General features: G+C 35.0%; 5 protein-coding genes across 12 annotated transcripts in view; 1 reads left to right on the top strand and 4 right to left on the bottom strand.

The window, feature by feature from the left end:
* Window positions 1–7392: 7392 nt before the first annotated feature.
* On the bottom strand, window positions 7393–24502 carry LOC132706236 (fatty acyl-CoA reductase wat-like). Its single transcript, XM_060677448.1, has 8 exons — window positions 24278–24502; window positions 18098–18346; window positions 15053–15198; window positions 13139–13248; window positions 12900–13083; window positions 9327–9403; window positions 9097–9277; window positions 7393–7814 (listed from the first exon to the last, which is right to left on the bottom strand). The coding sequence occupies exons 1-8, from the start codon at window positions 24479–24481 to the stop codon at window positions 7421–7423; spliced, it is 1545 nt and encodes a 514-aa protein (XP_060533431.1). The 5' UTR covers window positions 24482–24502; the 3' UTR covers window positions 7393–7420.
* Window positions 24503–30455: 5953 nt separating this feature from the next.
* On the bottom strand, window positions 30456–31356 carry LOC132706659 (leucine-rich repeat-containing protein 51-like). The gene is made up of 4 exons (XM_060678126.1): window positions 31178–31356; window positions 30900–31111; window positions 30675–30851; window positions 30456–30607 (listed from the first exon to the last, which is right to left on the bottom strand). Exons 1-4 carry the CDS (start codon window positions 31275–31277, stop codon window positions 30464–30466), a joined length of 633 nt encoding a protein of 210 aa, XP_060534109.1. The 5' UTR covers window positions 31278–31356; the 3' UTR covers window positions 30456–30463.
* Window positions 31357–31487: 131 nt separating this feature from the next.
* On the top strand, window positions 31488–37570 carry LOC132706086 (uncharacterized). 3 transcript variants are annotated; one of them, XM_060677173.1, is made up of 8 exons: window positions 31488–31566; window positions 31618–32402; window positions 32455–32991; window positions 33057–33484; window positions 33538–33609; window positions 33666–33983; window positions 34660–34859; window positions 34911–37570. In XM_060677173.1, the coding sequence occupies exons 4-8, from the start codon at window positions 33065–33067 to the stop codon at window positions 36388–36390; spliced, it is 2490 nt and encodes an 829-aa protein (XP_060533156.1). In that variant the 5' UTR covers window positions 31488–31566; window positions 31618–32402; window positions 32455–32991; window positions 33057–33064; the 3' UTR covers window positions 36391–37570. The 3 variants fall into 3 exon arrangements, with proteins under 3 accessions (XP_060533156.1, XP_060533154.1, XP_060533157.1); XM_060677171.1 differs by having other exon boundaries at window positions 32455–33484; XM_060677174.1 differs by lacking the exons at window positions 31488–31566; window positions 31618–32402; window positions 32455–32991; window positions 33057–33484 and having other exon boundaries at window positions 33538–33665; window positions 33734–33983.
* Window positions 37571–37615: 45 nt separating this feature from the next.
* Window positions 37616–43908, bottom strand: LOC132706087 (basic helix-loop-helix transcription factor scleraxis-like). Of its 4 annotated transcripts, none has more exons than XM_060677177.1 (3): window positions 42249–43908; window positions 40635–40851; window positions 37616–37885 (listed from the first exon to the last, which is right to left on the bottom strand). In XM_060677177.1, exons 1-3 carry the CDS (start codon window positions 42416–42418, stop codon window positions 37763–37765), a joined length of 510 nt encoding a protein of 169 aa, XP_060533160.1. In that variant the 5' UTR covers window positions 42419–43908; the 3' UTR covers window positions 37616–37762. The 4 variants fall into 4 exon arrangements, with proteins under 4 accessions (XP_060533160.1, XP_060533158.1, XP_060533159.1 ...); XM_060677175.1 differs by having other exon boundaries at window positions 40599–40851; window positions 42249–43904; XM_060677176.1 differs by having other exon boundaries at window positions 40599–40836; window positions 42249–43887.
* A 17725-nt stretch (window positions 43909–61633) lies between these two features.
* Window positions 61634–64280, bottom strand: part of LOC132706745 (arginine-glutamic acid dipeptide repeats protein-like) — a 56340-nt gene continuing 53693 nt past the window's right edge. For all 3 annotated transcript variants that reach the window (XM_060678248.1, XM_060678247.1, XM_060678249.1), the window contains exon 17: window positions 61634–62603. In XM_060678248.1, the coding sequence (XP_060534231.1) occupies window positions 62537–62603 (67 nt within the window). In that variant the 3' untranslated portion in view covers window positions 61634–62536. The remainder of the gene's footprint in view (window positions 62604–64280) is intronic.

The following is a 64280-nucleotide window of genomic DNA, read 5'->3' as shown; positions in this document are numbered from 1 at the left end:
CACAGAAGACAAGAAAGTTAGGCAAACCATGAACCTAACGTTCAGTCCATATACGTTCGTCAAAACAAAAATAAGGGCCACATACCCTTTTTTTTATATAAATAATTGATATGAAGATCAAGCCTCCATTTTAAAACAAAAAATATATGATTCACTAATTGTCCTAAATTTTTCTTACACCCTGACATGACAATCGCACCGCGCGCACCTGGTTCCGAAAATTGAACTACGTTATCCCTTTGTTGACGTACTGACACGTGTTGCAAGGATCCTAATTTACTTACCGGTAACCTAATTGTTTGATGTACGTACTTAAAGCAATAAACCTCCTGTCTGTTTCTTTATCTAGGGAACAGGCCTTCAAATAGAAATTATGTGCCAGAGATTTTCCATATTTCTCATAACAAATTTGAACTTGCAGCTTTTATCCTCTTATGGTGTCACGGTCAATTTTTCCCAGAATTTGGTGCAATTCTGAGTGACTACTGTTAAAAATATAATTTTGCGAAAATAAAATGATGCTTTTTTGACTCGCCATTAAATTTTTGGTCGTAATTGTAGCAAACTTGTATTTTATGGATCTTAGAGATTGTGTTCACCCACCAAAAGTTTCATGATTGCACATAACATTCATGACATTACCCAAAACAAGTGAGAAGAAAAAAGAAAACAGAAAATGATTGAAGGGAAAGACTAAATTAAAAGGAGTAAATAAAAAAAACGGACAACGAAGAGTCGTCAACAAACGAAGATATTTCAAATGACTATGGACTAGAAAAAGAGACCAAATATATAATGTTTTATTTATACATTGTTTCTCTTTACTAACACTAGTACAATAATTTGCTAAACGCAGAAAGATAAATAATAACAGCAAGCATAATACAAAACAAAGTAACAAAACTAGCCAAAACTACCATGCTAACTATATGACGGCAATTCAATTACTTTTAAACGATCCTGTGGAACATTAATGTTTATGTAATCAATCAACATAGAGCTTTTATATTTGACACTGTTGAGAATAAAGAAGATACGTAACTCAGCTTGAACCTTTCACAAGTTTCACAAGTCCAAGGCCAAAGGGCGCTTTTATTTACAAAGAAAACGAAAAAACACTCATGTTTATCAATCTAAGCAATTAAGAATCATGGACGATCTTATGCCAATCATATCATAATATAATAATAAAAATAAATATGTTTAACTTTTTTTTTGTAATTCAGTAAGGATAATTTGCTGATCATTTTATATATCAAAAGGATCTTTTAAAGGAAGTTGCGTTATGTTGAGGTGAAATAGCAAATGTTCTTTTCTTATATTAATACTATTTAGCTCTATAAACGATGCAAGCTTTATAGACAAGTAAGCTGATTGGTAATGACATTTTATTTGTACTACAATATTCGATCAAACGCTAGAAAATATCTTATATATATTTTCACGTATTGATTCACGGATGGAAAAATGTGATGACACTATATTCCGGGATATCATCCGTTCGCTTGTTGAACTCCGACTGGAATCCTGCAGACGTTTCGCCAAAATCTCACTTGGCATCTTCAATGCTCGCGCTCCGTGTGTTCGAAGTGTTTTCGGACAGTTATAATTCTGTCATTCTGAATATCACAGACCCATGGGAACCCACTTATCTTTCCGAGGTGAATGGAACGCGGCCCGGGGGAAGGCAGTCTTGAATTATCGGAACCCGGGATAAGTCGAGTCGAGTGTAGCTCCGATAGTCGATGAGCGGTTGACGATTTTCCCTAGTTTCCTTTAGTAATCAATTAAGTGATAAGATTATTAATTTGTTTTAAGCACTGTGTTGTGCATTCTTTTAATATGTCGAAGTCTAACCCTATGTCGCCTCGCTCGCCATCAGAACCCGCCCACCGGGGTTCTATTTCTATTTTATTATTTTTATTATTATATTATTTCGATTTTGTCTTACGATCTCCGACATGAAATGATGAAATCTTCTTCTATAATCAACATCTCCTCATGAAGTAAAGTAAAGGCATTTAAATAGCGGTGTATGACGACCAAGATCACTCCTACTATGTGTACAAATTTGTTATTAAAATTTGGAAATATGGATGTGCCCTAAAATTCATTTAATCATAATTTCAAGGGAGCATAGACCTCAGATGTCTATACGGTTCCCATAATAATGTGATTAAATAACATGATACGGTATTGTATGCAGATGATACAAATTTTATTTTGAGCGGAAATGACTCTAATGAATGTCTTGCATTTGAGGTCCACTTGCATAACGATCTGTTAGTTTTGGCTAGTTCTGCACGCAGTTTCGCAAAAGGTGGTAGTAGATACATAGATACAACAAAATTCTGCTAAAGATTCAGTGTAATTACTAGTGCACCATGTTCGACGTACCCCGCCTTTTCTCATTGTGAGATTATATCTGAAAAATCCTATGAATCGTTGTTTTCGGCTAGATTTAAATCTTACACAGTGTAAAATTACGTTCTTCTAAATTCTTTTTATCTATGTTCTATGTCCTTGGGATATTGTTTGAAATTTGTGTTATGATTTGAATATAATAGCAATGCAGCACCGCGAGTAAACTAAGCCCATAAATTACAACGGAAAAACTATTGTCTTTTTTGAATAAACATTTTTTTATTTATTTTAAATTATTCAATTTAATTCCGTCAGAGCAGGTTTCATAGGAACGCATGGAATTAATGACTATGGGCCAATGTGCGGTTATGATGATGCACATGTCAATTTTTGTTGTTGATTTTTTAAGTATTTATTAATTTATTTCTAGGGCAGTTTGGTTAATAGAATTTTACTATAGAATATCCAATTACAAGGTAGCGAAATATACCCAATCAAAAAAATTAAATACAGTTTGACCTATTACACACAATTATGTCTTTGCCACGGAGCATACAGAGCTACAATTTAGGCAGAACAACTGAACAATTTCATTCTGAATGATTCTTTAAGCATAAAAAAAAAAATCAAAATATACACATCTTTCGGATCCGTTGATCTGTTCATATTTAATATAAAAAGGATTCCAAACAGTATTAAAGCTGACCGCACCAAGTATCATATAGTCTAGGCCTTTAATGGCATCAAAGAAAGATATTCCGTTACCCACAAGAATAATGGCGTCCCTTGGAGGCGTCTTTGCACGTAAAAGAATAATTGTTATTATTTGTATTTTGAATAGCCTCTATTTCTAAAACAAAGCGACATTCCATAAGATGCCGGATACCTTGATATTGCCAGATATATCAGGAAAGACCTCTACATAGTGACGTTTCCTATTTCAACAATGATATAATTTGAATACTTATGTTTTTGCTATTTAAGACTAAAATGAAAAAGAAAATCTCAAAAATATTATAGAATAATTATAGAATACTTCATTATTTGTTTAATACATCTTAGTTACATCTTGTTAGTGAGTTGTGCAATCGGGTCTCGTGATTAAATATTTGGCAAACTGTGAAATATTGTTGGGAGGAGCTAATTTATTAGTTTAACTAATTATAATGTTTAGAATATATGCATTAACGCATAACAAAATTTATTCCTATCTAATCGATACCAACAGCGATTGACCTCAGCAGCACTATTACTTTTCTATCTAATACAAAAAAAATGTATTGAATATTTTAAAATTGACAAGTATATCAATACGGATTGTTGGAAAATTTTGATTTTTAAATTCTTATTATTAATTGCAATTTACATGTTTTTAGCGGAATAGTACATTATGCAACAAGTGCGCTGTAAATGGCATTTCACTCACGATTTGACACAAGCGGAGCGCAGCGCAAAATAACACGAACACATTCACTGACATGACCGTCAGAATTGAAAAACGTCAAAATTCAAGGCGTGGGAAATATCTCCGAAAACATTCGAATGCTCTCAAACACGTGCGCTAAAATCCTGGAAATGTCCAAAGTGGCTCGGATCCGTGGAAAACGAAACTGACATGGAAAAGTGACGCTTCCCGCACGCTGGATCGCTGCGTAATTAGGCATTTTACAGACGGGAGTAAAAAAAATAGATAACACCACAACTTCTTAAATCACTGGAAAATATCAAGTGTAAATATTCTATTTTCTTTTGCTCTTGTTTTATATGAATAAAGAACCCTTACAGCACATGCAGAAAATATTTTCTTACAGGCATTTCGTTAAATGCTCCAAAGACAAGTAAAAAATAATCTTATAGAGGTTATTAATCAAATACCTACTAGAAAATATACTTTTTATGTGGCAGAACGGTTAAGGCTGTAATATAATACTATGTAGTGGGCAGAAACATTAAAATTTTGGAAAAAATAGTAGTCGCCAAAAGCACCGAAAAAAAAATCCTGTAAAAATTTAAACAATGACAAAAAGATTAAAAAATTTTTAATACCTTAATATCTATGGCGGACCATAGATACATCACCTTTGGGTTGGAGATGGGTGTTCGGGAACCCGTTAGATTTAGGAACCCCCGGGCAACAAACTGGGAACTCTATAGAGAGGAGCTCGCTTGGCGCCTAGGGGACTTACCAAGGAAACACCGGACAATGGAGGAGATTGACGAGGCCGCCGACCGAGTCAGCTCCGCTATGATGCGGGCGTTCTAGAATAGCTGCTCTGACAGAGGAGACAGAGGACTCCTTGGTGGAGGTCTTCCCTGTAGCGTCTCAGGAGGAAAGGGCGGAGGCTGTTCAATACAGCGAGGAGCAGCAGCCAAGGTGCGGACTGGGATCTCTATAGAAAGGTCCGCAGACAGTACAAAAAAGAACTACGGGCATCACAGAGGAGGACCTGGAGGGGTTACTGCGACGGAGAAATGAATACCCCGGACGCGCCTAGGCTCCTTAGAGTACTCAGAAGTGACCCTGCGGGAAGACTGGGAGTGGTCCGCAGGACCGGCGGTGGCTACACAGCGGGACCAGGGAACACACTACAACAGTTGCTGAACACGCACTTCCCAGGGTCCGCTGATCCGGACACAGGGGGTAATATTGAAGCCGGGGGTCGTCTTGGATGCGACTACGCCACGGCAAGGAGGGTGGTTACCCATAGTAGGCTGAGGTGGGCTATTGACAGCTTTGGCCCCTTCAAGTCGGCGGGCGGGGATGGAGTATTTCCGGCTCTGCTGCAAAGGGACCGAGGTCTCCTGACCAGCCCGCTGATGGACCTGTTCAGGGCCTCCATTGCGAGGGGGTACGTGCCCGAGCTGTGGAGACACAGCAGGGTAGTGTTCATTCCCAAGGTAGGGAAGAGTGACTACAGGTCTCCATCGGTTCATCACGGGATTGTGCACAGGGCGGGGTCTCGTCCCCGTTCCTGTGGTGCCTAGTGGTGAACGAGATATTACATATGCTGAGGGAAGAACGCGGGGTCTATGCTCAGGCATATGCAGACGACCTTGTGATAATGATCCAGGGGACGGACGTGAGGAGGATGCAGGGGCTCCTGAACAGGGCATTGGCAAGATTCTCACAATGGTGCCTGGACAGCAAGTTGACTGTCAATCCTGGCAAGGTGGCGATGGTCATCTTCATTAGAAAAAGGAAGATGGAGTGCAACCTCAACATTTCGATGGATGGGGTGCCTCTTTCTGCAAGCGGAAGTGTCAAGTACTTGGGCGTATGGATGGACTCTAAGTTGACCTTCCAGGAATATATAAGATCAAGGACCAGGACCAAGGATCGCGGGGTCATGGGCATGCCGAGTGACGTTATGATCCCCGAGATGACCTTCTTTGACAAATTGACCTTTCTCTTTCGATCAAGGGAAGATTGGAGAGAGGGCAGAGTCGGCTCCTGGGATGAACTTGTCTGGTACACGGACGGGTCCAGAATGGGAGATCTGGCCGGAGCTGGAGCGTACTGCGGGACAACGGGATCGAGCTTGTCGGTCCCTCTGGGTCAGTACTGCACTGTGTTTCAGGCGGAAATTTTCGCTTTATTGATGGTGGCCAGAGAGGTGCTTCGGCTCAACCACGGAAGCAGGAGAGTCTTCTTCTGCTCGAATAGTAGGGCTGCACTCATGGCGCAGAAGTCAGTGCGTACGTGCTCCTTGTTGATAAAGGAGTGCAAAGGGGTACTGAGGAGGGTGGCTGAGGAGAGAAAGGTCACGTTGGTCTGGGTCCCGGGTCACACCGGTATCCGGGGCAATGAGGCAGCGGACGCCTTAGCCAGAGAGGGCTCCTCGCATAGGCATATAGTTCCAGAGCCCCGCTTGGGGATCGCCCCGTGTGTGAGGCGGGGAGCTCTCGAAGTCTGGGCGAGAGACCGGGCCGCGGGGGGCTGGAGAGTTGCTCCGGGAATGAGGCAGGCGAGGCTTATGATGGATGGGCCCGCCCTTCCTCGGACCAGGGAGCTGCTTAGACTGACTAGAAGGGAGTGTAGAGCACTAACAGGGGACTACACAGGACATTGCAGGCTTAGGAGGCATCTTTGCTTGCTAGGCATTGGAGACAACCCGGAGTGTAGGTGGTGCATGGAAGGCGAGGAGACCCCGTATCATCTGCTCACCGAGTGCCCTGCCTTGACATCGGCAAGATTGGGAGTCTTGGGAACGGCCCTGATCGATCCGGACTCAGTGCACGGTATTGGGCTAAAGGAGTTGCTGACCTTCTATAGGAGGGGTGGCATTCTGGACGCCCTCTAGAGCGGCCTGGGGGCACAACGGGCCCATCTGGTGGCCTAAGTGCTTGGACGCCCGCGAGGGCGCCCCCCTTTAATACCAATACCAATACCTTAATATCTAAACACTTAAATTGGCAATGTAGGGAAGATAATGAGATTTTTTCAACAAGTGCGGCAACACTGCAAGACACTCGAAAGAAAGCTGGTGACCGTTACAGCACATGCAAAAAATATTTTCTTACAGTTATTTCGTTAAATGCGTTTAAAAAAATATATTTTTTATTTGGCGGAACGTTTAAGTCCATAATAGGATATGGTGTTTTTTTAACCTACCACGCATAAAACTAAAAAATATTATTTCAATGCTCAAGCAACATTACGATGGGTACCCTAATATCTAAACTCTTGAATTGCCAATGTAGGGTAGAAATTGAGATCTTGTCAACATGTGCGGCAACGCTGCAAGACACTCGAAACTCAGCTGGTGACACTTTTCAAAGCGGAAATAGGTATATGGAAAACTTATAACAAAAAGATCAAAGATTTTTTAATGATGACAAATTTTGTTTCTAGTTATGTATCCTATAATGCAACGCCATCTAAAGGTATATAGCAAAAGCATATCTAGAATTGAAATTGTAGAATGGATATAGAAATTGCGATAGAATAATGACGAACGGACTCGAAAAAAACAAACTCCATTTAAAAAGTAAATTCATTTTATTCTCAAAAACTAAAACGTATTCAATTAACCCTCATAATCGAATACCTAATCGATTAACACAGGACAGGCCTTAGGCAATACCGCAACAGGACGAAAATCGCTGGCAGAACTTTAAACAACGCCACTTTCGCCAAAACGTAAAAAATTACGACGGCAAGTGCGACGGAAAAGTACAACTCAATTTCGTGCTTTTTGAAGGTCTTCTTGCCCTGAGGTACAGTTTCCAGGGGATCGTTCAGTATGTACACCCTCAGACCCTTCGAGTAGCGAGAGAAATAGTTGAGCCAATTGATGGTAGTCACGTCGAATTGGAACATTTCCTTGTCCTTGAACGTCATTCTGCGTAGCATCTTGTGCGTGTTCTCCGTGTGATAGAAAAACTCATGGGTCGTAAAGTACTCGTAGGACTCTTGGAACTTGTGGAGTTTCTTGATATTCTCAACCATTCTGCGAGAGAACAACGGTCGCAGTAAATTTTGTTACGAAAAAGTCGACAGTTTGTTCAAGTTTACACTGAGCAATTAATAAAAAAAAAAAAAAAACTAAGTAGGTTTAAATGTGACACAAGATGACATGAACTAAGACAATTTGCTAAACTCACATTTGCAATAAAAACGTCAGTAATTTAAGAAACAGCTGAACAAATGTAAGATTGAAAATATGAGAATTGAATATCAAAAACATCCCAAAACTTCTATGTCTAGCAAACTAGTACAGTTCATAAGAACGTCATCAATTGCTTAATTGACTGTAATTTTTCAAACTGAGCTTATCGTATACAAAATATAAAAATGGCTATCGTTCAACACCTGTTTGTAAACAAAAAATAATCATTAAATTTGTTAAAAAATATACGTATGTCTAGTTATCCCTTTATGGTATCTATTCTTTTAACAAATCGTTTGCTATTGTTTGTGGGTGTGGATTTTAATGGTGGCCATTTCGAACACATACAAAGATGTTTTTAAGTTAGATTTAAGTTACACTCAAAATTGAGACAACTCAGTCAATTAGTTTGCAGGTTATGGACTTTTAAACAGTGGATCATTTTTTTTGGACCCTGCTCTATATAACACTTTACCATTTATATCATATCATAATATTTTAATATGACTTCTTATAGTAGGTCGTGAAATGCAAATTACTTATTAATATTATTATTATCATTATTAAATAATTTATTTAATAACTATATTACACCGTAGTTTGATATATTTAACAACTAACTATTGTGTTAACTTAAAAGTTTATCCATGAAGTAAATTTTTCCGTGTTCTCTATTTTTGTCTCGTAAAACTAATTTAAATTTCTATTAGTTTAAAAATTGTATTTCTTAGAAACAAGTAAATATTGCACTTTTTATTTTGAATTTAACAAAATGTATATAAAACGACTCACATACATGGAAACAGTGGTTCACAAAACAATTAACAAGATGGGAGGGGCGGGGTTAGAAACACATCGAATTAAAATAGAGTTTTGCACTGAACGATATAAAATGGTGCGATATGCGAAATATTTGGATGCACTGAAGGAAATTCATTATTTATGTATTCTGCAATACAATTTACTAAGAATGTTAGTGTCTGTCTTGGCGTTTATAGCATTTTCGTTCTTCTTTTTTTAATTTCAATCATTTTTTTTACTTAACTGAGAGATAAGATCAGCTACCCCGATAATCTCTAATAACGAAACTGCTTGCCCCCTTGCTTTTCGTTGCAAGACTTACATGGGAGTCTTGCCAGAAATCTTTGCGCCCATGTCGACGACGTAAGCCAATAACGTGTGGAGGAAAAATCTTACGAAGAGATAGTTATATTTGCAGGTAGTCCTAAAGTAACACGGATAGGCAGGAATGTTGGGGCTCGGCACCTGCTTGCAGTAATAGTCCACAAAATCGTAAAGCTCGTCTGAAACAAGCAAATGGTTATATGGAGAATTGGGTCTCGCCTAATTTACCTTGAGTTATGGGATTCTCGCTGCCGCTACTGATGTTGAATACAGGAACGTCCAGTCTGCTGGTCGCTTTAAACTGACTGCAATGGGTAAAATGTGATTTAAACATGAAGTTACGAATGTTAGAAAAGTTCTATCAAAATGTAGGGAGGTTATAGTCGGTCATAAATTCTGGCTTTGTTTTAACATTTTTTTTTAATTATCAAACAATTGAATTTTCAAGAACTTGGAAGAACGAACTGCGGCATTTACAACATATTTCAATAGATACTTTTCTTTTCTTCTTTTTCTTCTTCTTCTACATTATATTGTTAGGTTAGATGCCCATTCGTTCAAGCATTTTTTATTGTATTTTTAGTGATATAGATGTCAATAACCTAACACGGGCTCAGTTTGCTTTGGCATGTGATTATTTCAGATAATATTATTTCTTTTTTTGGTTCTTTATACGGTTGCTTTTTTTTGTTGGTTTTGGTACTTGGTAACTATACTTAGCGAGTTAATTGTCTTGTCATTGGAAATCATATCTGTTAGACAATAAACCTTATTATTATTATTATGACCAGGCTTAATCAACGTTTTATTCACTAACCGGAATTCTTCTAACTGTGCCGCATGTTGATAGAATTACAGCTTTTTTTGGCAAGATCTATAATTTTTTTCTAGACAGACAGTTCAGTTTGCTTCATAAATTTGGCGACTTAGACCATTCGCAGAGAAAACTATTGGTATAATTTTCACAGAATTTAATTAAGTCCGCTGCTATGGCATGGGTGTCTAGGATTATGATGCTGGAACCGAACACTTTTTCAATGTCAATAGGACAGAAAATCAAGGGTTTATTATATTCCACGACTTTCTCGACTAGTGGCCTTACTTAAATTGTAGCATCAATGCAGCATCTGCCACGTCTGAAGCCTTGTTGACCATCTTTAAGGTTTATCATTTGGTTTCATTTCTTCTGGTATCTTACAAGGGGCGAATACTTCTTCTATCAATATGATAACTTCTTCCTATATTCTATCATCTTCCCAAGGAATTTACGATTTTTTTAATTTTTTGATTTACTCTATTATTTCCGCATCTTTTAATTCCAAAGTTTCTCTCAGGTCTCCATAATGATAATGACAGATTTATCAACAGGTTGTTGTTGAAGAGTTTTATAGAACAGATCTTTTTTTTCACATTAGGCTTACAGTCTTCGTGAGGGTAAACACTTAAGACGTAGAACATTCTTTAATTTGCATTAAGGTCCTTAATTTATTATTTGACATTTTGCGCATACATCAATGTCCTTATGAGTTAACTTCAAGAGGAGCTTGGTTATTCCACGCTCTTGTAATCCACGCTACAAATATTACTATACTATTTTTGCATGATTGGTTCTTCCTTCTTTCTAAAATAATTACTATTTTAAAAATATATGGCAATATATAGTTGCATTTTTTTTTTACAAATTTCCCCAGGTAATAAGTAAATGCAAGAATAATAACAAATTAACCAAAACTAACAAAATTTTTTGAAAAATTTAACTGAGGTGGCTTTTACTTGATGAAAATCCATTTATCGAAATAATATTAAATTGTATATTTACATGACAATTGTTTCGACAACACCGTGTCTTTATCAAATGTAATATTTACAAACTACCGAAAAATGACAATAAAACCTTAATTAATGCTGTTATGAGAATTTAAGTTTAATAATGGATTTAAAGGTATTTAAAGGTATTTAAATCTAAATTTAATTTTCTACTTTTTGTAGCTGTATAGCATTATCAAAATTGTCGTCAAAAATGTGTTTTTTTCTGTTTAAGTGTGTAGCATAATTAGAATCCAGACTATTGTTTTTAAACGCTCTTTTATGTTCGTTAATGCGTTTCCTGAAGGATCTACCTGTTTGTCCAACATAAATTTTAAGACATCATCCGCATTTCAACCTTAGGCACCTGATTTTTGAGATTTTGGACACTTCGTTTCATTGTTTTTTAAAAATTTTCTTATTGTGATGTTAGTTCTGAAAGCTCTTTTTAAACCACATTTTGACAAATGTTTTGAAACGTTTTCACTGGGTTCTCCTATGTATGTAATTGTTTTAAGTTGTTCGTGTTCTATATTAGGTCTCGGATAAATAGAGTTTACTGTTGTCTGGATTTGTTTTTAATTTATAATTTTATCGATAATGGACGGATTATAGCCGTTGTTCAGTGCAATTTGTTTAATGATATTCTGTTGTTTGATATAATTTTCTGTTGAGAGTGGCGTATTAAGAAGGCTGTGTATAAAAGACTGAAATGAAGTTATTTTGTGTGTATAAGGGTAATTTGATCTGTTATGTATGACTGTGACCATGTGCGAAGATCTATGGTAACCGGAAAAATCAAATTTGTTTTGTGTTTTCGTAATAGTTAAGTCTAAAAAATTAATAGAGTTATCCTGTTCAATCTCGATAGTGAATTTTATACGATTATGTAATGAGTTAATGGAATTTAAAAATGAAATCAATTGTCTGTCCGTTCCAACAAAGCAAGCAAAGACATCATCCACGTATCTATACCACCATAGAAAACTTTACTTAATGGATATTCTTGGATATTTTCTCGGCTATCAAAGGACTAAGAGGTCTAAATCTGTCCGTCAAATTCAAAATATTTTGGTCTAAAGATACTATTAAGCAATCTAATAAATCTTGTTTCACCAATGGGTTAACCTGTTTCTGAGTGACTAAATTTACTACTACTACTAAATTTATCACATCCATAGGTGGAACACTGGGAAAGAAGTTTTGTACAGCAAAAGACAATAGTGTTGCGTTAGAAGGGATTTTGATATCTTTAATTTTGTTGATTAATTGAAAAGATTTCTTTATTGGTTTAAAACTGTGTGGAAGCTTAAAATATTTACTAATTTTGTTGAGAGGTTAACTGCTGGAGCCGTTACACAAGACACGACTGGTCTAATGGGCATATCTTTTTTATGTATTTTAACTAAAGAATATAATTTCGGCTTTTGTGGATTCATAATTGTTAATAAATACTTGTCTTTGTCACTAAATAGAGTAGAGTTAGTAATTACTTCCTTGACTTGTCTTTGATATAACTCGGTAGGATCGTGTTTGATACATTGGAAAAGTTTTGGTTTGAGAAAATTGTTGGTTTTTGAAATATATTCTAGGAGATCGATAGCTATGACCGTCTTCCCTTTATCTGCGCGTGTAAATATTGTGTTATTTTCAGAAGCTTTGTTTTTGATAGATTTTACTAGTAAAATTTGAGATATTTTTTGGTGTTTGTTGTTATCTATTAATTGAGAGTTTATTATATTCGCTAATAAATGTTTGTTTAAATTAGAATCGTTATTGTCCTTAATTGCTAATTCACAGTCGATCCCTAAACAGTCTAATTCTCTATTAATGTTCGAGTGCTGTTGTCAAATTTTGTCATAAACTATCATTTTTATTTTAAAAAATTTAATGAAATATCAAATGTCTCGACTCATTCTATGGATGAATTGCCGTGTTTCCTTTGGATTAATATTTTCGCTACCAATCATCAAACCATATTGGAATTTTACTTACTGTCCGACGTACCATCCTGCGGCTATACTTTCGCTCACCACATAATCAGCCGGAATTATGTCTGTAATGACGTTTTTGTAGTAAGTGATCCTGTTGATGCCTACAGCGTTACTCAGGACGAAACCAGCCAAAGAAAATACGTTGTCAACGAAAGCAGTCATCGGTTCGGAAGCAGTTGAAAGCACTGAGAAATCAGCCTTGTCGAATGAGCTTCGCCTGACATATTGAAAGTATCTTACCGATAGTAGGTCTCATTATGCAGACCGGCATCGATTGACATTCTCTGTTGATCAAGTCTTCCGTGATTTGCTTGGTGAAGGTGTATGTATTTGGCCAACCTTCGATCAGCCTGTAACACGAACACGTCTCGAACAGTGCTTTCCCGGTGATGTTAAGGCATGGTGAGGGTGTCTGGGGGTATTAAATACGGTCCCTTGGAAACTTGTACCCAAATTGAGGGTCAGAATTGTGATAATATTTTTAAAAGCTTACGGAAGTTTACAAATCTTAAGGTAAATATGTTTATTTTATAAGAATGTATGACGAATTGGACGTCATTTACCCAAGATGAGCAAAACATAGTAGGTGCAAAGTAAGAAAGAGACGAACAACCAGTGGCGGCGGAGATTTCTTCTTTCATCTCTTAATGAAAATGTGTCCACAAGGGTTAGCTTTCGTTTCCGGAAAAAATATTGAATTAAAGTAGAGTAAAAACATTTACAAGCGAAGGATCTATTTAATTTGAATCAGTTGTTTAGTATACTGCTTTAGGAATCTTCGCCGCCACTGATTGTTAGGTTTTTTAAGTAATTTTAAAATAGGCAAGAAAAGATTAAGGGCGAGAAATCGTTGACAATTTATGAAAAAGAAAGCAGAGGAAGAGATAACTATTCCACTCAATGAGCATAGCATACAAATTTTTTATAGGGCAAGGTATCTAAATCAACCTATACCTATATTATATATATATATATATATATATATATATATATATATATATATATATATATATATATATAGAATTCGACTAATATATCTTTTTGAAAGCAGGAAATGGGTTATGTCTGTAAAGAAAGTCTTTAGTTTACGGTAATTTGGACAGGCTGGAAAGTGAATAGGTATTTAGAGTGATTCAAAAATAGGTAGATACTTTGACAACCCTTAGATTAAGATTAGATTAACGAACAATACAAATTTTATGACATGGGTGAATAATTTGCATTCAAAATAGATAATAAACAACGCAGCGTATCACCACATGCCTATAGAAGAGAACGTCAGTAGTGCAAGCAGAAAAATTGAATTAATTGAGTGGTTGAGGGATAGAAGAGAATATAAAATCAGGTCCAGGATAAAAAATATATCGGAATTTGTTTATTCTGTAACGATTGTCTCAAAAAAATATTTTTTTTTATGTTTTATTATTGCATTACTGCAAAAGCTACAAAAAAATTGATTTGGATTTTATTGCTAACGAATGAACTACTACTGCCTAATTTGCATTCAAAATAGATAATAGACAACGCAGCGTATCACCACATGCCTATAGAAGAGAACGTCAGTAGTGCAAGCAGAAAAATTGAATTAATTGAGTGGTTGAGGGATAGAAGAGAATATAAAATCAGGTCCAGGATAAAAAATATATCGGAATTTGTTTATTCTGTAACGATTGTCTCAAAAAAATATTTTTTATTATGTTTTATTATTGCATTACTGCAAAAGCTACAAAAAATTTGTTTTGGATTTTATTGCTAACGAAAGAACTACTACTGCCTACAACAATACTTCTTTAAAAAAACAAACCTTTTTTAGTATCCTAGTGTTTTGAGGTATTATTTATATGCGTGTAAAATTAAAAAGAGGTCAATCAATCATGCATAATTAGTTTATCTTATTAACGTCTTAGTACATTCTCTTAATCGTCGCGCCATCACGCCAATCACGGTTCCACAGAAAACAATGACGTCAACTTACTCTTTACAATGTAACAATGTATCTTTAAAATTTATAGATGTTATATGTCATCAAAACACAATTAGATATTTAAAATTTACTCAACAAAATGCCCCAAGAATGTGTAAATATTTGGACGATGTAAAGCTTGGTTAGTTAATTTAAAAACAAAAAACAAATCACACTACGCTTGCACTTACTGCGGGGTTGCCAACTCTAGAATGTTGTCGTCTAAATTTTCGCAAATCGTTATAAGCCGGTCTGCCGCAATTTTCGGTTCGTAAGTCTTCTCTTGGATTTCCGATTGGTTGCAATTGGAATAACCCGTTCCCATGTAAATGAAGGTCTGAAAACGTCCAAGCACCGTAAAAAACTCCACTATGTAATTTAATTGATACGAGTCCGCTGTGGACAATCTAACACTTGAACAGCAACCTTCAATAAGTTTAAACATATCTGCAAGATATTGCTATGAATTTCTTCCTTCTCTGAATTCGCTCCGGGAGATTTTGTTCATCCATTTTCTCTACTTACGCCAAGAGAATGCATGGATAAAGAAAGTCTCCCTTTGCAAAATCTAAAATGGACACCCACAGAAAGAAGGAAAATGGAAGACGGTTAAATGGACTACTATCATATCGAATACAGAGGGTGGCCTGTAATAAATGCGCAAGCAATCCTAGATTAAACTCCAAAAATATTGAAATTGAGCCAAGTATCAAATTAAATTTATTAAATTATGAATACATCAGAAGAAATATCAGAGGCACTTACATGCCGGTATTTCTGTGGGTAGCAAAGAAATAAATTAATATCATTAATTTATCATTAATATCCTTTTAAAACCCTACACAAGGACTAAGCAAAAAGGTTCTTTTGAGAATATGAGGCTCAATACTACAATGATGGATTAAAGATGGAGAAAGTTTCTGTAAGAATTTGTAATAAAAATATATAAAATTATTTCTTCTAGTCATGATTATTTCGTTTAATACCATTTGGTAAAAGGTAATAATATTTTGGAACTAAAAATAAAGCGGAGTGTTGACAGTTTAAGGTATTGGTTTATTTTGCACTTGATGAGCTATTAGTTGTTTTCGGTGTTTTGCTTATTGCACGGACAAGAGCGAAGCAGGCACAAAATTTGTTTATAAGTCACTTGTTGCATTGTTCTTTTAAACATTATCTTTGTGGTGGTGTTTTGCGTTTTTCCAAAATATTTTAAAATTGTCTTCATTAATCATTAATATTTTTGTAAGAAATTCCTTTAATAAATAAAGTTCATGCAATAGTAGATAATTTGGACTTTTCTGCAAGGTACGTTATGTGAATGTCCTACCTTAAGTTTTGTCTATTTGTTCTCCCAGATATTTAGTAAAACTCTTGTTCAAAGGCATCGACAATATTTTTTAATAACACAGTATCGTTTGATATTATTCTCTCCCAAGGGTTTAAATAATCGCATTTATATTGATCTTAAAAAGCAGCGGGCCAAATACTGTACCTTGCGGTATCTCTATGCCTTAATAAAATACAGCGCATAAGTGGGATACAGGGTGCTAAAACTTAGTTCTCGAAATTGCTAATTACTCCATACAATCTTACCCAACTTACTCGTTAGAACCACTTCCTTCCTTTTTTTAGATTGTAATAGAATGCTGTTTTTTATTAACAAAAAAGGTGAATACATTTATTTTAATAAAACATATTGGATATTAATTCAGTCATCTCTACAAAAAATCGACTTCTAAAAATTGATCCTAAATTCAAAATTGATGAATTTAACTATCTTTTCTTGTGAGGCGTAGATACTTTTTTCTGGATATACTAACAATTTCAAGTTATTGTTTATTACGTTTTGAAATAATTTTGAAAACGTTATTAGTTGCAATAAAATATTTTACTGCAAGTATCTAAAAAAAGGAAGTATTTCACTTAGAAGTAACTAAAAACCTCCAAATCTAAGTTTTCATGATCAGTTTGATCTATGGAGAATTGAAAAAACTAAACTTTTACAGTCTCTATCGTTTTAATGAACCACCAAATAGTTGGTAACTCTCACTGAAAATGTTTATAAATATTTAAAAGGAATTCTAGACATTGGACACCTAGTTAACAGCTATAATTAAAAAAACAAATCAAAAATAAAAATATGGATTCAGCAAACGGATCTTATACATAACTATTTGCACATCCACAGCCAATTTTTTTAAAAATTATTATGACAAGACATCCTAGTTATAGATAAAAATTAAAATATCTTCTGCTTCTACGATAATTTTTTGTTTATTTGCAATAATGTTAAAAATATTTTTTGTAAACTAAAAAGATGAGATACAAGATTGTTGCACCGTATATCTCCAAATGTCTAAAAATTCACAAAAAAAACATTGAAATAAAAACGCACGATTTTCAATTTTGAAATTGGCACCAGTTTTTAGTAGCCGATTTTTTATGGAGGTGACTGTTTGAACAAAATAAATGTATTACGCTTTTTCATCTCATATATTTCAAAAATTGTTTGGAATATAGAGAAATAACAACATCCAGAACTAAACTTTAGCACCTGTCTCACTGATGAGCGACAATTTCAATATTTTTAGGATTACATTTTGGTACATTCATTATGTACCATCTTTGGGTTATCTTTCTTCTTACTTTGACTTGTTCTTGTTTGAGTGCAATTCTCCCGTTGCTGGATTTCCTGGACAGATAACTTTGATATTTCTGTTTTTTACCTTTAATATCCTGCTCGATTTCTTCCTCCCACGAATAAGGTTTATAATATCCTTTCCCAAAATTTAAGACGTTTAACACATATGTTCATACGTTAATATTAACCCAAAAATCGTTTCCTTAATTATTGGCAATCGATTGGAAAATATTCTGTATACATAAGTAAGACTTTTCAAAGGCGGAAATTAAAAAAAAAGAACTTTTCGATTTTTCGTTTAACCTATCATCGACCATCAATCACCTCTTTAACTCAAGAGGCACCTCGTACAAATAATAATGACAAGCGTTTAATATAAGTAGTCATGATAAGCCGGTTAAGGAGCATCCCGAACATGCACCGGGACAAACAGAGCGTTACACAAGGGGAATTTTTAAGGGTACACTAGGATGGGGGCAGAGCACACAGGGGCATTCTTTGGGATTGAGGTTATGTGCGGTTTTTTGCCCCTTAACCGGCCTATCATTACTACTACTATACTGTGTGCAAAAATTTCCGAACCAAGCCATACCCTCAGCTTTTTAATGTCCTTGGCCATCCGGATGATATCCCTCGTTGACCGGACGTTGATGAAGGTCGCCTGGCGGATCGCATGATCGAATCTGGTAGTAGCGGCACAGTGTATGATGGTGTCCACCTCGTCGACGAATATCTTTCTCGTCTGAGCGCTAAATCCCAGGTCCGGAAGTGCGCAGTCGCCCGTCATGATCGATACTTTTTTCAATGCATCCGGATCGGTTCTTTTGAGCAAATTAAAGGCCTACAAAAATACGTTAGCTCGATCTATACGAAAATCGATACCGATATTCATAAGGGCTTTATAAGGACAAGTTTTTATGCTTTTATAAGAAAACCATTGGTGTTATACTTGGACCAGAAATATTGCGCTTTTGCAACCGACCCCGTGATTCGCTTTGCCTACTGCAGACCCTTACCTGTAACCATTCCAGGACCATCCTAGAAATTTACGAGGTTAGCGCCAAAATTTCCCGGCCTGACATAAATGCAGCTCCAATATCACGATAAAACTTTGTCTTCTTTTAAATATATATCTTAGTAGACTGCGAAAAAAAAATTGAAGTCTTGGGTCAAATGGTTTTTTATTGAAAGCATTTTAAAAAAGACGTTTCCGAAAAAATGTCGCAAATAACGCAAATTGAGTAGAGAGCAGTCAAAGTTTTTGACAAAAGAAGTGTTAGTACCTAAAATTATTAAAGAAAGGCTGGATGGTGTGTACGGCCAAAGTTCTGCTTTGTATTCTGTAGTGAAAGAATGGGCAAAACGTTTTCGAATGGGTCAGGAGTCCCTTGAAGACGATTCAAGAACTGGTCGACCAGTGGAGGTCATAACGGAACATTTTGTTGCGATTGTGGAAGAGGTGGTATTTACCATTTGATAAAGGCACGGTGTTGTCGAAACAATTGTCATGTCAAAATATATAATTTCGTGAAAATCTGAACTTTTAGTTCTTATTTATTTTAATAATAAAGTATCAGTCGCTTAAAAAATCGTCACTATCGCTACTGTCGTCACCCAGTTCAATGATCAACTCCGTCACTAATCGTTCTCGATAAATATTTTCTTCTTTTATTACTCGTTTTTCACAGTTAGACCAGCTTTCTACTGATATTTTAGCTACCTCTTGCTGAATTACGTTTTTGGTGCAGTGTTTTGTTGTACAATCGAACCGTGAGTATAGTCTTAAAAAAGACTGTTGTTGTTTACAAATCGAAGAACTACGTAGAAGGCACAAAAATACAAGAAGTTGTTAATCGACAGGCACACAAGACAAAAATGATCTTTCTCAAACTTACCTTTAACGTAAATGAAGTATCCAGTGAAAACAGGCTCGCAGGGTCAAAGCTCGAGAATCAGGTACATACATATGTACTTACTGGTAGGATCACATTCAAATACTACCGTAATATATACGAACATATTGCAATTTACATTAAATTCTTAAGAACGATACATATCACCTGATGTTAAAATAAACGCTTCTATTTATATAATACAAATTTCAAGTATCTACAGATATTCGTTACGGTCCATCTCAGACAAGACCTACTTAAAGCCGAATAAACATCTGTTGAGATGGATTTTACGGTCCTGCGAAGGTCTGCGGTTAAGGTACTGCAAAATACTTAAAACGTCAGAACAATAAATGCAGAATATTTTTGGTCGTACAATACAAATATAAGAATACTTTTAGTTTAAAAATATTGCAACTTTGGTGTTGGTTATTTCAGTTTTTTTAAAGGTTTTATGGCGTTGTCAAAACCTTTATTATAAAACTTCATCTTCAACTCTTATAAATACTAAAACTTAATACATTTTCTACAGCTAGGGGATACCAGGGTACCAGGTTAGAACGGAATTAATTTCCCACTTCACATAGTGTATTTATTGCTTTGAGTTTTTAAGTATTTTACAGTACCATAATTGCAGACCTTCGCAGGACCGTGGTAAAACCCCCGTGTATTTTAACCTCAGGTGATATGTATTGTTCTTAAGAGTTTAATCTAAATTTTTGACTATTTGACTGTGATCCTTCCAGTAAGTACGTATTTAGAACGTGGAATGGAGCAGATGTTCACCTGGGAGAAGGAGACATAGAAAACAACGCAGAATTTGAAGACGAAGTGGAGATTGTAGTCGAACCTAATGACAATTTAGAAGACAAACTTGTAGGTAGATAAATTCCTAGAATGATCCTGTAATGTTACGGGTAAGGGACTGCTCGGCAGGGTGTTCTATATATTCCTTTAAAAAATTTTATTGTTTTTTACACAGATTTTCTTTCCCCCGTTTTATGTATTTAGATTTTTTCCCAACCTAAAACTGATGCGGGTTTTGTCCAGTGTGTTTTTTTTTACGCTTATATTATTTTTGCGTTAAATTGTAGGAGAAACCAAAAAAACTTAAGATACTGTCCGGTTCTCCTTTCTAATGGCGGAACGACCCCATAAAATAAGAAATGGTGTTAAGGTATTTAGGAAAAACAAATTATTAACCGTTATATACGGTTGCAACCGCAAGAAAAAATGCATTTTTTGAGATAATCAGCCACGGGGTAACACCACTCTAAAATTAAAACATTCATTTTATTTAAGTACGCCACTCGATAAGAAATAATAGAAATTGGCATGCCTTGAGAAGTACCCTGTTGTATCTTCAATCTCAATCCAGTTAAAGTAGATCGATTCCGACATTAAACAAAAACATTCGAAACGAGATCCGGACTGCTATCTCATTTTTTATAACATCAACGAAGAAAAAAAACCATTGTATTGTATTTCCTTGTATTTTTTCTCCAATATTTTTATCCCTTTGTTTGGCCCTCTCGCGAACAATCCGCAATTTCTCACCGTCCCCGAAAAAAAAACCTTTCCCGACGCTTCATCTCCGCCGGTCTTCAAACCTCGACCTCCTCCCGATCTCTTACTTCTGCCTCACGTCTACCAACTTGATGTCCCTAACCTGAAGGTCGTGTTTGCTCTTCGCGGCAAACTTGATCGGAGTAATAAAAAGTAGGCAAAGTTAATGACGGAGTCGGTTGTAAAAGCACTATAATTCTGGTCCAAGTATACCATCCTCGGCAATTGCTTACTAAAGCAAAGTTTACAGAATCAAAATATAAGTTGCCGCACTCTCTGTCGGACCTTTGATGTGCGTTTGATCTGTATGATATACAGTGAAACCTCCCTATAGCAAAACTCCGTATAAAGTAAAACTCTGTATTACGAACAAAATTTTTTGTACTATTAGATCTCCATACAAAGCTATGTATTAATCCACTTTATATAACAAATGTCACACTCTTTATACCGAAAGAAAAAAGGGCACATCAGGTAACAAAGTAAGGAATGTAGGCCGAAAGTTCCTTTAATTCGGGAGATAAAACGAGGAGAAAAGAAAAGTGATGTGTGACTGTATCCACGATTTGGAAATACAAAGAAAAAATCATGCAGGCGGAAGCGGCAGGCAGTTCTAGTAAAGAAATAAGAAACCCAAAATTTGAAGATTTGGATCGGGCAATGTACTTCCAACAGCAACGTCTTAAAAATGTACCACTCTCTGGGCCTATCTTAAAACTAAAAGCAGAAAAGTTTGCTGAACAGCTTGACATTATCAATTTCAAGACTTCGGAAGGATGGTTGGGGAAGTTCAAACAGAGGCATGGTATAAATTATGAACAGATAAGTGGCGAAGCCCGTGATGTCGACACAAACGTCATTAACGATTAACTGGAGAAGGCGTGGCCAAAACTAGTAGAAAAGTACCCTCCTGACGACATTTTTGATGCTGACGAAACTGGTATTGTTTTCAAATTGACGCCAGATAAAACTGTTATATTTCGAAGCGATATGAGTGGGAGAGAAAAAACAAAGCTAGTCGTGATGCTGTAAACTCCGGAATTTTCTCTTTGATAGATCGAAGATGTTAAGAGCTTTTGGGACAGGTAGTTATACGTTCTATTCCTAAAAAAACTTTTGTGTGGCGTTACTTTCAAACTCATTGTCTTTGGAAGGTTGTGGCGAAGTGTATTTGGCGATGGAACGCCTTATATATCTCTAATATGAAAACTATTAGAGATAATAGCAAAAACAACAATCTACCTCAATGTTCGTGGATGCCTGACGCTCTTAGTGCACCGATGAAAACACCAAGTAGCTCCAGTTTTCCGACGCTTTCCCCAGAAATTATTACGCCAATACCACCGTTAAAGGAGTGCAAAGGAAAGGAGATAAAACTGCAATTCTCACAGCGTCATCTTATTAAGGAGGGAGAATAATAAGAACAAATTATATCAAGAAAACATAAAAAACAGAGTTAAACAGCAGCTACCTGAAACAGAAAAAAGAATGGAGGAGATGCTAAGGCCAAAGCAGTAAGAGGCAGAAATTTAAGAGTATCCCCACACACTTCTTCCTTTTAGGGCGATGTCACAACATAAAATTTTTATAAAAATTGAACTGAGGTGGCCTTAACTTGATGAAAATCCATTTAACAAAATAAATAAGAACTAAAAGTTAGATTTTCACGAAATTACATATATTCACATGCTGTCGAAACAATTTTCGTGTGAATATATATATATATATATATATATATATATATATATATATATATATATATATATATATATATATATATATATATATATATATATATATATATATATATATATATATATATATATATATATATATATATATATAATTTCGTGAAAATCTGAACTTTCAGTTCTTATTTATTTTGAAATGTTTATAATGTCTTTACCGCCCAGAAATAAATATAGTTGAATTACCCCATGTCACCCCGGCGTCTCCTACTATGAAATGTAAAGAATGTTATAAAATTTATGCTCCAGTAACAAACAGTTTTATGTAGAAAGAAGCCCCTATGTTTTTGAGATACGATTTCTTAAAGACATTGAAGCTAAGAAAAATTGACATAAAATTAAACATAGTATAAACTTTTATAGAACGCTTGCCAATGTCCTGAAACTGAAAGTGAGGTTATGATTGTAATATTGACATTTGTGCACCAATAGTGTTCATTCGGTTTCTTAATTATTTTTAGCTTTATTCTCGTTACGAAGGATTTTGTAAATACCTTTTTGGTAACATATAAAACTCTAAGTATTCCAATCTGAGCAATATTCCTGGAACTTGCAGACATATTTCGTTCGTTGCAAAACGAATTTCCTGATCACAATTTTAATTTTAAGATTTTTACCAAAATTCCGTTTTAAAGTGAGAAAAACAAGGGCGCTTACTTTAAGGAATCGTAAAATATTCGACAAACTCTTCGTCACAAATAAAATTAAGCCGTGGAAAATTTTCAGAGTTTTCGAATTGTTCCTTAAGAATGTCAAAATAATTTTCCATTACTGAAGTGAAGTGAAATGGGGGCGTTTTTTGATTAGTGTTATAAACACTTTACAAGGCTAACGACAATGTATTGATTATCTTTGTAACAATAGGGTTTATACCCAGGCAACCAGAAAACGTTTATTATGAAGTTATGTCAAAAGTGTCACCATGACATTTATTTTGTAGCGTGCTTCTCAAGTGATTATTACGAGAATTGACATTGATCACGTGCACTTGACGTCATAATATCCACGTGAACAAAACGCATTAGGAGAGAAATTTTGTAGGAGCGTTTTATTGATAAGTGCCTTTGCACTTCTTATCCGAATAGCTATGAAAAAGGTACTTTCTTAGAATCTAAACTAACCAATATAAACCATAATTTAAAAATGGTATTTTCATAGATCCTAAACTAACCAGTATTAACCACAATTAAAAAAAGGTATTTCCTTAAAACCTAAACTAACCGAGTGTATTGTATCTATGTATCTATGTTTGTGTTATACATTACAAAAATAAAGGATATTACAACAATGAAAGTGAAATTAGACTTATATACATTGGCAAAAAATAAATTATATTATATTATTTTGCATAGGTACTCAAAATTTCGTAATTTTCTGTTGGTTGTTTTGGTAACTCAAATTACGGAACAAAAAAGTCACAAAAAACGTGTGATGATGGTTGCCTGGATTATATTCTCCATTAAAGTGCTAAAGGGGTTTTATAAGAACAATTGATGATTATTATAGAATATTTAAAAAAAAAACCGTTGCCGTTATAAAACAAAAAAATTTAGTCGGAATACCTACGGGAGAAGCAAAAATTTCTTCGCAGCGTTGGTCCGGCTTCTGGTTCTTTTTGGTGCGCACCAAGATGAACACTTTTTTCACCGGCAGGCATCTCAGAATCTTTTCGAGGATGAGTTTTCCGATGAATCCAGTCGCGCCCGTGAGAAAAATCGTAGAGCCACGGTAGAAACGTTGGATCTCGGTCAGCTCGGCAAAGTTGTCCATTTCTTCGTAGGCTGTGCTGGAGGAAACTCTGACGGATTAACTGACACCACGATGATTTTCGGCCCGCTTTGCATCACGATTGCGTATTGTTTACGCGCATAATTTTCAATGGGACGGCCGTATTGACTTTTGACTTTTCCGTATGTATAAATAATCGGCATATTTATGGGTAATGGAAGTTGGCCCGTCACAATGTCCGACAGTTTTCGGAAAATCTATAATCGCTTTTAATGAGTTCCGCGTCGGGGGCCTTTAGCCAATTTGTTTAAATTAAAATTAATTTTCTATCTAAATGCCCGCAATCGTATACAATAAAATATCCAAAAACTAACCAAGGAAAAACTCGGCGTGTTCCGTTTTACCCCAAAACCCGATAACTTTGGGCTCGCATATACCGGGCTTTAAGTTTCTTGAGTTTACTTACGCTGCTTTTCGACTGAGTTAGATTCGTTTTTAACGAAAAAATAACTCGGACCATGCATTTAATAAATAAGTAACAAGCATTAAAAGTTCGGCTAGTTGCCTTTTTTACTAAAAATCGTATAATATCTAATTGTTACTTTGGTTTTACTGATAACAAGTCAACTAATGATGCCATTGCTATGCTAGTGTCAAATATTTATATATATATATATATATATATATATATATATATATATATATATATATATATATATATATATATATATATATATATATATATATATATATATATATATATATATATATATATATATATATATATATATATATATATATATATATATATATATATATATATATATATATATATATATATATATATATAGATGCTTAGATAATTCGAATCCATGTGCTGCAATGTTCAGTGACTTAGCACAAGCATTCGATACTGTAAGCCACTCGCGGCCTTTGACTAAACTACATTTAGCTGGAATAGGAGGTTCTGCCCATTTACTAAGTGAAAGTTACCTGAAAAATCGACAACAACTGTTTCAGTAAGCCGAGAACTGTAACCTATGGAATTGCACAGGGTACAGAAATCAACTACTACTATTGTTGTTTCCGGTAAAATCATCTCTTTGGATGATGATACAGTTTTGTTTGTTGAAGGTACCGCATTAGTTCGGACGGGCAACTTATGTCACAGTGGCTTGACAATAATTTACTAACAATCAACTTAGATAGAACACAATACTTGCCCGTTTCAAAATTTGCCACTAAGATATATAAAATATACATGAACATCAATGAGGTCTATCCCTAGACACTATAATGTCCACCCCAGCCCTACATTTTGGGTTAATAGTTTCGATTTATTATTTTCATGTTTATCATGTTTTTCTTCAAAAATTTTAAATTTTTAATTTTTCGATCATATATACTATAAAACTATTGTTTAGAAACAATTGCTGGTCTTTACGAACTGAGCATGTTACCTACCTAGGAATTCATGTTGACTCAAATCTAAAGTGGAACTTCCATATCGAATAGTGAAAAAGTTACGATCCTTAATGTATTTAATAAAAAATAGCTCACTGGTTAATTCAAAAACTCACTTGGAGAAAATTTAACTTTACAAAAAATGCATTTATCTGTTGGTAAAAAAAAATACTTTTATACCGGTCAATCAATTTATAATGCACTACCTCTAGAACTGAAAAATAAAATAAAATTAAAATCATTAAAAAAAATTAACTAAGTGGCTTATTGATGCTAAATTGTAACTTGAGTTTCTAAGTGGATATTTATTGTAAGTCAAATTCGCAGATTCATTAATGTATTGTAACTATATAAAATCGTTTCTTTTTTTTTTGATAGAATATGTTTTTTTTCCATATTATGTTATGGATGGGAAACATAGTTAAATTAAGCTGCGATATATTCAAGGATGGCTGTCAAGTTTTTAACTTAGTATACCTTGAATATAAGTGTTTTTTTTGTATTAATATTTATTTAATGTTTTCATTACAAGTTGTTAAATTGTATATTTTTATTGATTTAAATAAATATCATTATTATTATTATTATTATTATTATTATTATTATTATTAATATTATTATTATTATTCTTTAATTCACGCAGGTAAGTACGGGTCAAGATTCCAATGTCGGTGAAGTGTTGTCACAAAACACTGGAGTTTTGCGTCTAAGGTTCTATGATGATTTTTTGGTTTAACACCTTTCGCATTATGTTACAGGTTGATAGGATGACTGCTTTCTGGAGTTGCGGAGAAAGGGCTTTCTGCAGTCCGACGTCGGCTTCCAGATTCCGTTGGAATTTCGCCCGTCGCTCCAATTATAATGGGCATAGTCTTGATCGTCCTTGCACCCCAGGTCTGCTTCATGTCCTCAGCTAGCGACATGTATTTGTCAACTTTCTCCTGCTGTTTCTTGTCAATGTTAGGGGGGGAAGGTACGGAAATGTCCACCAAAGTAATATTTCGTTGGTCTTTGTCATACATCATGACGTCTGGTCTGTTGTGTTGTACCGGTCTATCTGTTTGTATTTGTCTGTCCCAGTAGACACTGTAATGCATATCTTCTACTATTGTTTGCAGCATGTACTGATTATATGGCGTTTTATCTTTTATAAAGCCGAGTTTGTGGCAAATCTCATTGTGTATTATTTTTGCAACGTTGTTGTGCCTTGTCGTATACTCGCGCGGTGCTATCATTTTGCATCCACTAAGAAGGTGTTCTATGTTTTCGTGACCCTCGCCACACATATTATTATTATTATTATTATTATTATTATTATTATTATTATTATTATTATCATTTGCTCCTTGTCTACACCGCGAATATTGAAGAGCATTTTAAGGTTGTCGAGCGATTCCTTTCGTCTCCCCGGTATCCCGGATCGATAGTACAGAGAGGCGAATTTTAACTACAAAAAACAAATGAAAGAAACTAAATCAAAGGCCTATTCCAGCTTTATATCGAAATCTACCAACATGAGCAAAAGTTGTTGGGCCTTAATCAATCATGAAACCAATCGATCATCCAGGGTCACGCCCAATGAGTTCAACCTCTTCTTCTCCAATGTGGTCGAGGATCTAATCTCCACTATTAGAAAAACCAATGATCCCTATGCGTATCTAAGGAAGTTCTCTACCAGTAAATCTTTCTTTCTGAGTCCGGTTCATAACACTATCATAAGGCAAATTCTACTGACTGCTTCGGCATAAATTCATAAATACTGAAACACACCGTAGAGCACATTGTGGGCCCTCTGACGGCTTTCACTAATGCAGTATTCTCAAGTGGCGAATTTCCATCTCAGCTGAAACTATCTAAAATAATTCCTGTTTACAAAAAAGGAGACAAGCACATTCCAAATGACTTTGGGCCCATTGCAATCATCCCTATTTTTGGTAAAGTGATCGAGAAAGCCTTAAAAACCCGTCTTTCCCGATTTTTCGAAAACCACAAACTTCTGAGCGACTCTCAGTTCAGGTTTCGTGAAAAGAAATCCACAACCCATACGCTCATAGACTTTGTAAGCAGGGTGATCCGGGGATATGATGATGGTGAGATTTCGTTGACCATACAAAGGCTTTTGACTATGTTGACTACGTCGTACTATTGAATAAATTAGAGTTTCACGGCCCTCTACAATTAATAGAGTCAAATCTAGACAGCAGGTTTCAGTATGTTGAGACTAGCGGCGTGTCAAGTGATACCGTTCTTTCAGTAGTTTCCGGCTAGGAATCACAGAATGCTTACAGAAAACGTTTATGAGACTGTGAGGGTCCTTCAGCGGTGGTTCTCTGCAAACAACCTAGTCCGTAACCAACAAAAAACTCAAGAACTTACGTTCTCTTGTAGCAAAGTACACTTTCATCATCAAGACAATATTACTCTCTCATGGACCGGCCAGATCGACGAAGTCTGCGCCACACTGTAATGGCGTTTGTTCCTGTTAAGACATCTCAGCCACTGTCTAATAAGGTTGGCCCTGAAACAGCCTACTTCGATCTGCTGCACAGTGTGTTGTCTTACGGTGTTGGGTTGTGGGGTGAGGTAAGATACTCGGAAAAAGCCTTTCGTTTGCAAAAGAAGGCCATGCGGCTACTTAGCGGCGTTGGTCCGCGTAAACACTGCAGACCCATGTTCGCAGATTTGGAGATTATGACGCTGCTCTCTACCTACATCTACAGATCTGTTTTATACGTTGATGACAATGTTGATTCTTATCACGCACTAACTAGTACACATGAATGAATACCAAGCAAGCTGACTGGATCGCCCTACCGTACTCCAGACTGACGTCCTCGCAAACTAATGAGATCAATGTTAAATTATACAATGTCCTCCCAAGCAGCTTTAAAAATCTACCAACCAGACAATTTAAGCAGAAAATGAAAATTTTCTTTATAGAGAATCCCTATTATAATATGCCTAACTTTCTGACACCAAAATTTTACTTGACCCGCAATTTACACACAAAAGAAAAAAAAAATTAATCAAACGAAACCTATATCTCTAATCTTACTAATTATTCACCCAAAAGGTGTTACTATAAAGATATTGGTCTGGAAGAGGGCATAATTTTAGAACCGTACGCACAAAATTTCCTCTCGCAGTCTTCACCGTAGCGTTTCTAACAACTCCGTCTTTTCCCGGATGAAGGTTTGTAGCCACTGCCAACGGCCATTTTAAAAAGAAAACTTCGTGTGAACATATGCCTAACGTCTTTTTGAGAGACAGAGTAGTAAAGATTTCAGAAATAAAATATAATTTTAATCAAATACGGTTTTCGCTTAGAAAAATAAAAACCTATGCATGGTCATAATAATATCATGAATATTACGGCTTTTTATTATTTGCAGATTTAGGTCAAAGTCAAAACATACTTTAACTAAAGTTATCAACTGATTTAAAAAGTTAAATACCCATTCGCATCGCTTTAACAACTTAAATCTACCATCTACTGAAGCAACATCTTGAATATCCGCGTGGTACTACAGAAGATTGCGTGGAAGAGATCTAATATCCCAGACTTATTTCAAATTTGAGCGTGTTGCTGTCGGACTCGTCGCGTAAAAACTACCGGAATCTAGCTGACAATCTTACAAATATCTAGAAATCCTAACGAGATATAGATTTTGAAACTTAAAGCGCCATCTGTCGGAGATCCTCTAAACCCCGATTTTTTAAAGTTTGCATGTCACTACATAGATGTCGCCAGGTCCGAGATCCGACAGTTGAGTCGAACTTGCTAACGTTTTGCCAATCATCCTGTTGACTTCTCCAGAGCTTACTGCTTTTACATTGTTTGAGGGGGCCATAAACATCATTAAAGATATTAAGCGTTCCATCACAAAATACACTTCACCCTTCCAATAGCAATGAGTCCGAAAGCAATCCCACACTTGCTACTGTTGCCCTTCCTTACATTGAAAACATCACAGATCACATATCAAAAGTTCTTAAGAAACATAACGTCAAAACCAAATTTATCACTTGTCCAAAAATCTCTCAACGTCTTCGATCCGTCAAAGACCAAACTCCAAAAATTATCAACTAGGCTCAAAAGACATAAAATAGTCTTAAGACTAAGACAAATAAACTCATCAGCAGTTGCCGAACACAATGACGAAATCGGACATAAAATTTTAATCGATAAAACTATAAAATTCTTGCATGTAATCAATTCTTCTACCAACGAAACATCTGAGAATCTATAGAAATCTATAAGCAACCTAAAAATCTTAATCTAACATTTAAGCCTAATTCGTGAATTCTCCTATGGTGGCCCTGCTAAGTGTAAACTCGTGTCTGCTAAGTTTACTTGTTTAAATTTGTTCTTTTCCCTAATTAGTGGAATAGATGAACTGGATTGGAGAATTACGACACCTCTTAGCAAATTCCCGAAAAAGAGACCGTGGATTATCTACACCAGCGTTTTTCGTATATGTAAAAAAAAATTATCAACAATGAAAGACCTAGGCACACAAAACATTTTTTTAAAAACAATTATGTTAAAGCAGTTGACAATCAAATTGGCTTTGGTTTCTCGTCTATGTTAGAGACCACGTTTTGTTTACTTTCTCTTTCTCCCCTTATTTTTTTGATCGCCTCGGGTGGCATTGGAAACATCTTTTCGCTCCTCAACACCGGCGAAAAATCCAAGTTTACGATCTAGAACGTGATAACATTTATCTAACGCTTAGCAACCGACCAACATTTCTCTATGGTGCGCACTTACTTGGGGAAGTACCGAAACCACATAGCTTCGATATCTGGGATGGTTGGATATAGGATTGCCTTGGAATGTCACGGTTTTGAGATGCTTTAACGATTTGAGTTTGAAAATTTCGTCAAAATTATCGATGCAGTTGCCGTGGAAGTACAGTATTTTTAGGTTTGGAAATTTTAAGACACTCTACAACACACCAAATAAAAAAAAGATATGCGGGATGGAAGCAGGTACCTCATCAATTTCAGTTATGTAGTTGAATGAGAAATCTGCCCAAGCCAGTTCAATGGGGTGCTCTAGCACTGCTTCCACGAGCTCATCTAAGTTTTTAGTGCTCTTCAGCTTGTTATTGTTTAGCCACAGGGATTTTGTTAAGAATTTCTTCTCGGGACCGCGGTCAGGAACGCCCCCAACTCTCGTATATCTTGCCCCTTCTAGGCCTATTACTGAAATTACCAGTGTAACTTAATTGTTTCTTTAAAACTTAATCTATCGACGCACTAAAATTTTACCTTCCAGAAATTTAGGAACATCGATAGTTTTCAACCGCCTAAATGAGAAATCGGCTGGTTTTCCGCTCGAAAGAGGCTCCTTCACAGACATTGTGGTCATTAATTGTGACAGCGAAGTTGATAATTTTTGATAAAATAATCGAAAGGAGCACAATAATATTTTTCACTATTTGGGTTACTTGTATTCTTAATTGGAAAAGAGAAATTCAATCGATAATAGCTAAATTTCTTAGAATCGCCGTAAATTAGGAATTCAAATCTAGATAATAGCGTCCTCTATTGACGTGAAATCGAATCTTTCAAATTTAATCAGATTTCGAACTTTGCTTATTTAAGGTTATGTTTAAAAATATGTAAACAAAATGTTGGGAATATTCTTAGAGCTCTTAGTACGTTGATTTGAAACATGTTTTAGTAATTTTTTAGCGTTTCATTTGCAGGAAAATAATTGCCTGGGCAAACTAGAACGCTTGAGTGGGTTGGGCTACATAGCCCAATTAAATTTGAGTTTGTTGTCCTCAGAAGAATTCGATGGGGCTGCCCGCGTAGTTTTTCATCTTTTGGACGAATCCTATCGTTCAAATGTGTGCGACCATCTGCGTAAATTACATAAACGTGGCCATTTTGGCATGGAAAATTATATTTTCCGAATTCATGATGTTTGGCTTCTTGAACTGCTTATTTTAGCTTCTCTAAAACACTCGAGGGGATTATTTAAATCAAACGACAAGGAGTGGGCCGTCGACAAGGTCAGGGAGTTAGTCTTGTATATTATTTCGAAGGTTTCAATAAAGAGGCCTGAATCATTGCGCATTTTAATGGTCTTGGAGACAATTCTTAGAAAGCGTAAAGATGTTGCTGATCGTCATTGTTCTTTAGTGATAATGAAATTTGCGCATTTCTTAGCTGTCTCCCCAATAGACCATTTTAAGCAATATTCTCATACTTTTTCAAAACTTATTTTAAAAAACAATCATTTTGTAATTGATCTGGACATTCTACCCATTAGAAGTATAGACACTGCAGATATTTTGCCCTATATGGATATTAAAAGTACCAACTTGAGAATAATTGCAAATAAAGTGATAAAAATGTTTTCTAACAATGTTGAAAGCAGAGATGGTGGTTTTTTATATAGATTGTTAGTGCTTGGTGATTTTGAACAGTGGAAGTCTAGTGTGTGGCCCTTATTTTATCCAGTACTGAATCACCTGCGTTTTCAAGGGTAAGAGGTGCTATTTCTCGCTTTATTATTGTAGCAATCGATTTATTTTTAGAGAGCTTTATGAGAGTCTTGTGAAATTTTTTATTCCTATTAATACTACAGCTTATAAATCAAATTTCTTCAAATTTATATCATCCCAAGAAGTTGGTGGGTATCTAAAAGCTATTGTATTGCTTGAAACACGAAGAAAGGGATTTTATATAGAAGAATTTGATGAAAGTTTGCTTCATATGACTAATTCTGATGTCTCAGTAAAAATTGTAAGTACTTACCATAAGAAAACTATGCTTCCAAGGCCGGTGGAACTACAGGTAGTTAAGAACTACCTAGAACTGAGTCCATCCCCTAGTTTAGATGTTAAATCAGTCTCCAGATTTTTATCCCAAATTTTTTTGGTGAGTCACCGACTTCTGTTGGATAATAATGATAATGACAGTCTCCAACTGATCGATTGTTATAAGAAATTTTTGGATGATATATTCACTTTTTGCTTGAGTGTATTAAATACGAGCCTGTGCGACGTTGGGGCCCAGTTGTTGATGATTATTTGGGGAATAGCTGCTGGATCATCAGACGCGTTAAGCTTAGGGTATAAATTAGATGAAACGTTTTTTTATCCAGCTACAGGAAATAAGTTATTTCAATCTATTAAAGGTTGGACAATGTATTGCGAGAGAGTGAGGCTTTCTGTGAAGTCTTCTTTGAAAGAACGACCCAACTGCCATTTGGGTAAATTGATTGCCAACAGATGTTATGGCATTGAAATAGATGCTTATAACATTGAGTTCTTATTTACTTTTATAAAAAACGTGGAAAATCCATCAATTGAAAGTGCTGATATCTTAAGAAGTTACGCTCACATTGTTTCGAGAAATTATTCTTGTAGCAGTGCTGAAACGATCAATTCGCTGACACAAAAAGTTCGAGAAAATTTTGCTAAACCATACAGTGATACCGTCGTTTTTGAAATCGTGCTGCTGTTCGAAGTATTGTCTGAAGTATCCGGGCATGATTTGACAAACGCATGCCTTTCGTACAGTATTTGGGAAGATTCTTTGGTCAGAATATGCGAAAACCTCGAGGTAAGTGAGGGCTAAAAGTTAATTTTTTGTTGTTTGGGAAAATAAATTTTAAGCGTCCCGCCTCGGCCTCGCACGATGTGATCGTTTCACACAAATCGCAAAAAATCAAAGAAGCGCTTATCAATGTGAGTATGTAGACTATGCCTCGCCCGGCGCATCCACCAGCTATTTATTTTTTAAGGTAATCTTGCAGTTTATGTTGCGTGTTAGGTACTTTCCCCAATTCTGCAACAAGGAAAAGATTTTTAGGTGCTTGTGTGCGATAATCGAGACTAGTAATATGAAAAGACCGACGGTTTTATCGGCGGAGCTCATTAATGCGTTGGCCAGCAGCATGGACGGAACTGAAACCGATAAAAATTTGAAAATTACATTTTTAGATCGCGCCTTGCGAAATATCGCGCAGGCGCGCTCGACGCAGATCCTGTCGATTAGAAAAAATCCCGCAGCTCGATTGCCCGTGCACGCCCTGTGTGTGTCCGACCGACGTCCTGGAAAAGTAGGTTATAATAATAACAAAAATAAATGGTTCTGTATTGGTGTAAAACATAAATACATCATTACAAAACAAAATAGAGAAATACAGAATTAAAAAATAAAGAAAAAACTAGATAAAAAAAACAAATAAACGAGAAATTGACCTAAGGCGAAGTTTAGCCTCTTTATCAAGGTGCTAAAGCACTTACATTTAACATGAAAAAACCTATAAAAAGTAACTATAAGGTAAACTTACAACTAAATAACATAAGAAAAACAACTTTCTATTGAGGAAAAACATGGTAAAATTTATAATTTAATGGGAAAAATCAGTGGTCGGTGTCAATTTTAAAAGAATTTCTGAAATAGAGCAGAGTTTTGTTTTGGAATTTTGTATGTTATATGGAAACAAGTGCTGCTAGATTTATTACAGAAAAACAAATTATCTACACAATATCATAGAGAATAACGGGACCACTTTTATACTCTGATAACTGTGTACGCCTAATAATATAATAAAAGCTCCCCCTGTATTCCAAATTTAAGCAAAATATCTCAAAAACCAATGGTATATAAATTTTTATTCTCCAATTAACATTAATTTCTCACTAATTTATCATTAAATTAAGAAAACATCCAGCCAGAGACAATTTTCAAAATCGTTTTACAATTTAACGTCAATTTTTTTTTTCGCACAGCCTCTACTTTCGTGGACGGTAAACCAGCTGCTGGACATACTATCCGATCCGAATTCCTCCCACTCATCGATAGCTTCGGCCCTTTACTGCGCAGAGGTTTTGATTTCTGACAACACCATGTATAATTCGACGTTGCCGCATATCCCCGACTTTATTTCGCATTGCGTTCACCTCTTTCTGAAGCCCAGCTGGACCGTTAGGTAACCGTCGCGATTTAAAATCGAATTCTTCGAATCGGGCGCCACTTTCAGGAACGCCGACTTGCAACTGACCAAAGCGCTGATCGACAGGTTCTATGGTGTAGTGATCGGTTCGAGTTTGAGACCGAAAACAATCGAACATCTCTTGTTACTATTTCCGCAGTTGGCGTCGCGTTTCTGTAACGTTTTGAGCGGTAGTTTGACGGATAGCTGCCTTATAGTGATGGAGTTTATTTCCGAAGCTCATATTCGAAAGCCGCTATTCGAGAACTCATTTTTCGAATTAACTAGAGGGTTCCTATTGCGTGCGTTGTTTACGATTATCGAGACGAATTCGCACGATTACGGATTAATGGCTGTCAAAGCGTACGCCGCCCTCTGTCGGGAAGACGACGTACCTTCGGTTTTCTGCGGCACCGTCGAGTATTTAATAGAAAATTTGCTTTTAATCAGGAGCCAAAGAACGCTGAGGAATTTTTTGTATCTTTTGCAAGGACTGTACGAGAAATCGCGCCACAAGAAACGAATGAACTCGCGCTACAGGAAGCTGACAGTAGTAGCTCGAGACCACTTGGATTCTCGTTACGTTTCTTTTCTCTCGTTCAAATCCAGCACTCTTGATGAAATTGAGACTTCTGTGGACAGAATTGACAGTTCGAAGTACGACAGTCGAATTTGGCAGAACAACTATTTGCCGTATTGGTTGAACAACGCCGAAGATGAAATGCTAGGTTATGTTTTGCAAAAAATGTTGCGCTCTCGCGTATCGGATTGCGTGCAATCGAAATTGTTAAGCGTGTTGGTCGCCAAGTACAGTAAAAGTTGTATAAACGATCAAGTCTGGCGCTACGTAGCGTCCGCTTTGGTTTCCAAAGTGGTTGAGGTCGATGACAGTAACATTTATTTACTTTTATGTTATCTGAAAGTCGTATTGTTGCTCAAAGCATACGTTACGGAAATTTCCGACGATTTATTAAATAATATAAGGTTTAGCTACGAGAGTGTGAATCATCATTACAAAAGTTTTGTATACGTCATCGCTCTGGCGAGTAGGCGTGGTCTTAGCATCTCAGATCAGCGTTTTATAAAATTGTCGATCAAGCGCTTGAAGAACCTGAACTTCGACGACGAAGAAGTGTCGGAATTAACGTCGGAAATATTGCCCAGCTTATACAAATGCACTTGGTGCAGTTGCACGCGACTCGAAGTCCACAAAATGGCGTTACTTTTATTGCTGCGCCACGGACTGACCGACTTTATAGACTTCACGTCAGGGTCGAAACAGCGCAGCGCCGTGGAGGCTGCGGCCACTCTTCTGAGCTGCAAAAATTTGCTAAAATGTTTGGGCTGCCGATTTGAGGTGCTCAAGTTTACCGAATTCGTTTGGAATTATACGTCACTACCTAATAGTGGGAGGAGTCGGAAGAGTAACAGTTACTTTACGAGTCGGAATGAGACTCACGTAGACGAAAAATTGATTCACAAAATGGTTTTTAAATTATGCGTTGACCTAAAATCTTTAAATAAGTAAAAAATTTATTAAAGAAAGGTTTATTCCTTTACTCCATTCCCCTTCAACTTTGTACATTTTATTATTATTTAGTATTTATTATAAACAATGAATTTTGATTGTTAAATGCGGGTTCTCGAGGTAATCAGTTTAATTTGCAAAATACAGGGTGTTTACAAATTCACGCGAAATATTTGGTTTCTTCAACAAAGGCACTTTATTGATTTTCCCTAATATCTACTACTATGGAAGAATAACGCATTCAGCTTGGCTTTTCTTAACTAATAACTCGTCACGAATGAAGAAGATTACTAAGGTTACGAGAAAAAATGTGGTACCCTCGCAGAGAATAGATTGATATGATATAAAAGGTTTTCTGCAGCTAGTACTGTCTCTCTTTCATTAACCAAGTCTTTCATCTATGTCGATCTTCCCAGTGTGTGTCTTCCAGTCCTCTTTTGTTCATGACCTCGTTCACCTTTGTTCTTCTTATTTCTTCGTTGCTTATTATATCTTGATCATCCATATTTCTGAGGTTGATGGTGATGTTAATATATTATTATATTATGTAGCACGTATTTAATGCACGATCTTGTTTGTCCGGGTCTGATCTGTAATTCTTCTTGTGTTGATGCATTCTTTGATATTATGAATCGAAGATACTTAAATTTCTCGGTTCATCTGAGTTCTATGTTTTCTTCTATTTCTAGGTTCTAATTTCTTCTGTTATTCTGTTTTTTTTTAAGTTTTTCTCCAGGCTCACTCTTCCGGATTCTTTGTCAAGATTGCTGGTAAACCTATTTTTGTCACTCTTGGGGGCTGTGTCGTATGCCTTCTTGAGATCAATAAATGTCAAATGCATCTGTTCTCTGCCCATGTTCCCTTCTATATTTTTTCTAGCTTGTTTCTTAGTACCCCCGCCATATAGTCTTCCCATTGTCCCAATATTCCTTTATAATTCTCGAAATCCTTTCTATATATAGAAAGGATAGATTTATATATTGACCTTAAATCTCTCCATAAAAATGTAAACTCTTTCAGCGCCGGCTTGATTAAAAAGAATGTTTGTTGCCGTCACGCGGGTTTAATTAATTTTATAGCAGTTTAATTGCAATTATGATTAATGTGGCGTCACATACAATATGAGTCACGCGTTGATGTATTAAAAGAATGTTATTTCCTTTAAATTGAACGTTATTCCGTCGCACTCTAAAAATAAAACTAAATATTACTTATTAGAAAATTTATTAACCTTAAAACTTTGGTATAATCTGATCAATTTGCTCTTCTTTGGCACTGTAGTTACAATATGGACGCTCAAATTTCCGTTATAGCAAAAGTAAATTTCGTATACATTAATCTTACACTAATAGTAAAATGTACAATAAAATTTCTATTGATGATAAAATATCTCCGCTTGCATCGTTAAGGGTGACATGGACTGGGGCGAAGTCTCCAGCATTATCTGGTGGTAATCGTAATTATGGCAAGTGTACTCCTCACATGCGGTAAGTTTCTGCGGAAAAAAATGATAATTGCTTCATTTGAGATAGATGAGTCTTTTAAAATCTTTCAAAAATTTTTAATTGAGATGAAAAGTTATTGTTCTTTTGCTTTTCAAACTAGCTGCCACATGGTATCATCATTACTATCATCCCAGATAGCACACAATATCCCCAGTATATCCGATATTCTTAGGATATACGTTAGCTTATATACATGCCAGGGATATTGAAAGGAATGGAACATGGGAACATTAAAATAGAAATAAGGTAAAAGAAAAACCGTAAAACAAAATGAAACCTAAAAAGTTAAATTTTGAATAACTGAGAAGAGACCTCGTTTTTTTTAGATTTGTGGTGTTTTGGGATACATTTTATTGGCAACGTTATTGGCAAGTCCTAAAAAAAAACGGAATCAAACCTTTAAAGTCAACTTGTTTTTTATTATTTTTGGACACGAACGAGACAAGAAAGGCGTTTTTATTAAGAATACCACAGAAAGTACGGATTCATCTAAGTAAAAAAATTACAAAGACGTAAAAATAATATATTTGTTTATAAGATACCATTTGACAACACTGTGCGGCTGCAACCAACGACGCAACTACTCGCGGTCGTGCCGTGCCAGACTCGCTCGAGTCTCGTCGGCTTCTCCACCGTCTCGTCGTCCTCCACTTTTTCAGCGTTGTTTTTGTTGGCGGTATACGATATAAGGCGGCTTGGCGCCTATTTTGAGTATTTGGTGTGCTGTGCTTACCGCTTTCGGTGCTTTCATTTCAGTTATTTTTTTGTGGTATTATTATTATTACTGAAGAACTAATAATTAATGTAAGTAAAGCTTTATGGTAATATATAGATATTATGCTTTTGAAAAATAAATAGGACGTAAATGTAATATAAATAAAGTATAATAAATATAATGTAATAAAATATATATTAACGCGATTGTTTAGTTAATAATTTTTTTAAGGAGTGATTGCTGGGTCGAGTTAAGATAAAACTGACTTTTTTGTAACCTACATTTTAGATTATATATCTTTTTTGCTTCTAGACTTCTTTTCGTAAAAAAAAGAACTAAAAGTTCAGATTTTCACGAAATTATATATAAAAATTTCGTGAAAATCTGAACTTTTAGTTCTTATTTATTTTGATAAATGGATTTTCATCAAGTGAAACCCACCTCAGTTCAACTATTCTATTCTATCTTATAGCTTTGTTTTTGAAAACAAAAATAAGATCCACTTTCTCTTCATGTTTTTTGAGCAGTTAAATTTAGGCATACAAAACTAAACTAATTTTTTATTAAAGTAAACAATGTTAGAGAAAATCCCTCAGAACAAAATTATATTTTTAATTATGTAGTACAGTTTGTATATTTTTTTCTTAAAATGGATGCAAGAATCAGCCACGAAAAACAAAGTATTAGTTTTAGGAACCACTCTGCATAAAGTACAATTTTCACATTAAAATGGTTGTTTTCCTATAGCAAAAAAAACGAGGATTTTTTTTTAGGTTGACAAAAAATATTGCATGAAAATAGGCTTTTACTGTCAAATTGAAAAGTCATATGTGTTCTATTTTTTTTTTTGCGCCCGATAGTACCTCACTCTCATGAAAGAGATCTTACCGATGATAAATGTGTAATGCTTTTTGTATTTAATGAAATGAAATACATAAATGTATATGTAGTCTCGTTCTTTTTATTTTTATTTTTTATAAAGTACAGATATATAATACCTGTCTTTCTCAAAAATTAAATATTTTCAGATGCAGATAAGAAGATGCATCACGCTGAAAAGCTACTTTCACCAAAGACTGACAGAAAACCTGTCAAATATTAGTTATTCTTTTAGAGTTTGGTTCAAGATATTACTTTATATTCAAAATACTTGAGGTTAGCTTGTTCTATATTTGTGCTATATTATCTACACACAATTTTTTCATATCTACAATAGAAAAAAATGTGTATAAAATGTGTTTTATTAATGGTATCAATCGGCAGTCCTTCACTTTTACCACCAGAAGCAAAATTAAAGATTAAATATTAATTGGAAAAAACTTGTGCATTTCAAATATCGCCTGCTAATCCAGTTATGCCTTCACCAACCATACCCAATGGGTTAATTCCATCACACGCGAGTACCAAATACTGGAAAAGAATTTTTGTAGTCGTAAAACCAATTGGATTACCTTTCCAGCATTTCGCAGTTACTGTTGGAAATGACCTAATAATTAAGGAAGGTCCACTGGTATATCTATATAAGATCCTATATCATCACAGTCACATATACTCACGACGTCTCAACTAGTATAACTGGATATCCTTAGTATGTCCTAATAAACATCGTACGGACATACGTATCTGATATACTGTGGTCATTCCAATTAGTAACATCGTATATCCTTGAGACATCTTAAGGATGTCCCTTAGCTGAAACAGTATATCCCTAGGATATACGTATGTCCCCTCAGATATCCCGAGGACGTTTTAAGGACGTACTTATGCTATTTGGGTTTACAAAACCGCCAGGAAGTTATCGATCTCAACGGGATAGACGACGTCATGCGCTGATTTTAATCAGAGTCGTTTTTTTGGGAGTTTCTTGGCCAAATACATAATTATTTAGTCTCCGATTAGTGGTAATTGACTATAAAACTCAACAATCGACGAGGGTATTAAAAAATATAACATAAAACTGTGCGTTAGTTTTGTGAGGTGTCACTTACGGGAAGTTTTTTGTGCGATATACAAAACGTGCACACCTGCCTTCGGTCAATGGCGCTGTCTTCATCGGAGGGATTGGATAACCTTAAGCAAGGTTGGTCTATGGGTCCCGCCAAAAGTTGGGTACCCAAATGGGATATGTAACTGGACGCTAATCGAAGGGTTTCGATTTTACTCAGCTTCCTGTCTTTGGGTTCGGTAGGTATCAGCGTTCTCAACGTGGAAAATGCGGTGTTTACGCTGAAACAGTAGTTACTTAATTTAAATCAAAAGTTTATCTTTGGAGACACGGGAAATATTTTAGCATTAATCCCTAGTTCAATAAAAAACTAATCAAAATGAACCGAAACTAACCAAAACAAATCTTAACTGTGAATGGTAGAATTCTTATCGATCAAAAACTCAGGCTAATTTCATCATAAGTCTAGTGCTCGAATCACGTTATCGGTTATGATTTCTTTTCGCCGTTTTTAAGTTTCTGTTAATTTCTCAAAAACGTTGAAATTTGCTCCCTCAAATATGTAGAACAATATTTCCTAGATAAACTCATACAGAGGCATTTTTTATACGTAGACCCTAAAAAGGCGGTAAATTAAATGTATATCACCTAGTGTGCGGGAAACGTCACTTTACCACAATAATGAAAACATAAGGTGAAGTAAATGGCTTTGTGTTTCCTATATATCCACCATGATTTTTCAAACATTTTCAAATATTATCTTTCATTTTAGGATGGATCGCAAAATTAAGTCTGGATGATTCACGGTATTAAGGGTGAATATTTCTTTTTCTTTGCGTCAACACTCGCATGTTTCGAGGTCTCCCAATGTAGTAGAAGTACTTAGTTTTTTAAAAATCCCCTTAGGAAAAAATTGAATTGTGAGACAGATAGAAAAAATGCTGTTTGAAAGACAATTTAATATGCTTTAATACGAGTTCAAATTGATTAAAATTTATTTCCGCATAGTAAAATTTACGAATCAAATTAACTTTTTTTATTACTAAAAACAAATAGGGTTATTGACAATTAGCAGCTCAACACTTATTTTTGCCCTCTTGCCCTAATAACATCTCTTACTCGATTAGGCAGAGATCTAATCCAGTTCGCTCTTGTTTCTTGTGGAATGTTAACTCTTCTGTTACTATCACTATAACTACCGTTTCTTTTGTTTTACCGTAGTTAGGCATATAAAAGATCAGCACTTTTGACAAATTTAAAATCATACTAAAGCATGTTTATTTTTTGGGTCAGATGCATAATGTATAGAAACAAAATATTTACATTGCGCCGTTTTCTATGCACGCAAGTTTAATTGAAGAACGGCTTATCCAAATATCCAATTGAAATCAGGAGAAAAAGAACTTGCTTTGTATTTCGTTCACAGCTTTTGTATTAAAATTTTTGGTGAGCCCTGTAGGTGGTCATGCGAAATATAAAAAATAACTCCGTACGTCGTTTTTTTTTAAACTCTTGTCTGCATCAATAATAATAAATGCCTTTGTCGCTCTTTTCTGCCTAAAGGTACATTGTTTGCCAACGAATCGCAAACCTTTGAGACGCAGGTGTGTGGCGGAACTGAATGGGCGTTCTGATCGCTAGCGTCAAGGCTAGCTGGAGGAAATCGAAAAATTTTCGCAGGATTTTAAAATACCTGTGCGTTCTGTCTCGCTCGCGCGCGTTTGCTTGGCTTCTCTGCTTGAGGGGTGCCGCAGGGTCGTGTCCGTAACCCACGCTTTTCCGTCTCTTGTGGGTTTCCGTTTTCGTGGCACCGTTGGATGAAGAATCGCTCGAGTGGTAATCGGAAAACTGTAAAAATTCCATCGCACTGCCCCCGCACTCTACACGTCACTGGTTCAACACTGCATCACCCCTATGCTTCGAACGCGCGTTGAACTATGGGCGGAATATTGGTTAATTGAACCGATCGAATTAAATTAATCCGAATTAATATTTCGGGTACGAAGAGAGCGACCGATCCTTTTAACAATCGAGAGCCTCGTCGACAAGTGTTTCAAAATACTGGCCAGCCGCGCTGGCATTGCGACGTTCCGAGCGCCTTGGATTTCCAGATGCGGCCGTCTAGAACATCGACAGGCCGGTACCAGACCCCTTGACGTCACTAAACGTACAGGGTGGGCACTGTACCTTTTCTCAGGAACTACTGACTTTAGAAAAAAAAGTTTATACAAAGTTTATACAGCGACAGTCTTCTGTCAACGTTCAAGAAAAGGCAACGACAAGTTCAAACAGAAGAGAAGCAGTTGGATATACTAGAATCCTATACTCGTCAACGCGCATTGGAGTCGGATTTTAAAAGAATTAGCGACAAAAACGACAAGGTAGACGATCTGCGAAAGTGTGGTGCGCAATATGCCGATCAAAGGTTATAGGCCCAATTTTCTCTAATGAAACCTTAAAATCTAGACGATATTTAACTATGCTCAGAAATTAAATACAACCACTAATAGTAAATGAAATACGGGCTTGTGAACGTGCTCAATTAATTTGCGTTCCATACCACCGGAGAAACTATATCAATGAATTTTTAAATGAAAATCACAATCTTTGGATAGGACAAAATGGAAACATTTGGTGGCCACCTCGAAGTCCAGATCTTACCCCACTGGACTTTTTTTTATGGGGGACAATTAAAAATATGGTATATAAAAAAAGATGCGTTGCTGTAAATGAATACAAAAGTGTATTACAGAAGCTGTAGTCCAACTAAATAACATCGATTTTGTTTCTAATGCGATACTATATATAGGTTGTTTATACAACTTACATTATTCAAAATGTTGAAAACCTATTGTAGATTTTCTATTTTGTTTTACTTTAGTTTTTACTTTAATACAGTTTGTTATTTGTTTTAAGTTTTTAAACTTCATAATTATAAATATTATTGTACATCGTTGACGATATAAAAAATAATGACCTTTAATTTCCTAAACCTATAATCTCTATATTACCTTACCCACCACCCATTGCAAAAATCCTTAAAATTAATAAAAAAATAAGAATGATATGCTTTTTTCAAATTATTTTTGTATAGGACATATATATACTACTGCAAGGTGTACTTAAAAAAAAATCCTTTAATTTAATGCATCCAGTATAATTATAAAATACTTGGTCATCACAAGTCTTTACGTGGAAGACCATATTTTCTAAGAACACAATTTTGCATTAAAAAATATATAATCTCAAATTCTGTTTAAACTACACAAAATTCGGATAAGTACTCTCTATAAAAGTTATGTTTATTTTTGGCAGTGATTCTGAAAATATTAAAATATACAGGGTGTTCCGTTTAAAATTTTAAAAGTAATGTCGGTCCAGCACTTATCGGGCACCCTGTAGATATATAATAATAAGTAATTTTAATATTTTATTTTAACCATAAAACTTTTGTATAAACTTTTTTTCCTGAAATCAGTAGTTTCTGAGAAAAGGTACTGGCCCCTAATAAGCGAGTTCAGTTTATCTCGGTGACATTTCGACTGGCAGTAACTTTCTCGTTTTTAAAGAAGTCAAAATAAGGGTTAGCTTTCCGTAATTACATATAAAACAAACATTGAGATGTCAAAGGTATAGTTCGTTAACGATATAACGTTTTTACGGCATAATCCGGTATTTTACTTTGGAAAATTTTTTTGAAGGTCGAATCGCGGGCCTACCTCTGGCTTGTGGTAAACGCGCTAAAAAGAATGCTCTATTCCGTTTTACAATAGGCGTAAAAACGGTATATCGTCGGGCGAACTTTATCTGAGATAATTGACCCTAGCATACAGTGTAAACATATTTTCTCTTTTGCAAAATGTTGAATGTCTACCCGAAATCGGTGGTAACAGTGCAATTTCGAATGGGACATATAGTTTTTTGTTGCAGCGACAGTTCCTTCCAAACAGACAAAGAAATTTGGAGAAACCACGAACTTGTTAAATATCAAATAAGTATGTATACGGAATAAATGTTTTTGAACGAATAAAATAAAATTTCTCTGAAGCACATCCGGTTTCTCCTTTTTCCACAGCTTACCAGGGTGTTTTCCACAGTTTAATAAACGCGGCTTTGACGAAACATAAATAAATTGCATTTAAATTTCGTAAAAGCTATAAGCTTAGGTGAGAATAGTGCCCATGGAGGATGCAGTTTTATTTGAAATTCTTTAAAAAAATAATTAAAAAAAATTCTAATTATGGAATATCAAAGGGCTAGAACCGGGAAAGATGGAACTATCGGTTAGCTAGCCAACAACTATTAATAAATTTATTTTTTTTGAATGAATGAATCCTTTAAGATACAACCCGGAATTAATTAAAATTTACAAAAAATGTTGTTCACATACATATAAAATAGTAAATTGGTAAATGCTTGTAAAAATGAAAATACTTTTATCTTGTAAGTTGTAACAAAATGCAAATCACCTATTTTTGTCCTATTTTTGCCAATATCTAGAAATGCAAATGGAATAAAAAATAACGTGTGCAATATTGACTACAGATAAAATATACAGGGTTGTTCAATATATCAAATAGGCTAATATTTCAGAAATGTGTCGGTGTTTTGTTTTACATGTATTTTAGAGAAAAATTCGAGTTCTACATTTTCATTCCTCTTATACTTGATATCTTTAAAAACAAGGTCAATCAAAATGTTATTGGTTGAGGGCAAAGGATTGAAGTCAATAGAATTTCATACACTCATAGGAGATACGAAAAAAAAGTTTCGTAGAAAAGTTTCGTGGACTCTCCTGAAGATTTAAAAAATTATAATTTTTTTCATACAGGGTGTTATTTTTAACGGAACATTCTGTATATTTCGACATTTTTTAAATCCTTGGTTAAAATAAAGGTCATTTTCTTAAGAAATTCCTATTCGAATTTTGCATAGTTTAGGCAGAAATTGAGATTATGTGTTTTTTTTTTTCATATGTTGCTTGCCCCACATAAAATTGTGTTCTACGACAAAAAATAAGTTTGTAATTTATCTTATATTTAAATTTTACTTACTTTTTGAGAGATTCGTGGTTTAAGATAACACCCGTATAAATTCTTGTTGAATTTAAAGCTGCCCACAATAGGTCACTTATTGGCAATATTAGGTAATTTTTAAATAGCAAAAACATGCTACTACTTATTTTAAACATATAATTTTCAGGAGAGTCCAAGAAACTTTTGTACGAAAAATTTGGTTTCTGCTCTTCAATAAGTAGACATATATATAATCAGCCAAAAAAACAATGCACATGAGGCTTTAATTTTTCTATGGATAAATTAAAAACAAATGCTATATTTATATCCGGTACTTGGATTTATTGTAAACAAATATGCAATATCTTGAACTGACGGTTTATTGACGAACAAACTTAATATTAGCTAATTATTGCATGAAATTTTATCAAAACGTTTGCAAACATCTAAATTATCATAATAAAAATATTAAACGTCTGAGCCTATGAATGAATGAAAACCTGAGAAAGTAAGGTGGCTTTTAAGTTTTATCAAAAAGTATTTATTTATTCCATCAAAATTATTGTTGTCCGCTTCAAAGTAATCCTCCCCAAATATAATACACTTGTGCCAACGTTATTTCTGGTAAAGCCTTGAGTTTTTTCAGTGATTTTTTTTTATAACCTCATTCGCTCCAAACCTCCTTCCTTTAATGTTTTTCTTGAGTTTTGGGAACAGGAAAAAGTCGCAGGGGACCATATCCGGTGAATATGGTAGCTGAGCCATGGTTCTGGTTTTGTTTTTGACCAAAAAGTGAGACACAAGCAACAATGCGTGAGCAGGTGCATTATCGTGATGCAAAATCCTTGATTTGTTTTCTCACAATTCCGGACGTTTTCTTCGTATTGCTTCTCGCAAACGGGTTCTTCCATTGGGCGAACTGGGCTTTGGTTTCGACGTCATTACATAATTCTTCACCAGTTATGACCTTTTTGAGAATATCAGGATCATGCTCCTTCGACGGTCCTTTTGTTCAAAATTAAACGGACATACACCGAAGAGCCGAAAGGCAATGTTGTAATAGGTGGACGAATAAATCAACGTGCCATCGATAATGCATTGGGTAATTAAAAGGCAACAAAAGCCTTCGTTTACCTTGATGATGTACTAGATCCTTCAATAAGCATTGAGGAGGCAACGCAGAATCTGGAAGATGTAGTTTATGCGTTCGCTATCCACTAATGCGTTTGTTTTGAACTATGAAAATAACTTTGAGAAATCCGAGGTTGCTGGCCACTCAGCAGCTCCTATTAGACGCCTCACCGAGAGGTAACTTTGTTGATCCAGACAAAGCCGTTGCAGAGACTCTACGGCTTTGTGGCTGTGGAAGATTCTCAGCTAGCCGGCGGAGGAGAATTGAAACCGAAACACAAAGGACCATTTACCATACGTGCAGTACCACCTAATGACCGATTTGCGTTACAAAACAAGGACGACTGTAGCTGATCATGAACAACTGCGTGCATGGCCGTCTACGAATTCACAAAAAGTCGGTAACGTACGATTATTTACTTTTTCATTGCTTATTTAAGGTTAAAAAAAAGTGAGATTAATAATGGCAATCCCATTTTTAAGTAGAAGAATAATGGCAATCCCATTATTAAGTAGAAGAATAATGGCAATCCCATTATTAAGTAGAAGAATAATGGCAATCCCATTTTTACAAAAAAATGAGGTTAATAATGGCAATCCCATTATTAAGTAGAAGAATAATGGCAACCCCATTATTGAAAAAGAAGTGAGGTTAATAATGGCAATCCCAATATTAAGTAGAATAATTGTGGCAATCCCATTATCGAATAAAAAAAAATATTTAAATCATGTTACAATAGCAACCCTGTTGGCTATTTGTAATGAGTTAAACTTCAAATAGTAGCATTTACAAAAATTCTGTTGATGGTTTCCAAAATTTTAGAAATAGCGCGAGGACGCTTTCAGAGCAGGATGGCCGTGTTAGCGCTATCTTTTATATGGCGGCCAAGAGTCACGTATGCTGAGTCAGGACGGACGAGCGGCGTGTCGTTCCAGCTGCGCAGGAACGAACGGCAGTACGACGTACACCGAAGAGCCGAAAGGCAATGTTGTAATAGGTGGACGAATAGATTAATGCTTTGGTTTTTGAGGAGAGTTTTATTTAGGGTTGAAACCCTTACGTAACCCCCTACAGTTAACATCTATATATAATCTGGTAATTGAAAAGACACACGTAGTCGCTGGATATTATCAATATTGACAATTATTGCACTAGTTTCTCACAGTTTGTGGATTGTCCACCTTTGAGAAGTCATCATTCAGTGCAGTGGCTATTTAAGGGGCACTTTTTAAAAATAGAACAAGCTATAGGATATAAATATAGTATTAATTAATCAAAAGCTGTATATATATATATATATATATATAGTGTATTTAGATTTTTTTAATAGACCGCAAGTGATTTATGCTTGGATCACTATAGAATAAAAATTACTAAGAACAAAAAAAATTGTGCAACTGGAGCATGATTTTCATTGACGTTCTCGACGAGCTTTTGTGTCACACTGGTCGGATTAAATTTTCTAAACGGTCCGCGGGTGCTGATAGTCCTACCAGATGCTACTGTTGGAGAGTCGCTTAATTAGAAAATAACCGAAAAACACAACATTTGTTTTATCGGAAAAATTAGGCGCTTAATTATTTATTATTAATAATTAAGCAACATTTCTTTTCGCGTTAAATTGTTTGAATGCATTTTGTAAATTCCTTAATAATTTTTCACAAGGTTATGCGCTCTGTCATCTGCCATTAATATCAAACAACACTTAGTTATACAGGGTTAGTGTGTAGCATAATTAGAATCTAGACTATTGCTTTTAAACGCTCTTTTATGTACGTTAATGCGTTTCTTGAAGGATCTACCTGTTTGTCCAATATAAATTTTATTACAACATTCGCATTTCAACCCGATTTTTGAGATTTTGAACACTTCGTTTTATTGTTTTTTAAAAGTTTTCCTATTGCGTTGTTAGTTCTGAAAGCTATTTTTAAACCACCAGTGGCATATAAAGAAGTCTGTGTATAAAAGGTTGACCTTCACACACGAACACAGTCACACATAACAACTCAAATCACCCTTATACACACTGACTGCATTTCACTGTTTTATACATAGACTTCTTAATACGCCACCCTCAACAGAAAATTACAACAAAGAACTTAATATCATTAAACAAATTGCACTAAACAACGGATATAATCCGTCCATTATTGATAAAATTATAAATAAAAAACAAATCCAGACAACAGTAAACTCTATTTATCCGAAACCTAATATAGAACACGAACAATTTAAAACAATTACATACATAGGAGAACCCAGTGAAAAAGTTTCAAAACATTTGTCAAAATATGGCTTAAAAATAGCTTTCAGAACTAACAACACAATAGGAAATTTTTTAAAAAACAATAAAACGAAGTGAGGAATTTATATTGGACAAACAGAAACGCATTAACGAACATAAAAGAGCGTTTAAAAACAGAAGTCTAGATTCTAATTATGCTATACACTTAAACATTTTTGATGACAATTTTGATATTTTACATACAGCCACAAAAAGTAGAAAATTAAATTTATTGGAAAATGATTCTTAACGATCAATTAGATTTCAATACTTCTCCATTATTAAACTTAAATTCTCACAACAAACATTAATTAAGGTTTTATTGCCATTTTTTGATATATATATAGTAGCAGGTAGTTGGTAAATATTACATTTGATAAGGACATGGTGTTGTTGAAACAAATGCCATGTGAATATATATAATTTCGTGAAAATCTGAACTTTTAGTTCTTATTTATTTTGTCACGATAATCAAAGAAAACAGTAAGTAAAACCTTGACATTTGATCGAAGTTGACGTGCTTTTTTCGGCCTTGCCGATTTTGGGTTTTTCCATTGGGGCATTGGTTTCGACGTCATAACCAAATACCCATAATTCGTCACCAGTTATGACTTTTTTGAGAATATCAGGATCATCACTGACGTCGTTTAACAGCCCTTATGTAAAAATCTGAGTATCTGCTAAAACCTAACAGTTTATAAAAATGGAAGGTGGCGATGCTAAACGTAAACAAACGTGCCCATTTTACACGCAATCTCAATGTTCATTTATACCTTTGACCATTTTACCTATCTAAGCGACATCCTACTATAAAATCCGCATATCATCATATTGAAAGTGTAATGTGAAAACCGTGAAAAAGGATCTACTACAATAATGGATAATGTAAAGGACAAACTTTTACAGCAATGGTAAACGGCACTTGGGTCACGAGTGTTTAAGTAGTTAATTAATTAGTATTTGGGTATATTTTTGAAAAATAAAACACAAATACATTCACTGACACAACATGACATTCAAACAAAATATTTGATAGTTGCAATTAAACCTATTCCGTTTATCGTGCTATCGATATATCTTTTTAACTTTGTACGTTAGAAAGTGTAGTAGTAGTTTATTGAAAGCAAAAGACTTCAATTGGAAGAAAAATCATCCAAAGATAGAGCTTTTAAAAGGATTAAAAAGGTCCAAACCTTCAATTTTGTTTAATTTGTATTGATGAGACATGGATATTTGAAAACGGTCCAACTGATCTTAGTAAGATATTAATATAAAAACTGTAAAAACCACTAAAGTTCATGAGAACGGTATGTAAAATGTCTGTGGGAAATTTAAATTATAAATGTCAACAAGTCCGCTAGATTTAAATTGTAGCTTGTAGCACGCAGTATTTAAATTGTCTGATATGTTGCGTAACATTTTTCTGTGTATTAGTTTTGAGTACATTTTTCCAAAACAACACGAATACATTCACTGACATGCACATCGCAATTGACAAACTTGCAAATCAAAGCCGTTAAGTATATATCTCCGAAAACATCCGATTGCTCCCAAAACCGTTCCGTAATATCCCGGAAATGTCCGAAGTAGCTCGGATCCGGGAGAAAAGAAAGTGATGTGAACGTTTTCCGCACGCTAGATCAGTGTATAAATAGGTATTTTACAGAATTGAGTAGAAAATAGTATATTATGCAACAAGTGCGGTAATCCGGATTTGATCCACGAGTTTATTTAACGCGAGCGGAGAGCAGCGGAGCGAGTGTTTAATAAATGAGTGAGTTAAAAAGTTTACCGAACGTGTTGCATACTAAACTTTCTTTACGACCGTTAGGGTACATTTTCGCAAAAAAACACGAACTCATTCACTGACATGACAAACGTCAAAATTCAAAGCATGGGAAATATCCCCGAAAACATCCGCTTCGGCCCAAACCTGTGGTGGTAAAGTGACGCTCTCCGCACGCTAGATCGTTTTGTAATTAGGTATTTTGCAGGCGGGAGTAGAAAAAAACTATTATTGGGATAATTGTTATTCTATATTTCTTGGGTGACACCCACCGACAGAGCAATTTCTTTTGTGTTTGGAATAGAAACGCGAACTATTTCAAATGAACTATTTTTCAAACAATATCAACATACAAAATACAACGCAGAAATTCCCTATGTTATTTTGCGATTTATGGTAACATTTTTTTCCGCCAGAGGTCTCATTGAATTCTAAAATCGCCAACAGTGACGAGAGTGCGAAAATTGCAGATAAAACCGATTACACGGAATCAAATGGCAAACAATGCATATGCCAGTATATCTTTGGGTTGGAACAAGCCTGCTGAATTAACCGCGACGACCAATTAACGAAATCCATTAGCCGCGTTTATGGGACCTCCGTTCTTTATTTTTGCCACGCCAATTTCTGCCGATTCCGCACAAGCGCGAGCATTCAAAGTCGGCGTGTTTCATGTGTCGACAGCTTCAATTTTAGAAGCGGCCAATTAAGAGGCGCTCTATGACTTTATAAATTTGCACTTTATTAGTCTACGACCGATCAGATTTCCCTACTGCTCGAAACAGGAGAGGGGGCGCACACGGCAGCACTAAGACACGTTCATTCTTGTCGTTACCTACTATAGTATCCACGCGAGAGGCGATTTATCGATAAAAAATATGAAAAAGAGCTTCTACGAGCCCTAACAACAAAATGTTCGGACGATGTAAAAAATGAAAAAAAAAAGACATTTTATTATTATTATTATTACTTTGTCTTTTTTTATTGATGTCTATAACAAACAAATATCTAGTCAATTCTATGGAAATTTGATGAATTAACAGCGCAATTTAACCCTAACAGATGAAAAGTACATAAAGTACACAACAGGTGTCGTTACTCCTCCTCTCTTCGCAAGAATTTCCCAATACATAAAATTCTATTGGATTTAAGTCAGAAGAGCCAATCTTCCAATCTAATTTTCACCAAACTTGTATTCAGAGAGCTCTCACAGGTGTACTAAAATGAAGTGGAACTTAATTCTGCAACTCATTTGGAGCAATTGAGCAATTCTTATTGAAAAAACTCTAAGTAAGATCCGCCGTTTGATCTTAACGATAAAAAGAAAGGACCAATTAAATATACCCATCCACACATTTGAAGAAAATTGTTAATGGTCCTTGGAAGGATTTTCTTAAATCCATACACTCGATACAAACGAGGTAGAAAAATCTTTTGTTAGTAATTGTTCATACTGGGGTACTACAAAAAAGTAGATCGACAAATCTCAAAACCACCAATACATTAACGGTCACTGTGAACGAAAATCCAAGGGCATCAAGTCGGGCGATCTCGGTGGTCATTTATTTCAAGTCCATTAACTGATTTGATATAAATAAAATCCGACACGATATTTAATTCACATCCACGTCAAAATATCAAACTGTGTGCTAACTGGAAAACCATTACAAACAGGTTTATAGAGGAAAAAGCAGAGCTAATCTGACATTCTAATATTATATACAGTGAATATAACGTCTAGTCAGCCGCTGAATTTCGCTTCGGAAAGGAAACTCACCAATCAGTTATCTCGGTCTTTACCAGGCGTATCAAAATCAAAAGTGACCAAAACGAACCAAAAATTTATAGTCTGTTTTAATCTTGTAATGTAATTGTAATAATTTTTTTTTTGTTTATTTAGGTATATACATAATTACATTTCAACTTCGCTTAGGATTTGGTCACTACCCAGATAGCACACAATATCCTCAGTATATCCGGTCAATGCCTAATTTAAGTCGCATGTCCCGGGGCATAGGATATACATTAGCATATATACTAAGAATATACTGTAAAATACACCCCAGGGGTATCCTCTGAATGGATAGCTTGCGGATTTACTACACATGATATCGTCGAAATAGATGGCCTGAGGGTATCCCCTTGCGCCATAAAGGGAACATTAGAATAGAAATAAGGTCAAAAAGTGAAAAACCCAAAAAAGTAAATTTGGAACAACTGAGAGAGACCTCGTTTTTTTTTAGATTTGTGGTGTTTTGGGAGACATTTTATTGGCAACGTTTTTGTGCACATCTACATCGACATCAGTGTTGGCAAGTCCTAAAAAACCGGAATCAATCCTTTAAAATCAACTTGTTTTTTATTATTTTTGGACACGAACGAGACAAGAAACGTTTTTTTTTTTATTAAGAATACCACAGAAAATAAGGACTCATCTAAGTAAAAAAATTACAAAAATATGTAATACATAACATAAGATTTGATAAATCTAACCCGAACGAACCATTATTTTGCTAGGTCAATGAGATAGCAAGATCAGGCGGCGGCAGCAGTTATGAGTTTGTGAAACAAACTCTGACCCCGCTGATTTCAAATGAACTTGCAATGAAATTTGATTGGTTGAGCATGCAGAAAAAGGAGAAATTTTCAAAACAAAAATTGGAAAAATTAATACTTGGTAAGTAGGTATTATGTTTTTTAAAAATAAATACAGTATAAGAAATATAATTTAATAAAATATATGGTGATTGCTTAGTTGAAACTTTTTTTAAAGAGTAACTTCACCAACCATACCATAGGTCAATTCGATCACAGGCGAGTACCAAATACAGGGATAGAATTTTTGTAGTCGTACAACCAATTGGACTTATTTCTCATAGGCTGTCGGAAATAACCTAATAATTAAGTCAGGTCCACTGGTATATCTATATAAGATCCTATATCCTCACAGTCGGATATACGAACGACGTCTCAATTAGTATATCTGGATCCTTAGTATGTCCTAACAAACATCCTAGGGACATACGTATCTGAAATACTGTGGACGTTCCAATTAGGTAACATCGTATATCCTTGAGACGTCTTAAGGATGTCCCTTAGCTGAAACAGTATATCCCTAGGACATACGCTATGTGCCGAGGACGTTTTATGGACGTCTGTGTGCTATTTGGGTATTGTCTATACGGTGAGTTTGAAAATCACTACGTTTATTCGTCTTTTTCAATGCTCCACTGTTAATAATATCCCTTATCGACGACATTGGTGATTTTGTAAGTAGACAAGTTTCTCTTAACGCTTTTTGTTGAATAAGTCCTCTACTGATTAAAGTTTCATACACATTTTTCACAGCCTGTTTTGCATCAAGCGACAAATGATTTCGACGGGACATTGTAAAATAACCTTTTCGAAATGCATAGTGAACATGATTATTCAATACTGAAAGAAAGAAATATACCCAATAACAATAGGTAATAACATCGTTAAAGTTTTATTGAGGAGGGTCCGTCGAGAACCAACACGACGAAGATTGAGACATTTATGTCTACGAAGGCACCGTTCGCAAAAATTCGGGAGCTAACTTCACCGGCAGGCAAAATGTTTCTTGTATATTTAGAAAAAAAAACAATAGTAATTAGTTGGTAAATTTGGACATCCTTTAAACGATAAATGAATTTGCAATTTCCACCACGCAGTCAAAAATGGCTAAATTTTTATGTTATCCAATACACCTTTCAAAATAATGTTTGAAAGTAATCAAGATATCTGGGAAACTGCGCAGAAATATACAAGGTGTTTAAAAAAAACGCTCATCCATTGTAAATGGAATATTAAAAAATAACGTTACTTTGGTATCTGTCTCTGAAAACTCTTTCAGAAAGCTCCGTGAAAGGGGCTCCAGAATATAGTTTTTTCTTTAAATTAGATCTGAAAACACTTTCTTAAAAATGTTTTCGGAAAAACTAACAAAAACTTATTATTTTTGCCCAAAAAATCATTTACGGACGTTTATAAGCTATACTGGCTTTACTGTTTTGAGGTCGTGTTTACTTTGGAAGCGTTTTTTGGAACAATCCGTATTTACGCGTTATTTTTATTTGTCGGGTTGTTTTTCTAAATGCTGCACAACGTAGGACGCGGAAAGTTGAGGGGTGTTTGCCGAGGGGGGTTGATTTATAGCCACCCTCAGGGCGTGAAGGCGATTTATTGACTTCCAGTATGGAGGGACATGTGTTTGACACTTGCTGCGACAAGAACTTTTGGCGGTGGAGCTTTGGCCTCTTAAAAAGTTATTAGGTCAGCTGTTTCGAACAAAATTATTGAGGCGTTAAATTCCAAAGCGAGGTAAACACAAAATTTTAGTTTTCTGAAAAAAAATTTACCCGTCTGGTCTACCTATGGAATGGCGAAAAAAAATAAAATAAAATAAAACACATTAATCCTGTACAAAATTGTGCAAATGAGGTGGTTCCTTCTGAAATGAGAAATTGTAAACCCAATCGAATCTTTATCTCTATTCAAGTTTTATTATTATTATTTTCTACAATTCCCCTTCATTTTTACTTGTTGGATATTCCATATATCCCATTCCAAGTAAACTTATCAAACATTTTTTTTTAGAGGAATTAAAATGTAAATGTGTCTGGTCAACTCGTTATGAACTGTTCAAACGAATATGACGGATGCGGTGTATTGGTCTGTAAATCTCGTTAAGTTTTTCGTGGTACAGGGTGGTCCATTTAAGATGCTCCTATACTTTATCTCAATAAGTACGACACTAAAGCAAAAAAAGTTAAATACAAGTATTTGAGTCTAAGTATAAACCATTCGATACAGTTAAATACAAAAATTGTTTGACCCTAAGTATATATTCAATGCTTTGACCTATCGATGGCGAAAATATTATAGGGTGGTCACAAATAACCATAAAAAATACCTTTCTAATTAAAAAAACTCATATTAATAATAAACTAACCGCGTCGGTTGCATTAAGTCTTTCGTTGTTTTCTTCAAAATACAGAACTTCCAATTAATAATAATAATAATAAACTGCCTTTATTGTATATGTATATGTAGCTACAAGAACAACATCAGCAACACCATAATTGTCAACAAAATATACACCCGCATATACATCCTAAATACAACAAATAGACGCACATCATAAACTCATACGCTTTTGCTGCATACCGGCGGGCCTAATAAACAATATTAACGCCTTTTTCTACTCCCATCTGTAAAATACCTAATTACACAACGATCTAGCGTGCCGGAAGCGTCACTTTACCACGTTAGTTTCGTTTCCCACGAATCCGAACCACTTCCGACATTTACGGGATTTTACCGCACGGGTTTGCAAGCAATCGGATGTTTTCGGAGATATTTCCCACGCTTTGAATTTTGACGTTTGTCAATTCTGACAGTCAAGTCAGTGAATATATTCGTATTGTTTTACGAAAATGTACCAAAAAACCAACGGTCGTTGAAAAAGTATAGTATGCAACACGTTGGGTAATAGTATATGATGCAACAAGTGCGGTAAACGGCATTTGACTCACGAGTTCGCTTGATACGAGCGGAGCGAGTGTTTAATAAACGAGTGACTTAAAGAGTTTACCGAATGCGTTGCATACTATACTTTTTCTACGACCGTTTTTGGGTACATTTTCGAAAAAACAACATTTTAGCTGATCAAAAATTTCATTAACATCTATTAGAAAGTACATAATAGTATATTATGCAACAAGTGCGGCAAACGGTATTTGCTTACGAGTTTATTTGACACGAGCGGAGCGCGTTTTTAATAAACGAATAAGTTAAAAAGTTTACCGAACGTGTTGCGTACTATAGTTTTTCTAAGTTTCTAATTTTTCTAGTTTTTGGGTACACTTTCGCAAAACAACAGGAATACACTTACTGACATGGCCGTCAGAATTAACAAACGTCAAAATTCAAAGCGTGGGAAATATCTCCGAAAACATCCGATTGCTGCCAAATCCGTGCGGTAAAATCCCGGAAATGTCCGAAGTGGCTCCGATTCGTGGGGAACGAAACTGACGTGGTAAAGTGACGCTTCCCGCACGCTAGATCGGTGTATAATCAGGTATTTTAAAGAGGGGAGTAGAAAAAAAATATTTTGTGGGTACCTACCCGTCTTGCAAGATACCCATATTCTCTCAATAACTAAATGTCAAATAAAAACTCTGTATTTCTGTCCAAGCAACAATCTTATTAGTTCTTTTTTTTCATGGATAAGTTGTAAAAATGTTATGTTCAATGCTTAAAAATTGGAATTCGGAAAGAGGTAGAAAGACTTAATATAACAGACGCGGTTAAAAATACTAATACGCAGAAACCAAAGAGTGTAAGATAGAGGGGAAGGCTCCCGTTAGTGGCAATGTTAAAATTGTGTCGTCATGAAAACGGAAAACGAGCAGACGTACGGTTCAATTCAATTTAAATTTTGAAAGGTAAAGTGGGAAAAAATAATGTATGTGGAAATAGTTGAAAATTATTGAAATTTATTAAATTAATAAATATCTGAAAATGCATAGAAATAAAAAATGATTAAATGATAATCTTAAAACAATGAAACTATTTTATATATTTATATTAATAATATATAATATACAAATAATTATATATCATATTTGATATGCTATAAAATTTATTCTATTCAAAAACATAATATAAAACTTGGTGTGCTCTCATAATTGTAATAATAAAAAATAAAATAATAATAAAATTTTTCAAAAAACATATTCCTTTTCAAATCACTGCTGATACAGCTGAAAATCTCTCATTGCACTTAGTAATATGAAAACATAAATTTTATTAAAAGAAATGTAGATACCAAAATATGGTTTAACGTATATAAGAGTTTAACAATTAAATAATACATATAAAAATATTTTTGCTTACAGCAGATAACTAAAATATATATATTTTACTCAATCTTTTCCCTAACTTTTTTTTTAATGTTCCTCACTTAGGTTTGATTTTTTTAATGGTACTTTATCCTCTATTTCTTTTCTTTGGTCGTTACTTTGCTTTGGTCTTTTCATTGGTATTTTTTCAGTAGTTGATTTTGCGATTTTAGACAATTTCATGTTGTTTATTTTTTTTATGTTACAGTAACAGTCTTTTTGAGATCACGTCTGATGAACCAACCAATATCCAATCGTTTACTTCATTGGTTTATTAATCGAATTTATCATTGCTACTAATGCACAATGGACTATTCCATTTGTACGCTATTCTCCATCACCAGCATAACCATGGAACATGTCTCATAGTGGACTTCAGTAGCTAAACTTATTTCGTCGAATAAAACGATCCTCAGGAGTGCCTTTTAGAAACGTATCTTTCAGTTGATTTGATACAGTCTAATTTAATCCTGGGGTGGTAGGAAAATCTTTCTGGTATTCATTCAAAGTCCTTATAGTTGGTATATATAGAAATTTCGCCAGCAGCTTATAAGTCTTGGGGGAATATTTTATTGACAATGCAATATCTTTTACATCGTTACTGTAGAGTTTAGCGTATTTGTTCTTCACAGATAAGCGTAAGTGGGTTGCAAATAATATTAGAGCTTTTTTACCCAAATAGTTTGACGATGCATGTATTATTGATTCAACGTCTTGGTTCATTTTTTTGTTTTGCAACAAATTTCTTCTCCATGCTGTTAATTCGGCTTCGCAATCGACCTATCGTTCTAGCCCTTTTGTACAGCCTTAAAGATTTAGGCGTTAACATTTGAATTTTTCTCAGTTTAGAAGGTACTGAATAAATAAAGTGCTGTTATCCATTACAAGCTACTGTGTATTTTCAGTGTGACGCATTACTTTAAACCGCCATGACAGTACTTTAGTACTTGGACACAAATAATAGATGACATTCGTAACAGTATACGCGACCTTCCCCTTATCAGAAATCATACTATATATCATATATATTATAATTTCTATTTACGTGCATTACTTGTTGATTTGATATTAAATTTAAGTAATTAATGGTTAAAAAAAAACTTTGTTAGACTAGGATATTGTATAGGTTTAGCTAAACTTAAACTAAAATATACGAGTTATTGCAGGAAATTGACCATAACTTCCAAACTACCAATTTTTGTAATAAAAGATATACAGGATGTTCCATTAAAAAAAAAAAAGAATATTATTCAGAATGGATCCAGAATAAAAATTCCCAATTTTACTCATTAAAAAAAAGTTGGTTACTGTTCTGGAACAACGGTACACATACAATTATAATACAATATACACTTAGGGTCAAACACTTTGTGTATTTCACTTTTTTCGTACTCATTCCCGTCTAATCTCAGAAATACACATTTAAACAATTTTTCCCCCTCCCTTCTATAAAATACCCAATACCTGTTTTGCTTTGCAAAACAGGTATTGGGTAACAAGTGTTTCATAAACGGATGACTTAAATGCCGCACTTTTTTACTCAGGATGCCTTTTACAACACTAATGAATACTTGGAGCTTCGTACGCATAGAACTTCGGAGGAATGAAATCTTGAGTCCTGAAAAACTCTATTTCAATCTACATAAAATCACATCTTTTGAATTTCAAATGAGCAATATCTTTGTATTTTTTGCATTATTTATTATTATGTATGTATGTATTGTACGTATTATTGTATTATGTATTTGTATTTTTCGGAGAGAATGATTTCACTTACCTTAACCAGAAGCTGTTTAAAACAACCGCAATTTGATAAAAACATTTATTGACAGCGTTTAGATTAAAAAATATATATATAAACAAAAAATGTACACAAAAAATACAGGGTAAGTACTAAAAAACGGGGACGGGGGACAAAGAACATAGGGGAGGGGAGAAAAAAAATCACTCCTACAAAATTTCAGATAAAAGTTTCGCTACAAAGTTCGCGTCCTAGAAAAATGTAATATACACAATGATTTGTACACAGGCGAGTTGATTAATTTTTTTCTTTTTACAAAAAAAAAACAGGAAGACTGTACAATTTACTTTTGCTTAAAGCGTTTTCAAAATATATTTCATAATTGTAGCATCGCGGTAAACAGGGGGCGCCTCTTTCTCCCTCATCGATAAAATAATATTGTATATAATATTACAGCCAGCTTAGAATTTTCCTTTTTGTCGAAACGAATTGTGGATAATGCGAAAAATCCTAGACAGCACTCACCGTTTGGTGCATATGGTATAACCCATTAAAAAAGAAACTCATCGACGGTACTAATCTTAAATTTGATTAAAGTTATTTACAATCAATAATCGATGCGGAAAAAATAAAATTACATCAATACGCGGTCGTTTTTACCTAATATTTGATTGCAGGACTTTCAAATGATCTTTTTTTTATTCCGGGAATTACTTTTTTCAAATAAAGAAAACATTTTTTATGTAAATAATTTTGCCAATATGTAAAAGAAATGATTTTAATTTATATCTTTATTCTTAAAATTTGAAATTTTATATTAAATATTTTATACTAATATTTATATTATCCTTTAAATACATGAGAAAGTGGACTTTTAACGAAATTTCAGCGTGTTACCATAATTGTTAAATAAACATTTAGTTTCTGAGGTATTGGCTGTAAAAGTTTCGGAAAAAAGCGTTTTATGGGTACATTTGTGAAAAAAAAAACTACTTATTAAGTAAAATGACACGATTTTATGTTAAAAAAGCGTAGTTCTTTGGATATCAAGTGCAGTTAAAAAGTAAAGTAGCTACGTATGGAATTCTTTATAATTTTAAAACAGGTGGCTCCATCTCTAAGGTGATGGCGTTATTAGAAAGCTTTGGACTCCTAAAATACAATTGCCACTATACGTCACCAACGCACATTCTGAGGGAAGAACACGGGGTCTATGCTCAGGCATATACAGACGACCTTGTGATAATGATACAGGGGATGGACGTGAGGAGGATGCAGGGGCTCCTGAACGGGGCATTGGCAAGATTCTCACAATGGTGCCTGGACAGCAAGTTGGCTGTCAATCTTGGCAAGGTGGAGATGGCCATCTTCACCAGAAAAAGGAAGATGGAGTGCAACCTCAACATTTCGATGGATGGGGTGCCTCTTTCTGCAAGCGGAAGTGTCAAGTACTTGGGGGTATGGTTGGACTCTAAGTTGACCTTCCAGGAACATATAAGATCAAGGACCAGGTCGGCCTTTGGAGCTCTATGGGCGTGCCGGAGAGCGGTAGGGGGCCTGGGGCCGAAGGATCATGCAGCGGATAGGAACGGCCCTGATCGATACGGACTCAGTGCACGGTATTGGGCTAAAGGAGTTGCTGACCTTCTATAGGAGGGGTGGCATTCTGGATGCCCTCTAGAGCAGCCTGGGGGCACAATGGACCCATGTGGTGACCTAAGTACTTGGACGCCAGCGAAGGCGCCCCCTTTAATACCAATACCAATACGTCACCAACGCCAAAAAAATTGAGGTTATAATTTCCACGTATTTGTGCAAGATGTCAGTTACAATCGTTTGGAGACTACATTTGTTTGTTATTTGTTGTGAATACATTGTAAGTGTGTTTAGGCATTACAAGGCGTAAATCTTAGTCGTTTGCTTCAATATTTTCCTTAATAAAAAATAGGGAACTTGCTTTGTTTACATTTTGTGTAGCATATAATATGCTGTTGCTATTCCATATTACCTGCTGAGTATAAAGCAAGGGATCTTTTTTACTTCCACAAATAATAACTATTCCTTTAGAGAAAAAGGGATGGGTTCATGAACCTTGTCCTAGTGCAGAAACAGATGTTTTTGTTTGAGATTTTTGCGATTCTTAGATATGTATTGTTTGTCAGTCTGATGTTTTGAATTGAAATGATTTTAGTAAGTATCTAAACATTTTTATATCTATCGTCCATTTTGTAATATTTTTTGAAAATTACCGAATATATTAATTTTTAATTTAGCAAGTATCACTCTTTGGAGCTACTTTGAACACTTTCATTTTAATGTTATCACTATTAAAATAACTGGTGTTCCATATATTCCGAATTTACTCTAATGGAAGTCTACTTCACCATGCATTTCGTGAGGTGTTCTTTATGCATCATCAAAATACGTGACAAAAAAAAATCACCGCAAGTCCTTTATAGCGAAAGCATTAAGACATATATTCTTTAAATAATCTTACTATCACTATTAAAATAGACCCTCTCTTCCGAGATTAGTCAATTAGTTAATAGTATCCATAAAAAGGCAATAGAAATAAAACTTACGCCTATTGTGGTCCCTACTTACAATTTTTCAGGGTCTTTCCGGATAGGGATCAGTTTGGGGTCACTTTACAATACCTCGCGGAATAACCTATACTGATTTCGATTTTATTATTTCCGCACTCTTAAAATCGGAGGGGGATAATAAATAAGTTTCATTCAAACTGTTTAACACTAAAATCCACAGGCGGCATACAAAAAACTATTCTTTTATATTCTATCGATTGCAAAATATACTTTAAAAAATTAATTTCTATGTATACGTCTATGTAGTCAAGTAATATGTATATATATAAATATTTATGTATATAAATTTATAGGATCTACTCTCCTTCTGAAATATCTTTTTTCTCTTGAACTTGACTCCCTAAGAGAAGTGATATTTGTTTTCTTAGTTAGATACGTTCCCACTCGTGCTGTCGACACCTGACCCGACCCCGATCGTCAGGTACCATCTGCAATTTAACCGCCACCCCCGTGACGGTAACGGGTTGGGCAGAATCGGGGAGACTTACCGTCGCTTATGGTCTCGAGCCCCTGGCCGCTTCCTCGAGCGCTCTTACCTTAAGTTCTCGCTCGCGCTGCTGCCTAAAATGCAAAAATTACTATTTTAAAATTCTAAGATTGAACACCGATGAACTAAAATAAAAATGCGTTTCTAAAAGCGACAACTTGTTCAATGAGCACTTTTTTTTTAACGTTAAGATACACATATACGGCGTGTTTCAAAAAAGGGTCAAAGGGAAAAAGGGTTTAATATGGTCTAAGACACCTAAATGAAATTTAATACCACAAATATTTTCAACTTTGACATAAAAGTTACTGCTGACAAAATTTAACTTCGAAATTACTATATTAATATTAATATTAATCAAACTATTAGTTTTTTTAACGTTTTCCGATAGTTGAAACACCCTGTATACATTTTTTGTTCTCGTCAGGCTTTCATCTACTACTAGTTTATTCTTGTAGAAATTGAACTGAAATTGCTACTGCGAATTTCCATTTTTTATATTTTATTATTTATTATTCAATAAATACACTCTGATAAAATTTAAAAGTCACTTTACTTTTTGAACACGCCTCGTCATTAAGAGGAAAAGTTTTGGCTTATTGAATTCCTTGACTTTGGGTTAATTTAAAGCATTGTTTGTTCTCTTTTCTTTCCAAGTCCACTTTTAAATTCGACTTTTATAAGTTTTTCAGGTTAAAACGAATAAAACCCTGCCCCCCTCTTTCTTTAAATTAATATGCTCGGTTTATTTAATGCTAGAGAGTTATAATCATTTGTTGAACCGTAAAACTTAACTTCCGACATGACTTAACCTGTGCCTTAGTAATTAAAATAGATTGTTTTTTTTTTCGAACAGTTGATGGCAAAGTCGAAGCTGAAAATAGATAGTGTTTTTGAATTTGTTATTTTATTTATTATTCTTGCAGGTAAATTAATGTGACCCTAATTCGAGATGTCCAGGTGTTAAAAATCGAATATTTTACCATATAACCTTTAAGTTGTCCCCCCCGTTTAATGATCCCTGTGATCACACTCTCGTATTGAGAAGCTACGTACAGAGAACTCACCCATATAAAATGGATAAAGAGTGATCACATGATTTTGATCTAGAACCGGTCAATCTTAACTACTAACAGCAAAGTAGACAGAATAACATATAAAGTTGCATCACTCGAGGCCACACACGCAACTATTTCCCCTTACGTATGTCTGTTGCCATAGTCGTGATCTGGAATTGGTACAGTCCTTTTACTTTTACGACGACCTATTGGTTTCATATTCTTTAATTTAATTTATTAATTTATTTTTTTTTGGCCGAATTCTCATTTTTAAGTCACCTATTTTAGTACATATTAAAAAAAATCCAGGGGTGTCAAGTCAGGGCTCCTCCCTGGCCAATCCATGGTCCCTTACAATTTCTAACAGGCACAACGGTATCATATACCGCACTATTTGGTTGAAAAGCAATCCCTTCTTCAATATCGTCAGCAGAGTATCAATTAATGGAAATATATATTTCCAATATCATCGCACAAAACTCTACGTGTAATAAATAAGATGCATGAAAATATGCTAAAACGTTGGTTTCATTATCTTCAGAGTTTGTAACAGATTTTGGAAGTTCCCTTCTTCATAGGTTTGGAAATTTTGCTTCAATTCTATTAAAGTTTTTCTCATACATTGGTGGTAAATGTGGATATTGTATATTAAATTTTCTACACATTCTGAATACAAATCGTTGCCACGTAGCT

This window comes from Cylas formicarius, unplaced genomic scaffold, assembly GCF_029955315.1.
Source record: "Cylas formicarius isolate icCylForm1 unplaced genomic scaffold, icCylForm1.1 PGA_scaffold_8__14_contigs__length_24414737, whole genome shotgun sequence".
NCBI classification, from domain to species: Eukaryota; Metazoa; Arthropoda; class Insecta; order Coleoptera; family Brentidae; genus Cylas; species Cylas formicarius.
Note: the sequence above shows the minus strand (reverse complement) of the source record. Positions and strands in the feature narration are given on the sequence as shown.

Coding starts and splice junctions, on each gene's coding strand:
- LOC132706236 (XM_060677448.1), bottom strand. CDS start 24,481: ATGGACAACTTTGCCGAGCTGACCGAGATCCAACGTTTCTACCGTGGC. Junction 18,347..24,277: donor AAGAAATTTTTGCTTCTCCC/GTAGGTATTCCG, acceptor GTATTTTTGTAG/GCCTTTAATTTGCTCAAAAG. Junction 13,084..13,138: donor CATAATGAGACCTACTATCG/GTAAGATACTTT, acceptor CTGATTTCTCAG/TGCTTTCAACTGCTTCCGAA.
- LOC132706659 (XM_060678126.1), bottom strand. CDS start 31,277: ATGACCACAATGTCTGTGAAGGAGCCTCTTTCGAGCGGAAAACCAGCC. Junction 31,112..31,177: donor TGTTCCTAAATTTCTGGAAG/GTAAAATTTTAG, acceptor TGGTAATTTCAG/TAATAGGCCTAGAAGGGGCA. Junction 30,608..30,674: donor TGGTTTCGGTACTTCCCCAA/GTAAGTGCGCAC, acceptor ATCACGTTCTAG/ATCGTAAACTTGGATTTTTC.
- LOC132706086 (XM_060677171.1), top strand. CDS start 31,540: ATGTTGGGAATATTCTTAGAGCTCTTA. Junction 33,485..33,537: donor GAATATGCGAAAACCTCGAG/GTAAGTGAGGGC, acceptor ATAAATTTTAAG/CGTCCCGCCTCGGCCTCGCA. Junction 33,610..33,665: donor TCAAAGAAGCGCTTATCAAT/GTGAGTATGTAG, acceptor TTATTTTTTAAG/GTAATCTTGCAGTTTATGTT.
- LOC132706087 (XM_060677175.1), bottom strand. CDS start 42,418: ATGGAATTTTTACAGTTTTCCGATTACCACTCGAGCGATTCTTCATCC. Junction 40,852..42,248: donor GAGCGAGACAGAACGCACAG/GTATTTTAAAAT, acceptor ATTTAAATTAAG/TAACTACTGTTTCAGCGTAA. Junction 37,886..40,598: donor TATCGCACAAAAAACTTCCC/GTAAGTGACACC, acceptor TTTTTTCCGCAG/AAACTTACCGCATGTGAGGA.